Below are 71020 nucleotides of genomic sequence, written 5' to 3' on the forward strand. Positions count from 1 at the left end.
CTTGGAGTCGCGCCCTCACGGCCGAGTGCTCAACTTTGATCCCACCACGGGCCGCACTACAGTATTGATGAAGGGACTAGCATTCGCGAATGGCATCGCGCTTTCTCCAACTGAGGATTTCCTTGTGGTGTGCGAGAGCTGGAAGTACCGATGTGTTCGTTACTGGCTGGAAGGGGAGTTCAAGGGCACGTTGGAGACCTTCATCGACAATCTGCCAGGATTACCAGACAACATCCATCTCCACGCGCCTTCACAGACTTTCTGGCTCGGCCTTGTGGGGGGCCGGTCATGGCTTACTGACCTAACTCTCAAGTCTGCATTGCTGAAGCACTTTTTCGCCAAGTTTTGGCATCACGTCACTCCGTTCAACTTCGAAAGAGGAGAGCTGATTGCCATCAATCTCCATGGACAAGTCATAGTAAGCTATCAAGACCCGCGGGGTGCTCGATTCTCTTTCGCCACAGGAGCGGTGATTCAGGACAACTATTTGTACATCGGATCCTTGACCGAACCCTTTCTGGGCCGCCTGAATTTAGATCTACAAGAGTGCACTTGACCGCCACAATATTCACACTGGCCTCTGTATTGATGCTCATTCGCAAAGCCAGGCGCCTGTTATGATACAATCAACAAAATTCTTGTTCATTGGATGTGTTGCCCAAGTTTGATATGGAAGCTCTCGATTCCTTACTTTCATAAAATGTGTGATAATTCAGAGAGGTGAACTAGTGGAAGAATCTTAACATCCAGCTGCAATGCCAACTTCTATCTCAACAAGTGCGAAAATTTCCTCCATCGTGCCGTTTTTTTTTAATCATATTATTCTAGGGGTTACAAATTCTTCAGGGAACTGACTGGATGTTTCGTTAGATCTACCAGCTCAACTCTCGTGGGCGTGCAGCCGTTATGATTTATTCTTCGCCTTGGTTTGCATGAAACGGAAGTGTCCTTGGAGGGAAAAGTGTACCAGGATCCCGTGTTCACAGTTAGCTTAACTTTCAGGTCATCGTAGCTTTGCAAGCAAGCGATGGGTTAAATTTGAAACTTCGTGTCGATGTCACCAACTTTCAACTGGTGAACCAATGCGAACCTTTTGGACATGGCCCTGTTGGAGGGTCTCAATTTTCTCGGTCCAGATTCACTTTCTATCATTCGTCCACATCTTATGAGTTTTACTCATGTTATGTTGTTGACATGCTCGACAGTTGCCTAATTTTAAATTTCTATAATTCGTTGAATGTCGCTAAAGAATTTTTCTGGTAAAGTGAATGCTGACCGAGCCCATCACCTGATATTGAGGTTGAGAAGCTGGTTACGCTAAGCACATCCTTGGACGGCCTCCTTACTCTTGTGCTGAACTTTCTTAGTGCCTCAAGATCTTTCAGAATTAATTGATCCATGTCCTCCCAGAGCTAGCTCAGTTTTTCTAGGTCTCCATACTTGCAAACATTTGGAGCAGAGCTTGTAAGATAGATCCGAGGGGCTACCTAAGAATTCATCGTGCACACATTCCACTATTGCCTGTGTCAGATTCTAGCAAGATTATTCTACAATTTGCGACAGGCTTGAATCTTTAACTTCAAATGCGCCAGTTCCGATGAGGATATCCAGAATCCACAATGCACGATTAGTTTAACTCTAGTCGAAATATACTATTCTAAAACTTAAACTAACTTTCTCCTCTCCAGAGCACCGTCACAGTTACCGAGAGGACCGTCATCACCAGCCAGGTTGCCCTTGGAAATAAGAATCCACCTCATTTTCGGAACATCAGACCTTTTCTGCTTCAAGGAATGGAACCGCGGGGAAACTTTCACCGAGGACACCATCACTGGCAGCTCCCACGCAGACAAGGGACTGGTAGTAGATTTTGGGCAACTTCACATCCTTGGCTCCAACATTTAGTACTGCAACTTCATTCAACTCATTGATTCGGCATCAGTCTTACATATTCCATGAGCGTGTTTGCTGCTGCTAACTTCGCACCATATGAAACAGGTTCTCGTCTTTGTTTCTGTCTTGTGTGCCTTGGTTAAGGCTGGAGATTTGCAGCGATTTGCATATGGTAACGAGCTGCTTCGACGCAGGACACCAAAAAGAAATTCCATTTTACACTCTGGCTAAACACAAGTCAATCCTGGTGTGCACGATCGCTCATTTTTATCCGCTGTGTTCGGCATGCATCGTTCGATCAAGCCCAGGAACGATGTCAGTACTTTGCATCATTGGTATTGCGGTGCCACACTCTACGAAGCTCAGTGGGCTCAAGATCTGTGAGACTGCTGGGAACTTCATTCGTTATCTTTTTTGCTTCTGTCCAGCTTTGAGTCTAATTCAAAGATTACTTCAACAACACACAATACTCAAGGTTGTACCAACATAGGTTAATCTTACTTGAATGATGATGATGCTAATGATGAAGCAAAGAATGAGAATTTCATCATGGAACATGTCACAAACTCCGAGTTTTGTTAGCATGAACAGAAAATCCCTTTTGAAAACAGTCAAAGTCAAAAGGAGAGATTTCTGTTAGAATACCAATATATGTTTTTGAGTTCGATTGTTAAATGTGATTAGTGTTTGTTCGTTGTAAATTTCAAGTTAACGTGAACTTTCACAACTATTTCACGTGTACTTCATCATTGTGCATATTGAAAAACATATGAAAATTAAAGTTCGTTCGCAGAAGATTATATATATATAGATAGATGTGTGTGTGTGTGCATAATTTTTAAAATATTAACTTACCCAACGGCGACCCAAGCACAGTCACAGAGGGGGGGGGGAGGGGGGGGTAGCAGACTTTTGCATGACAATGGGATAGAAAATGTCAAATGCCAAGTGGACGGGCATCCATCTATCTACACCCATTTTCAATTCATTCATCGACCGTGTCTGGAGGGGACAAGCCCTAAAACGGTCCTCTGATCTTCTTCTTCCCCTTCTCCATCGCAATTCGAGTCTAAGTACCCTCTCCCCGATCTAGCTTCATTTTCACTCGGGCCGGAGCTGTGGTACCGGTTGCCACCATTCTTGGAGTACAATCACCGTTCTCGGCTCCTCTTTCATATGATCCTCGAAGTTCTCGGTTTAGTCTTCTACGCGGGTAAGCTGATGCAAATTTTCATGCTGACATGAGACCGTTGGTTGGTGGCTGTGAAATTGTCTGGAGTTGGGTTGTGGCGTTGAGGTCCAGTGTTTGCGTAGGGTGAGAGTTGTGATGTATATTCAGAATGGAGATGTTGTGGGTTGAAGTCACCGAGGTGTTGTGGGGGAGGAGGGTTTGTGGTTTGGTGACGGTGATGGAGGGCATGGGTTGATGTGGTTTGAGAGGGCAGATCTCATTTGCCTTATAGGTAGACATGTCACAGAAGTTGATCGACATCAGCCGTGGGTGGGGTAGATGATTTCGCGGGAACCCAGTGTTCGTTTTCTTTTTTTTTTCTTTTTTTTTTTCTTTTTTTTTTCTTTTTTTTTTTTTTTTTGGAAAGTTGAGAGTAAGAGGAAATTTCTGCCTGGTTTAGGGGGCTTGAGGGAGGAAGGTCGGGGGAAGAGACGCTTGAGGCTGCTGAAAGGGGATTCACTCAGCGTCCCCATCCATTCGTCAATCTGGCGCAGAAGATCGGAAAATCGGTCCGACGGCCAGGTGTTATGTCCAAGGCCCGGGTTTACACAGATGTGAATGTCCAACGTCCGAAAGATTATTGGGACTACGAGGCCCTCACCGTCCAATGGGGGTAAGTTCCATGGCTATTCGATTCACTCCCTTTATGCTTCCTTAATTCCAATGTTCTACAGAGATATCTGGGCACGGTGAGGAATCATCGACTAGAAACCTTAAGTATTCTAGATGAATTTCAACTCTGCAACATGCGGCATGTGCCCTTGGGTCATTCTTGGTTACTGCATCACGTTAGAATGGAGTAGACGTAGTGGATTCCCGTAGTTTTTACCGACGACGCCTTTAGTTTTGGCTGAAATCAATTTTGTAGTAGGATACAGCTTTTCCACTTCTATCTTTGCAGGTTCGTACTTGGTAGTGCAGTTTATTTTTAACATGAAACCCTAGCTCATATGCCATCACAACAGTTTGTGAAACACTAACCTTCGAAAGGCTAATCAGATGAAATAAAAGCCATTCTTTTTCATTATAAACATTCCTTGATGTCTTCGATCGATTCTGCAGTGTGATGATTAGTGCTCTTGTCAACGTCTTCCGTCACAGTGTCTGCGCTATCGGTCTAGTATATGATCGCTAAGGGATGTTTGGTATTCTTATTGTAGAGCGACCTTTCATTATTGGGTATATGTCAGCAAGTGAAGTAGTTGTATCAGTAGGTGTTGAACTGATCTGTTCATCGATTTCCAGGGACCAAGACGATTACGAGGTAGTGCGTAAGGTGGGGCGAGGGAAATACAGTGAGGTTTTTGAAGGTGTCAACGCCGTGAATAGTGAGCGTTGCGTTATGAAGATTTTGAAGCCAGTAAAGAAAAAAAAGGTACCTGACTGCTAGTGATTTTTATGGCTGGCGTCCTAGTTTTTAGTTGTGAAGTTTCAACAAGTGACATTTTCTTAGTTACTTACATCAGAAACAGATAATTCCTTGGGCAGAACATCTTTAAATAATTCTTACGGTCTGCAAAAGATGTGTTATCTCTGACCTCATGTCAACAATTTTGGATTTGTCAATAGATCAAAAGAGAGATCAAGATTCTGCAAAACCTTTGTGGAGGGCCCAACATTGTGAAGCTTCTGGACATTGTCCGTGATCAGCAATCGAAGACACCCAGCCTAATTTTTGAGTATGTGAACAATACTGATTTCAAAGTGCTCTACCCCACTCTTACAGACTTTGATATCCGATACTACATTCATGAGCTGCTCAAGGTGAGTGGTCAGTCTTTTTTCCGAGGCTTGATCTGCTTGGTTTTGTACAGAAACATGATGCTGATTGCGACCGTGTATCGCCCAAAGTGACGTTTAGACCAGTCTTTCTGCTTCTTCTTTTTCTTTTCACTCTTTTTTTTAAAATTCTTCCTATCTTGGTTTGCCATTCCTAACAACTTATTATCATACTCATGCAGAGATATAAATGTGGGTTACTGACGGAGTCATTGTTGCAGGCTTTGGACTATTGCCATTCTCAAGGGATTATGCACAGGGATGTGAAGCCACACAACGTGATGATTGACCATGAGCAGCGGAAGCTTAGGCTTATTGACTGGGGACTTGCCGAATTCTATCATCCTGGCAAAGAGTATAATGTGCGTGTTGCCTCTAGGTGAGTTTCAGAGGCTTCTTGAGGCAGTTACTTAGGGAGGACTTTATATTATGTTTGGCTGAGAATCCGGACATCAGAATCATGCTTCATCGAGTAAGCTTCTAGTATGAGTGACGTATCCTCAATTCAAACAGAACCTTCATTCTTTTCATTTCAATTTTCAGGGAATACTCGTTCGATGAATGAACAGTCACAGTTCTATAATGTAATGAACTTTACTGATTTTATCTTTTGTATGTTTAGTAGATACGATGCATCTCATCTTCACAGTTTTTGGGAAACAGGTACTTCAAGGGTCCTGAGCTGCTGGTTGATCTTCAAGATTATGATTACTCTCTCGACATGTGGAGCTTGGGGTGCATGTTTGCCGGCATGGTAAATTTAATTCCAAGTTCAATATTTCGATGGTCCTTGATTATCACAGTTTGTCGCTACGTTGATTTGCTTTTTGGTTTAGTTTTTGAGCTTGATTCTCGTTAAACAGGTGAATTGAAGTGATTGCAGATATTTCGGAAGGAGCCATTCTTTTATGGGCATGACAATTATGATCAACTTGTGAAGATTGCTAAGGTGCAGTGGCAGTTCATACATAGATTTGCCTTCAAGCAGTTATATATCACTTTTTATTTATTTTGTATAAAAAGTCATATTACTGTCTTTCGCAACGCCAAGTTGTGTTTTGAGCCTTATCTTTGTGGGTGTCTGATACCAGGTGTTGGGAACTGATGAATTGAATTCCTATCTAAACAAATACCGCCTAGAGCTGGACCCCCATTTGGAAGCACTGGTTGGCAGGTTTGTGTTCAGTATTCTGGATAAATCACGAGGTCTTTTTTTCAAGGGATACATTGTCCACCTTGCAACACCGAATGAGTGTTTGACTTCCGTCAAGTTACGACCGATTCGTGAACCGAATGAGGAGGAATGGCAAAATTCTTTGTGACGTCTCTTACTACTGTGTTGTTGGTTCCTTCAGGCATAGCAGGAAACCTTGGTCAAAGTTCATCAATGCTGATAATCAGCATCTGGTTGTTCCAGAGGTATGTGAAGGTTTTGAAAATTTGGTTAGATTGCGTATCATCAATCATTTGCTTCTGGTTCTACATGTTTTTCACGCATACCATCGTGAGTCTTCGTGTTCAACATTTTGTTTATATTAATGAAAGAGTAAATTGTTATTTTCTGCAGGCTGTGGATTTTTTGGATAAGCTTCTACGCTACGATCATCAAGACAGGCTGACTGCGAAGGAAGCTATGGTATGTATTTGACGTAGGTTGTACAGTGTAGAATAGGTTGTACAGTGACTACAAGTATATGTGGAGCGCCCCATGTCATTTGACCAAGACTAGGTCTAAAGGGATGCCGTATGTTTCTGTTGTACTCTATTCCTTGATTTTTGGATTCTGTTTCTGCAGGCACATCCCTATTTTTATCCCGTGAAGGTGTCGGAGGTTAGCAACCGTCGCAGTGCTTGATATGAATTGATATATCTCATGTAAGTATTTTCCATCTAAACTTCAAGAACAAAAAAAGTAGCTCTAGCTGTGGGGATTCTGGTGTGATTGTCAACACGTGAACTTTACTCAAAGAAACAGGTTCTACTGGTCAGCAGGGTTCCGTATGAATGAGATCGGTGTACCGTATCACTCTCGTGACAGTTGTTGTTCACATTTTCAAATCCACTTAGCGTCACAACAAGTCACACAAACCTGTTCCCCTTGATCGCCTGCTGGGTTGTATGTAAGGAGCAGATTTTGATCGCTTTCAGAAACGCTAGAATCGGTATTGAATATGAGATGGACAGCTCAATCTGGTTTTGTGTTGCAGATGGGCTTTCTTGTGATTACGTCCCACCCGGCTACCAGGTTTCTCAGTTGTGCGAAGCGCTTCGTTATTTGATCGCTTTTTGCTGTGACTAAAGCTTTTGTGGGTGGATATGTTATGTAACTTCATTCATCAAGCTTAGGTTTATGCTTGGAGATCACAGGAATCCATGTTCTTGAACATCTTAATATTTTCAAACTTAGGAACTCATTTGACTCTTTGAAGCAGCTTTTGCTTTTAATTGTTGAAAAAAAAAAAAAAAAAAAATGGAGTCATTTCTAAGGTCTCAAAGATGGCTTCATTTCTTCGATTCTCCCAGCCTCTCGTTCATCTGAATTACTGTCATAGTGTCCACAATCCTGATTGCTGGTAGTAAACGCCATTTTTCCTCTAAAATTACGCTTGTCGTATGTCCTGTCCCTATCGTGTGTACTTCAAATTATATTTTCTAGTTTATATCGATGACCTGGAATTGTACAGCAATGTGACTAGTGAAATAATCCCGATCGAGCAGGGAAAAGCTGATTCCAGAAGTCAAGTCCAAGAAATGTACCTAGAAATGCCGTTTCATGGTACATGATTGGACCTGCACGGCAACCTGTGTGTTGTTGCAATTTGTGTGGCACGTTAAAAATTATGAACGTTAATTGTAACTGATAATTTACTAGTAATGGACACAGTTTTCGATGATTTCATTTGTAACATTGTCCAAGGGCTTGGATATGTACATCAATTTGAATTTGAATTCATCATAATCAATGTGATTTATGCTATTACTTGTATCTTAAAAAGATACATATCTGGGTTTTGATTATTTATGTTTAGCTTACATTGTAACTTTTACAAATCCGGAACCTGTCTTTCACTCAAACCTTTTTGCTTCGTAAACTTGACATCCAGGCATGTCAATAGGGATAAATGCAAGGTAGATGCCTCAAACTTTGTGGGCAATTCATCAATGAATAATTAACTATTCTAAAATTTGAACTATCAACTGTCAATGTAGGCCCAAAGTCTATGATTTGTGATTATTATTATTGTATTTCACAAACAGAACAAACAAAAACGTTTTCAGGCAACTAACCAGCGAATTTTAAAAAAATGATCTGGAATGAGCAGCCATTTAGATTTGCTGCCCATCCATCATCAAGTACTAGCTGGGTACCTGTTCTTCTGCGGCCCGACTGCCAGCTCTGCAGACTCGTCTGGAAAAAACCATCAGAAGCACCGAATTAGATCCTAGTCATTAATTGTTAGAGATGATTTGTTTGGATTTAAAAATGATATTTGGTTTTTAGTTTCTCCAAGTCAAGGTTGCTTTAGATAGAAAATATTTTAAATATGGTGAATGATATTTTTATAGATTTTATAGAAGGTGTTATTCACAAAAATAATAATTAGATATGTATATTATAAGCTTAAGTAATAACAAAAGGATTTGAATTGCATTGTAATAAGATATGTATATTATAAGCTTAAGTAATAATAAAAGGATTTGAACTGCATTGTTGATATGAACATATATTGTAAAATTAATTAATATGATCTTACCAATATGTAAAAGAAGTTGTGGATAATTGATTGTAGAGCACTTAAAAGATTATGATTTGAAAACTAATATAGTGATTTGTAAAAAATTGTAATTGGTGTGAGTATGACTGGTATAAAGTGTTTTTATTTTTTTCCTTTTTTTAATTAAACATTAATTTGATAAAATTATTATTATTATTATTTTGGTATATTTTTAAAATTTTAAATTAAATTTCTAGAATCAAAAATCTTAATCACTAATATTCAAAGCATAAAAACTAATAGATTTTAATAAGATAAAAGTCTATTAATATAATAAAAATGATTTAATTTAATAATAAATTTACTTATAGATCAAAGTTATGATTTAAAGATAATTGTGTGTTAATACAATATATTTGCCTATATTACTTTTGGCCTTCTTATCTCATTTGTTGTCTGTAGGTAACTTTAAGATTAAAATATGCTTCAAACTTGCAACAATGATAGACTTAAATTTTTTCCACAAAAATATATAGTAAATAAGGTATATACATTGCTTATGCCAAACAAGAACAAAAAATATAAATTTTTTTTATTTTTATATTTAGAAAATTATTATTTTTATGTTACCAAAATATTTGAATAAATATATTTTTTTAATATATAGTTAATATGGTATATATATTTTTTCTTTTTATATTTGACAATTTTTTTTTTATTACCAAAATATTTAAATAAATATATTTTTAATTTAGAAAAATAGTTTTAAATATATATATAAATATTAATATTTATGTAAAAGTTATGAGGTAGTTTAAAATATGTTATGTTCTTATGAATAACTAAAATATGATTCTAAATATAATCAACTAGAATCTTAAAAAAACATATTATTAAAATATGAAATAAAGTACTTTTAATATATGAATTGTGTATTTAAAGGATAAATTCAAATTATTTACAAAAAATTCATGATAGCAAATTTTAACTTAGTGCTTTTAAAAGATTAGAGCTATGTCCAAAATAGAATGCACTAATGGAAAATATGTTTTTTCACAATGCCATGTCTTTGTTGAAAATAGAGAAACAGTAATAAAAGAAAAGAAGAAGAAAAGAAAAATAAAAAAACAACTAAATAAAAATCAATGAACAAGGTTGTATAAAACCTTGATTATATTGAGATTTTATTTTATCAATTGATAACTCTTAATGATGACATTGGAAGTTGTGGAATTAAATTTGATGAATTATATCTTATAGTAAAACAAATTTTCTTATTAGTAGAAAATTGTGGAGGATACAAATGATGAAATTTTTTAATATTTTGGATAAAGAACAAAGAGACATTTAGAAAGATATGTTGGAATTTTAGATATTTTTTTAAATCAACAAATAATATTTTTTGCCGAGTATTATTTAGAAGAATATAAAATAATTTAAGCTAATATGTTTAATTTTGCTACCTATAATGAAGTTAAAGAAGATAATCGAAATCATTCCAAGAGATTAAATAGTTCAATTTGTGATGTAATTTTTTAAAACTATAAATTAATACTATATCTATTATAAAGAAGAAAAGACTAACAGTACATTCAAGATGGAAAGATAGATGTCTCTAAGATATTATAAAATATCAAAATTTACAAATTGAGGATTCCAAGATAAACATGGTTTTGAATTTTTTTTAAAGTGGAAGTGGTTTACAGTCACAAGATTAACAAAAATAAATTAAAACTAAAAACAATAGATAGACTACATTTTAAACAATTTGTTTCTACATTGTGTGTGTGTGTGTGTCTACATATAAAACACATATTTTTGTTCAATTCATAGACTTTGGTAAGTCTAGGATTGATACTTGAAAAATTCTTAAAACTACAAAAAATACTATTATATCTATGGTACTACATGGTACATGATTTTTAAAGCATTGAATAATAAAAATCAATAATAACTGGTTTTTTATCAATTTTTAAAATTTGAAATGACATATCATATATATATATACATAGAAGAATTTTAATGTTATAAAAATAATTCATAGGAAAATTTGTGAGACTAAAGCACCTTAATATTGTGCATTAAAGAAAACAATTTACCAAACGACAGAAAAAAATAAAAAATAAAAAATAAAAACAAAAAACTTATTTTGATTTTTTTTATAAATTTTATGTTTATAATTTATTAGATTTTATTTATTTATAATATTAAAATATGAAACTCATTTGTTTTTATTAATCTTGGTAATACTTTCAACTTTGTATAATAATAACAATGATGATTCAATATTTTATTATAGCTCATACATTGTTAAAATATTTTTACTTTGTAATTTTGGTTGTCCATAGAGGTACATTAATACAGAGAAAAGTTTTTGGATAGAAAATAATATTTACAACATATGAAAAAAAAATTCAAAAAGTATGTGAAAGTATTGTGTTTTGTTGGAATAGGTAGAGGAAACAAAACATCAATAGAAAAAGCTACACTTATGAATGGAAAATAAAATTTTGATTTATTATATTTTGTAGAAAATATTGAAAATAGTCGTGTTATTGATGAAAATCATTGCAACATTTACCAACAATTTAAAGGTCAAACAAAACCAAAATTTATGCAAAAGGATTTTTATAATCATTCTTAAGAAAAATTAAAGTCATTTTGGTCTTAGATAATGCAAAGGATTAAAGTCAAATTTGAAATGTTGTGCCTATAAATGTATTATTTGACAAAAATTGTAGCACATTAATTGTGACTACATAAGATTGAAAATATACAAAATATTGTTTATATATAAATAAATAAAAATATACTATTGATATCTTAAAGAAGATCTATTTTAATATAATTTGTCTCTTATTCTTATAAAAGCCAAGTTAAATTGTCCAATGATCTTATTGAAGATGGCAAAAAACTTACAAAAGCTTGCGAAGGATTATCTATAAGCTTAAAAATAAGAAAGTATTTTTAAAGAAATATATGAAACTTAGATGTTACAAATAAGCAATGTAATAGAAGAAGAAGAAGAAATTTAGAAAGGGATAATCATAATTTCCATCATAAGCTTTGTAATATTTTGAAAATAACCTTTTACATCTTAAAAGATAGAAAAATAAATAAATCTTCTATGTATGCTATTGTTTTATAAGCAATTTTTTCTTAGGTGACATATTAAAAGAAAAAAATTAAAAATTTGGATGAATAATAATAAATTGATTTTAGAACAAAATATGGATTTTATATTAGATATATTAATTTATTAGTTATGTGGATAATTAAATTTGAATTATGAACATGATTGCAATTTGTACTTTTTTATGAAAGGTACTTAATTTGACTTTTTTTAAATAAAATTATAGATATAACAGTAAAAAAATATTTTATATGTAATAATTTTTTATATGATATTTATATATCAATAATAAATTATTTATTATTTTAATGTATATAATAATAAAATTTATTTTAAAATTATTATATTTTTGATTATATATATTAAAATTTTAATAATCATCAATGTTTTTTAATGCTATATTGCTATATAAATAGAAGCATTATGTTATAATAATTAAGATAATATCATATGTATCAATATTAAAGACAATGATTATTATTTTTATGTTTATTTTATCTAAGATTATTGATTCATTAATACTAAAGAAACCATATCAAAGAATGTTTTTAAATTATTTAAGATTTTTATGCTAGTCTTTAAGAATATTTTGTATTTAAATGTTATTTATTAGATGTTTCTTTATTCAAAAGTGTATTCTTTTTTTTAAGCATAAAGCAATAAAGCATAATGTAAATTATATGAAAAAATATAGAAATTTTTATAAATCTAAAGAACTTCTAATTAAATTCTTATATAATTATAAAATAATAATAATAATATAAAATTATTTTAAAAAAATTAAATTAATTAAGAAGGTGTAGCAGCTTATTTAATCTATATTTTTATGAAAAGAAGAAAAATTGATAAATTTTTAAAAACTTGAAGTGTGTTAAATTTTTATTTATTATTATAAGTTAATTAAAACTTGGTTGGTGAAAAATTCAATAATATAAATAGTCATAATAAAACAAATTTGATAACAAGTAGAATAGTGTCATATTATAGAGAATCAAAATAAATTATTCATTTTTTCTAAAAATAAAATTAAATCTGAAAATAAAATATAAACTTTTAATATAGTGAATGTGCCAAAAAACAGGTTTATCTAACTACCATTAAGAATATGCAGCTAAGTTCCTCTATTATGTTATCTTATGAAGATCTTATTATATCTTCTATGTATTCTAATTACTTTGTTTAAAATCTAAAAACTAAATTGGTTGCACTTTGGTCTTTTAGATTCTTGTACCTTTGTTTTTTTAATAACAAATATTCCTAAATATTATATAATATCATTAATACAAAAAAAATAACTTACTAATAGAAAAGTTATAGGTTTCTGATTTTTATCTTTTAAATTTTTTGCCTATATAATACTAAAAATAGAAGATAAATACTATTAAATTTTAGTATTTAATATTAAAAAGACTTCAATTCATCTTGATATTTCTATATCATTATAGATAAAAATATTATCCTTAAATAGATTGAATTTTTTATAATCTTTAAGTTTTCATATATTAATTTTTAAAAAGCTTAAAATAAAAAATTATGTCTATTACTTTAAAAAATCAAGCTTGTATTTATTAGAATAAGAGCATCTATATAAGCCACAACACTTGGAGATACTTTTTTTGTCTTTAAAATATTAAGTCATCATTAAAATAATTTAGTTCTTTAGAATCAACATACAAAATAAATAAATATCAAGTTGTAGTTGAAAAAAAAAAATATCAATATCTTGGTCAAGTATTGTCTTATTATTATACAATTAACTTTTAAGATGAATATTCACCTCTATTTGGAAAAATTTACAATTAGTGGCTTAATAAATTAATTATGTATAAAAAAACATATTTGAAATTGAAATTTTCTATAATTAAGCCAATAGGGCCACTAAATAATCTTTAGAAATGCTTATAAAGTATTATAGATTCAAAAAAACAACCGTTAAGAAACATTAAGTATTTCAATTGATAAAAAAGTCTCCTAATCAACCAAATAAAGCTAAGATCTATACTAAAATAAATTCTTAAAATACGTGTAATTTAGTACATATTAATATATATATATATATATATATATATATATATATATATATATATATATATATATATATATATATTAAACCAAGAATGGCCAATTAAATATAGAATCATGCTAATTAGACCTACAAATACTTTAATTTCTTTTTGATATTTAATAAATAATATACTTTGTGAAATTTTAAATTTTTTTATTGTTTGTTATTCATATGATATTCTTATTTAATCTGAGAATGTAGAAGGACATAAACAACATATTTTTCTTATGTCACAAAAAACCAAAGATGCAAGATTATATGCTAGAATAGAAAAACTTAAATATTACATAAATCAATTGAAGTTCTTATGATACATCATTTTACATGAAAAATTGCTTTTGGATGTGAAATAAATACAAATTAATATAGATTAGACAATCTTAAAAATTACATGCGATGTTTAATACATTTTAGAATTTAAAATGATAGTTAAAATTTCTTTAAGAATTTTTTTATTAAAAAAATTAAACTAAAATAAAAATTTATACTTATTATTGAAAAGATTTCAAAATTTTATTAAAAATTCTATATTATTTTATATATAATTTTCAAGTCCATTCTTTCTTATGGAAATAGATATATAAGATTTTGCATAATGTAGAATTTATTTTCAAATAGATACAAATAATTGGCTTTGATCTAATATTTTTTATTTAAAATATTTCTTATCTTTAAAATCAATAATTCTACTTGAAACTATTTTTTCGTAAACAAATTTTTTTATTCACATCAATAAATATTTTTATACTTTACATTATGAATATTCTTTATGATAAATCTAATGACTTTGATTTCTAAGACAACTTTTTTAAATATAAAAGATTTTATAGGATTTAGAAGATCAAATTATAATTATATGTCTTTAAAAAATAATATTACTTTCTAGAAATAACATATTTTTGATATAATAAAACTTTAGAGTGTATTCTAAGATATTCTTGATGGCTCAAATGTAGAATTTTTTTAAAACATATAATAAATCATATTACATGTGCTCTTAAGCAAAGATTCTATGTTGTAGAATTTAAAGACTTTTGAAACTTTCACCTATTTTATAAAAATTGAAATTAATGAAATCAATGAACTTTATAACAAATATTTCAATTTCAAATTCTTAAAACTTTATTTTTGTAATGGTAGATTAATTAAATAATGACAAAAAAATTATTTTATACAAAAACTTTTATTATAAAAGTAATAGCTAAGTCTTTGATTACAAAATATTTATTTTACTAAGTGAGTCTAGTATATATCCAACTAAATTCATTGAGCTAATAAATTGAGTTGATCTAACTAAATTTAGTTCATTAAGTTGTATTAAATTAGCTTAATTTTTTGAATTAAAGTTGATACTTAATAAGACAATATCTTAACAATCAACATTGTGATGTGGGCCACTTAGAGATTAAAACAAGGTATGTTTGATGTTACTTTTAAGTTGATTGATTAGATAGATATTAGTATGAAGTTAATTTTTTTAGTTTGGTTAGTTGATAACTAACAATTGAGTTGATAAATAGATAGTTTGGACCAACAAAATAAGATAGAATTAATTAAGGTAGACATGAAGAGGCTTTGATTTGAATAAAATACCAAATTCTATTAATTAACTACATGTAAAAATTTTCTATTGAACCAAATAGTAAAGCCTATTAATTGACAACATGTATAGACTTCTTTTTCTATTGATAACATTATTATTGATTGATTTATTTATTTTGTAAAATTCATAAAAAAATAATACTAGATTATAAAATAAAATATATTTTTTTACATAATAACTTAGGTTTTCATAATAAACATAAGTTATATGAATAATAAATTAACTAATAAAATCTTTGAACAAAAAATTTCATATATTTATGACTTAATTTGAAAAAATTATTCTTATATATATATATATAAATATATATATATATATATATATTGTGTGTATGTTAAGTTAAAATATAATCTCAAAGAATTTAGAAATAGTACATATTAATGTTTGTATTAATTTGTAGAATAAATCAAATATAATAATTTAAAAAGAGCTAGCTAAAAGAAATATAATAATAATAATAATAATAATAATAATTTATTTTAATTGGAGTAACATTGAATTATATTAGTGAAATACAAGAAAATTGTTTGAAGTGAAAGAAATTAATCTGGTCTCTTAAGTTGACAAGTTAATAAATACATGTTGAAAATTAGAGTCTATAGAATAAAACTAAAAATAAATTGTAAACTATAAAACCAATTTATATTATAAATATAGAATAATCTATCAAAAAAATTATATAATATTTGTATCATGTATATCAAGAAAGAAAAAAAATTATGAAATAAATTAAGCTAATAGAAGAAATCATAATATCTATAGGAAGATATAGATATGTTCAATGACTATAAAATTAATGTGATTTAAAAAGATAAATCATATGATTAATTCTGGATTTATTTTCTTTATTTTACACCAAGTTATATGAAAATATGACAAAAACTTTATATGAAGAATATAAAACTTGAAGACAATAATTATTTAAAAAGTAAAAAAAGTCTAAATTATTTTCTAATATTTTCTAATAGTATAATATAAAAAAAAATTGAAGAGCTTGTTAAAAACCACATTTTTCAAAATCCTCAAAAACGACTTTTGAGTATATATATAGTCTATGAAGAATTCTCTACAAGACTTAAAAAGAATCATTCAAAAAAGTTTGTCCCAAAACCTTTTTTAATAAAATTTATAAAATCCTCTATTTCTACACATACTCATCACATCACTAAGGGAAAATAATTCATTGTTGTAATTCAAAATATTTTGTACTAAAAGATCATAGTCATTCATACCAATATATACCAAAAATACCACTTGTGGTAAAAAGACAAACCATCTTGTACATCAAAACATCACTTATAAGCTTTCAATCAAAGTGCTTAATCTTTAATCTGAAGATATATATATATATATATATATATATATATTACCACAAATCCAGTATTGAAGATACACATCACTACTATTAGTAAAAAATCACTATTTTTACACTAAAATAATGAGGGATAGAGATGAAGTTTGGAAAGCTTGAGAAAAGTTGAGAGCATTAAATGTAGCTAGCACTTTCCATGCTGTTTACTATAATCTACACTATTTAGAATGTAGTAGAGAGAAATTGTTTATTTTCTCATCTTTTCTTTGTATAAGAAATATAACTCTATCAATAAATTCACTTCTTGTGTGTGTGTGTGTTTACATATATGTGCATATTACTTCTATCTATTCTTGTCTTTCTTTCTCTAAAATAATTTCAATACATTATCAATACAATTACTTTTGTGCTCTAATCTTGGTTCTTAAAAACTTATATGCACTTTATCCTTCGTTTTCTCTTCAATATTTTTTTCTTCTTGTGCTATTGTTGTTGTTGTTGTTGTGTTGGTTCTACTATTGCTGACATGTATTGTTACTGCTACTATTGTTCTCCAGCCATTGCTACTATTATTGTTGTTGTGTTTTGCTATTACTACTTTTGTTGTGTCGCCGACTATCGCACCTTGCTACCAGATTGCCGGTGACTGCTACCAACCATTACTCCTTATCATTGACTACCATCAATTGATATATGCTACCACCGACAACTATACCCTATTGCCAAACTATTGCACCCTGCCGCAATCTACCACAAACCTTTATTTTTATAAGAATAAAAATAAAATAAATTCTATTTTTTTTTATTAATTTATAATATTTTTGATTTCAAGTTTCAACTTTATTATTTTATTTGGCTTTATATTTTAAGATACATTTTATTCAACCTTTTCTACTTGAACTTGTATTTTTGTTCACAACTTTATTTATAATAAGTACTTCAATATCCTCAACTACATCTATTATATTTTCAACTATGGCCACTCTATCCCAATATTTTCAAGGTCTTCTATTTCTACCATTGGATGCTAATAAAAATAATTATCTATTATGGATAAAAATAGAAAAAATAAATTTATTTATAAAAAAACTATTGGATGTAATTTTGTTTACAAAATCTCTTACTATAAGTACTTCAATTCCTATTACTATCCATTGGAAAGCACTTCTTTTCCTTCCTTGACATCTTATATCTACATTGCAATATTAATATTTAGAAATGGAAGATCCAACCAAGCTTTGGAAGAATCTTAATTCTAAGTTTGATCATCAAAAGACCATTTTCAATCCACGTGCTCATCGTAATTGGGCACATTTATATGCCTTGGATTTTCCAAATTAAAATACTTTCAGTAGTAGAATGTATTGTATTATCTTACAACTATGGTTATATAGACAAAACATCTCTAAAGAAAAATGATTGAAAAAATTCTCTCTACATTTCCTCTTGCATCTAATATACTTACACAACAACATAGGAATATGAAATTTTAGAGTCATCATAATCTCATGTCTTATCTACTTCTTGCAAAGAAACAAAATAAGCTATTCTTATGTAATATAGAAGCTCATCCTGTTTGAACCACTGTTCTAGAATCTCATGCCCTTAGTATTCCAAAATCTAAGAAACAATTATACAAACATGGAAAAAATACTCATAAGCACCAGGTTAGTCATGGTTGTGACTATTTCCATCCATATGGAAAGAATAAATATTTTATAATTAATTATAGTAGAAAACAAAAATCAAAGATGCGTTCTTGCCATAAATGTGGAATGATTGGATATTTGGCATATATCTGTCGTACTTCAAAATACTTAATTTAAATATTTCAAAAAAATAAAAAACTTCAAGCTGAGGCTTGTAAAGTTCATACCATGGATGTGTCTATGGATTCAATTGGTGTTGATGATTTGGATGCTTATATGAATGACAAAACCTTTAATGATGAATCAAATGATGTGTTAATTGATTTTATAATAATACATACTATCCTTTGAGATAGATGATTTTTTATTGAAAAATCTTCAATTTGACAAATTAGAAATTTGATGACTATGGCTGGAACAAAAAGGTTGTCGTAATACGTGAAGTCTTGCTTGAAAATGCTCCGGGCACCTGGCTGTGGAAAGAAGAATGAAAATTTTAATAAAAAAATCCTAATTCTAATAGAATACTAACAATGCTCTAATTAGACCATAATAATGCTAAGTAAGTTTAATCAAATTCAAAAAAACCTCAAAGAAATTTCAAACAAATAATAAAAATTCTTAAAGAAATATTAGAAGGATCACAAATATCACTCAAATATATCTCATTTCAATCTTAATTTAATTCTAGTTAAAATCCTATTGAACTTTATTCAAAATTTAGGCCAAAACTAATTAAATCTTAAATCCTAATAAAATCCTAAATCCTAAATCAAACCCTAAACAAAACTTAAACCAAATCGCAACCAAATCCTAAACCAAATCCTAACCAAATCCTAAGCCAAATCCTAAATCCTAAATCAAACCCTAATCAAATCCTAATCCAAATCCTAAACCCTAAAATAAACCCTAATCCAAATCCTAAACCATAAATAAAATCCTAATTAAATCCTAAATCCTAAATTAAATCCTAATCCAAACCATAAATCTTAAACCAAACTTTAAACCCTAAATAAAATTCTAATCTAAATTCTTCTTCTTCATATTCGCTATTCAAATCAAAATCATCTTGTTGTCTTAAAAGATTTATGTCTTTGACAAAGTCTTGTATATTTATTTGTATTTGCTTTTGTTTGAGTATCCTCACTTGCTTCTATTATCATCATCCTTTAATCCAATATATGCAATTTTAATTTTACATCATCTATCATAGAGAGTCGTATTTTTCTCTAGTATGGATGATTGAGACGTCTAAGATTTACATTATTTTGGAAGATAATTCTATGTATAACTGGAAATAATTAAAAACCTATAGATTCAAATTCTACAGAATTATGTCAAGTATGTTTGCAAGATAAGATGATTGCTTGGCTTTCAATTTGGAAACTCCCACAAGAATCACCACTAATACTTGTAAGATTGCATGGTGATATTTGAGGTCCTATTAATCCAATATCTAAACCATTTCATTATTTTTTGGTAATAAAATGTTGATGCATTAGGCAAAAAATCACATATTTCATTATTGTCATCTCAAAATATAATGTTTGCTAATCTTATATCTATACTTATTTATTTTTTAGCAGATTTTCTTGATTATCCTATCAAAACATTGTGTATAGATAATATAAAAGAATTTACATTAAAGTCCTTTGAAGACTATTGTATTACAAAAGAGATTAAGTTGACATATTGAATTCCATATGAACATACTTAAAATAGACTTTCAAAGTTATTTATAAAGTGTACACAATTTATTACTTGGCCACTTCTTCTTCATGCAAATTTACTTGCATTTATGTGGGATCATGTAGTTTTACATGCTGCAACATTAATATGCCTCCGTCCTTCTCTTAAAATTATTACACCATAAGAGCTCATTTTAGGTCGTGTTTCAAATATATCTCAATTACGGGTGTTTGGTTGCCATACTTGGATTTTAGTATTAGAACTTCAATGACATACGATTGGAGCTCATCAATAAGAAGGCATATATATTGGTTTTGATTCACCAAGAATTATTTGTATAGTTGATCCATCAACTAGCACATTATTACGTGCATGTTTTCAAAATTACTATTTTGAAGAGAACATATTTCCACCTCTTTGAAGATGAGTATTTAATCAAAAAAGAAATATAGTACTTATATTTGAAGCACCATAAACTTTTACAATGAATCTTGATCTTAGAACATCTTTGGCTGAAAGTGAAGTTGCCAAGATTTCATATTTAAAATAGATGATAAATGAAATACTTGATGGCTTCAATGATGCACCTTGGATTATAAGAGTTCTAATTAATGAGGTTCAAAATGAACCCACTCAGATTGTAATACTACTAAAAAATATACCTTAGGTTAAAACATTAGCAATTACAAGGACTCGTGAACTACATAAGCAACCACAAAAGAAGAAAGCTATAACATGTGGTGATTCTAGTATTATTTTTGTAGAAGTTTCTACTAAACCTACGGGACCTTTAATTAATGACAATATATCCATGTACATTATACCTTCACTTCATACAATATAAAATCTTAAAATAAAGAGGAATAAAACCAAGTTGAGTATAAAATTATCTATTCTATATTGTGCTACAAATGACCTTTGGAATAGACCATCTACTATAAGAGACAAATCATTTGCATTTATGATAGAAGAAGTTCTTTCTTACAAGAAAGAAGATTCTAAACTTCAAACCATTCAGGAAGTAATACATCGCTTTGATTGATTAAAATGGAAAATTGCCATCAAGAAAGAATATGCTTCTTTGTATAAGAAGAAAGTCTTTGGTTCAATTGTAGACATTCTTATTTCTCGCCCTAAGGGATATAAGATGATATTAGTATGCAAGCAAGATGCTAAAGATTAAATAATCCACTATAAAGCTTATCTTGTTATTCAAGGATTTATTCAATTGTTTGGCATTGATTATAAATCTACATATTCTCTAGTCATGGATTCAATTACATTCTGATATATTATTGAAATGGCAGTTCATGCCACCTTTAAGATACATCTCATGGATGTAGTAACTACGTATTTGTATAGTTCACTTGATGCACATATTTATATGAAATTTCTACTTCGTTTCAAAACAAGAACTCCAAATGCACATGCTCGAAGATAATATCATGGTATTAAATTACATAAGGCCTTATATGGTCTAAAATAATTTAGACGCATGTGGTTTCAACATCTTTAGATTTATTTAATTATAAATAAGTTTGTAAGTGATTCACTAATTCCTTGTTTATTTTTTAAACGAGATAAAATTAGTTTTGTAATCATTGCTATATATATTGATGATCTTAATCTAGTGGATACTAGATCTGCATGTATTGCAGCTTTTAACCTACTTATACATGAATTTGAGATGAAAATGCTATGAAAAAAAAACTTTATGTATTGGTCTTCAAATTATGCATCTCACAAATGGTAGCATTTTTTTCTATCAAGTAACGTATATTGGACAAATCTTACGGAGATTTAATATGATTGATGCTTATCTATTGTCCACACCGATGGTTGGACATAGTTGTGGTGGTCATGATCCATACTATCCGTGCAAGGAAGAGGAGGAGGAAATATTAGGAGAGTAATATCCATACTTTGCAACAATTGGAGTACTTTTATATTTATGCACATCTATTAGACCAGATATTGCATTTGCAATCAGTGTTCTTGTAAGACATAGTACATGTCTAATATTATGACATTGGAATGGCATCAAAAATTTACTACATTATTTAAAAGATACTATAGATTTGGAATTATACTACACACAATCTACAAATCCAAGATTGGTTGGATATTTTGATGTAGGATATAAATTTGATATTGCAACAACTAAATCTCAAACAGGCTATGTATTCTTAAGACATGGAGCTACAATATCATAGAAATCAGTGAAAGAAACTATAATTGCAACTTCATCTAACCATGTAAAAATTATTTCCTTACATAAAATATCTTGAGAATGTATTTAGATGCAATCATTTGATAAACTCATTCAAACAACTCGTAGACTTTCATATGATTCTCCAACTACCTTGTATGAAGATAATAGTGCTTGTATTATACAGATGCATATTGGTTTCATTAAAGGAGATTAGACAATGCCTATTGATTCAAAGTATTTTAGTTATATCCATGACTTGATTCCTAATTAAGTACTTAAGATCAAGAAAATTGAATCTGCAAATAACCTTGCTGATCTCCTCACCAAAGCTCTTCCTTTGTATAACCATTGCCGACTTACTTATGGCATTGGCATGCGGCAACTTGTTTTTCTTCAATAAGAAAGTTAATGAACTCTTGAGATAATGTTCTACTCTTTTTCCTTCATCTATGGTTTTGTCTTTAAATATAATAAGGTTTTCCTATATAAGGTTTTAATGAGGCAGCAATTGTTGATCTTACGAGATTACAAAAAAGTATAGATCATAATTCTATGCATATAAATATTATAATGAGTAAGAAGGAGTGTTGAGAGCATTAAATGTAGCCTGTGCTCTCCATACTATTTATTGTAGTTTACAATATTTACTATAGCTACAATGTTTGGATGGAGAGAAACTGTTTATTTTCTCTTCTTTTCTTTGTATAAGAGATATAACCCTATTAATAAACTTACTTATTGTGTTTTATTAGTAATATGTGTCCATATTACTTCTAGCTACTCTTTTCTCTCTTCCTCTAAAACATTCTCAACAAAAAGCAAAGAAAAGCATAGGAGGCATGGAACTGTGCCAGGAGTGGTGCCGGCGTTTCTGCATGTCCCTCTTTCACTGTTTGTCGCGCATTTTGTGCGCTCCTGTGTGAGATTGCGTGCGATGCGATGCGATGCGATGGTATGTGTCCAGATTGATACTCGGGTCTGATGCTCCCGGTGCACAGGACCGTCGCCTGGTCTTTTCCACTACCATACTGTTGCCGTATTCTGCCAGATTGTTGGCATTCCACTTCTTTTCTGCCTTTTTCCGTTTGCATTCACCTCGATTCCACTAGCATTGCAGCTTCAGGTTTCTGGGGTTTAGGGATGGATCCCTTACTTGGGTTGTGGGGAGTTTTAGAATTCGCAGCTCGTTGTAGGTTGTTTTGGGTGGAGTGAGGGTGGATGTGGTGCGGTTCGAGATTTGGTGCCACCTGAGTCAGAGTAAGACTCTGAGAGAGTGGATCGCTTGATGGCGACTTTATTTGCGTAGGCGGTACGTGGATTTTGAGAGAATTGGATCGTGGAGATGAAGAATGTCGCAGGCGATGCGTTATGGCAGGCCTTCATGTCGCAAGAAGACTACGAGGTGCTGCGAGAAGAGGAAAAAGTGTGCACCAAGCTGCATAAGCCCTTGGCAATGGCGGGAGTGATAGTTGTGTGGGCAGCGGTGGTGGTTTCGATGATGATCATGGTGGACGTAGTGTTTGCAGTTAGTGGCGACGATTTTCCTTTCTGTCAGCAGAGGCGTCTGGCAAAGTTCAACATGGCTGTGGCGCGTGGTGGCTCGGGGCGTGGAGATGTTCCATCGCATGTGTACACGGAGGAGGAGGCAGTCGACATTTTCTGGCTGGTTGTGTTTCTTCCGTCATCCGTTGTCTTTGTCTGCTCCTCCATCTACCTATTTGCAGGTCGGTGCTCCTGACTCTGAAACGAGAGCAATTTGAAGCAAGAGAGTGATTTAGGCTTGTTGGCAACTATCTGAGTAGGTTGGGTTTGGATTCTGGAATCTGGATTGCCCTAACTGTCAACTTAATGTCACAATTGTTTTATTAGTTCGGCCTTCAGCTACAATCTCAGGGTTCCCACGAATTGAAGTTAATTTGGAGTCCTAGTAAGAGAATTTGCTACCTTACACGCTAGCCTGTCTTCGACACGAATGATTCACACGCATTCTAAGAATGCACGTATGTATTTTGATTCGAGAATTAGAGTCCATGTCTTCTTGCACTATTGTTTTCAGCGAGTTATATGTTATTAGGGCTTAGGAGGTTTAGAACCTATCATGAGAAGAATTTGCTGAAAATTTTATAACGAAACTTTCTTTTTTCTCTTTTCTCTTTATTTTTATTTTTTTTGCTGCTCTCACAATCAAGTATTCACGATCGTTCAGAAAAGTGCAAAAGATGCAAGCGTGCATGCACCTGAAATGCAGCCAAGAGCAGCGGCATATTCCTAGAAGCACACTCACACCCACATGTGATTTTGCACAGGGATTTCAGTGGCCTACATAGCTCCCGAAAGGCATAGCTGTCTGAAGGTTGTGGAGAACGACTGCTGCGCATCAAACCGAGGTATGCGGCCTCGCTAACTTAGGCAATGCGCCAAACGTCGTAGCAGATGCATCTGGAATCCTCCAGCGTGCTTCCAAGTCTAGAACTATTACAGTCTCGCAGAGAATCGTTCGAATCTTCCCAACTCCTACAACTATTGCACATGATGTGTTTGGCTGGCGCAGGTGGTGTGCGGTGTCTTGCAACGCTCAACGTTTCCTTTATGATAGCATTTGTGCTCCTTTCCATATTCTTGGGCTGCTTCGTTTTGAGCCTGGGTACCTCGTGCTCTATTGCGTTGTTCTGGTGCTATGAAGTTGCATGCTGGGGCCTCGTCATCCTCTTGGCATCTACTGCTTTCTTTCTGCAGAGAAAAACTGCGGTGATCATGGACTTGGGTGAATACTGTGGCCATCGCGAAAGGGGCGTTGAACTGCTCGAAGCAATTCCTGTCATCCCTGAGATGGATGATCGTGGTGTCGTTGGAGTCAAGTCTTCGATGGACCCTGCTCACACTCTTCTCCCGGATGATGAAGAGAGCAACATCCATGTTACTCTTCGTGGTCTGGACGATGTCTGGGAGGGAGATGCTTCTGAGTTTGTGGGATCCTCTGAGCATCTGGCAAAGCCAAGCATAGGCTGAAAAGTATTGACTGCTACTCAAGTTCGACTGAAAATGACCGATTTTACCTTCCAACTTTTTCAACAGGATGGGCTTTTCCGAACCAGCTAGGCTGCAGTAGCACCGTGAAGAAATATGGTCCGTATGCACTTCGCACAGGGTGTGCAGCATATTGACTGAAATTCGGAGTGTGTAGCGGCAGAGCTATCCTATTTACTTTACCAAGGCTTTTATTTTCAAGAGGAGAGAATCTCCACAAATTCAAAATTGCATATGCAAGATCAGCCACGGTCTGGATACTGGTTGTGATGAATACAAATGCTAGGGGAATGTAGTGTTCAAGCATGGAACAGTGAACCTCCCAGCAGCTTTGCTGTAACTTTCATTTGATTATTATTCTGTGTGAAACCTTTATAAGTTACAGCAAAGAAGAGCTGAGAAGGAAAAAAAGAAGATATGGGCTTTGTTGTAACTGTGCATACGAAGATTGTTCAGAGCATAGGTTTTCGAACTATTCACTATTTTCTTAAACAGGGTTTGAAGGAACTGAGATTACTGACTTGGACTTGGAGATGATTAGGATATGAAGTCTTAGATTGTACCTATTGAGGTTTGTTGAGAAGATGCAAATCCAAAACAACTCATCTGATTTGTGTTACCAAACATAGATGTTCAAAATAGATGTCAAAAATAGTTATGCATTACCTTAGCAACGTGTTTCACGACTTATTTAGGATTCATGTCCCCTTCTAACCCCTATTCAGCAAATGGGTAGACCTATTTGACTAATGAATTGATCTTTGATTGCACTTTTAAAACAACCTTTAAAAAGTGAGATTTTAACTATGAGGACAAACATTATCAAATTTTTGTAGTTTAGTAAAATCGTCAGCATTCATGTAAAGATTTTTAAATTAAAAAATGATTGTGATATGTTTATATTTAATGTTTAGGAAGATTTTGTTTTAATTCAAAGAGTGTCTATGTGATTATGAATGTTGTGACAATTGGAACAATTGATCTAACAATTGTTTAAACAATTGAACTAAAGACAAATTTTACTTCAATATGGCCCCAAATTTATAATGAAGAAATAATTGCTAACTAATTGTTGGTTCTTAACTTTATCACAGCATAAAAAAGACCAATTTAAAAAATAAAAAAAATAATCATTTCTTTATTGAGGTCCCTAATCTTATTTGTTCATTTAATATATAATGAAGATTATAGTACTAATACAACTATATACATCTAAACACAACAAAAATTAGACAATTATCACTTTATTTCAATTCAAGTCTTTATTAAAATAATAAGAATGTTCAAAAAATTAAGTTACTACTTCAAAGCCCATCATGGTCCCATAGCAACATGAATATGTTTCTTATTTATTATAACTTCCAATCTTGAACAATTTATAAGGATAACCAACTTTAACAACAAGAAGACAAATACCACCTCATGGTGCATTCCAATTTAAATCATAGTACAATCATTCTAAATTCTTTTTTGTCATTGTGCACATTCTCTGAAAAAATATGCATTAATAAGTATTGAAAATTAATGAATATATATTATATTTTAAATAGTTATATATTTAGAATGAGTCTTAACTTCTATGCATTACTTTTAAAGATAAATAATTAATAAGATTTACATATATATATATATATATATATATTTTTAAAAAATTCATATTAACATATTAAATCATAATGTTCATAATTAAAACCAGCAGTATAATTTTTACCATTTTTGGAATTACAAATTCATAATTTACAGAATTTGGTGTGAAAAAAAAAAGTCTGGATTCTGTTTCAAACATTTATGAAGAAGGAAAAATAAAATAAAATAAAAAATAATCGCATGAACACTTTTTTGTGCAAAATATTATACTTGTGAGGCTTATAAAAATCACAATTTGGACAAGGGAAATGCCTATGGTGATCAATTACCCAAAAGAACTGAAAAAACCAAAAAAGGACCATCTAAAAGTTGATCGATTATGGCCTGATTATATGCAAAAACAAACCCACTGAGTACATGAACTGTTTTGTTTTGTAAGCTGAAGGTCCAATTCTAAAAAACTTTTGTAACACTGAGAATCCGAAGTAGCTATGGCGAAGTGAAGCTATAGCGCAAGCAGCAGCAGCAGCAGGTGGGTTTTGAGCTTCAGGCGCGAGGAGCGGAGCTGTTGTTGCGGTCGCAACGCAATCGTCACCACGTGAAGAATTGAATGAATTGAATGGTAGATAGATAGAGAGATTGATTGATTCTACATGCAGTGGAATAATAAATGGAATGAATTCGCAAAGGGATTATGAGAGTGCTTGCTTTATATTTTGCATCCCTTCCCTGTGACGTCGTCTCAACGTACAGCGTCCTTGTTATTGCTCAGATCATTATTCCTCGGCGAACTCTGTAGGAGGGTTACTGTTCACGGTGTAGTCTCGGATAAGGAGTTGTATAGGTTCGACCGGCTTTACTGGCACGAGTGGGGAAGCATCGGGAATTTCGTTGCGGAGTTACTGGGGTTGGAGGCGAAGTAGTATCCCTATGGTAGCCCGACCGCGAGAGCTGATGCTTGCGACTGTTGGGTTGTTGCTTTTCATGGTGAGCTGTTGGGAATGGAAATCGAGTTGGGGATTTTCCTTGCTTTTCGGGGTTAATTTATGAGTTTCTCATATGAACGATGGTCGTTCCGGACTCTGGTGGTGGTGGAATAGGTACCTGTGATGTGATGGTGTTGTTTTTCCACGACTTGAGTGGTGAAGAAAAGGTGGCTCTAGATTTGACCTAGCAGTCAAGGTTGGCTGCGATTCGGGAGTAGGATCGGAGAGAACTTAAGATAAATTCCAAAGCTCGAATCTGTTCTTTTGTGCACGCGGTTGCTTGCAACTCAGATTCTGGTTCGAACGTCCACGGTGTTGCTGTTTTTGGATGTCGCTCGGGTTTGTTTTGTTTCTTGGGGTTTGCGATCGCGCCCTCACTTCCTTTCTTAGTGTAAAGTTCAGCGCGCTACGTGGGCGAGCCCTGGGCGAAAAGCATTCCCTGCCAGGTACTATTATTGTGTTGTCTTGGGACGAGTGTAATGAAGGCTCGCAATCAAGGTTCGAAACCAAGTAAAGTTTATTGCAGACCAAGTGGGGGATCGTTTCCGACTTCAATTTTCTTGTAATTGCGACCGCCTTAGGTGTGTCACCATTTCTCTCAACACGTGTGTTGTTTACGTAGTGTGCATGTTGTAGAAGCCTGTTCGGTTTTCTGCGTGAGATGTCTGGCCTGAGCTTCTGCATCAACTACATCGCGTCGATATTTATCTTCTGTCTTATGTTAACCTTCCCTACAACTTTGCAAAAAATTTGCCTTCTATGCTGGCTGTCGGTGAGTAGTTCCATCCTCTGTACACAGAACCCGGGATTGCTTATCCTTCACGAAACTCCGTGTGGCGCGTCCACGCGTTTTTGCATATATATATATATATATATATATATATATATTCATATACACACATACTTGGTTCTGCTCGTTTCCAAATGTTAATGGCTTGAGTCTATGAAACGGCACTTGTTTACGTTCAGGGATTGCTTTCTCAAAGCCGTTCAGATCGTCAATTTGGACCTAGGGTTTGCACTGGTAGATATTATGCATCTTAGACAGTCTAAATTGCCGGTTTGGCATTCCGACTTTGAATCTGGCCAAGTTTTGTTCAATGTCTGCTTCAAGCAATTCGAAGGGCGGTCCTCATCAGAGTCCTAGTGGTCCTAGTTAGACCATTCCTCAGCTACAAACTAATTAGGTCTACCTTTTTGCTCTGAAACAAGCAATTCGTATTATCCTGGCGTTCACTTGCACTAAATTTATTTATTTGTTTATTTTTTTGATTCTGTAATGTTATTAACTAGGGCTGTTGAGTAGTGTACATACCTTGACGAACTTGTTTGGTAATGATTTGTCTTTATCAGGATCTGGAGTAGTAATCAATGGAATAGGAATGGACCTAGGGAGGGGTGTTGTTGAAGCACTTTAAATTCTGATGCCCACAAATTCCTTCATTGTAGGACTATCTATTGAGTGATTTTATTATGACTACGTCAAAACTTTCTGCCTCATATCAGTGAATTGAGATTCAACGATGCAGAGCAAGACCTTTAGGATATCTAAGATCCAGCTAACGAAGTGCCTGAAGTTTTCTCTTTGAATGACGAATCAAGATGGAGGGCTTTGGGGTTTGGGCAGATGGTCGAATATTTCAACGTCGTCCAATGCCTCGACGCCGTCCAAAGTAGAGTATTCACCTTACACGGTGCCTGATTCTCCCTTCTATTCTACCCCAAGTGCTCCCTCTGTATATGCTGCTTCTGCACCGAGTGCCCCTCCTACATATCCTTCGTATCCTGCTTGTCCGCCCGCCGAGGGGACTTCCTTGTACCCTAATATTCATTCGACAGCTCAATCAGGCTATCCAGCCCCTCCTTCCCATTCACCATATACGTCTGTATATCCTCCATTTGCACCACAGGCTTTGCAAGGAGCGAATGCAGCTGCCGGCGCTACACCTTACAATCAAGTTGCAGATCCAACTGCTTCATACAATTTTCCATCCAGTTCCGGGTACATAAGTCGACCAACGTATCCACCAGTTTACGGTTCTTATGATCAGGCTGGACCGTATTCACCTTCCAATGTCCCACCTCGTGTTCTTGAGACCCATCATGACAGCCTCAACTTGGGCAGGCTTAGCTTGGCTGATAATGGCTGGCCTCGAGTTAACAGCATAGGTAATGATCACCATGGCTTAGTCTAGATCGTTACCTCTGCTTGTGAGCTTATCTAAAAATCGTTTCAAAGTTGATATTGCAAGCTTAGGCATGAGATTGTGTTCAACCGAGAGAGACATCTCGTTTTTTTTCAGGAACTGTTATTCTTCACTGTGCCATGGCATCGTGTTATGATATGCTTCTGTTGGTGAAACGTAGCATTTGATTAGTTGCATACTAATTTTTTCTTCTGATCACAGGTAGTCCTCATGGTCCTACGCATTCAGGAGCTGTTGGTGGACCTCCGATTTATGGTCGGAGTCAATCAGGGCACCTAAGCCCGCAATCCTCAGATTTAGGATCTATGGGTGGCCCTCCACCTTATGCTCGAAGTAATTCAATATATTTGCACCCGCAACCCTCAATAAACTATTCCGGTCCTATTTACGGTGGTAACCCAGGTAACTTTTTTTTGTCTCTGTCTGATGTTTACTATCCAAACTTAGGCCCAACGGAACAGAGATTACTTATGTCAACATGTTGACATGTAAGAAACTTCAATAAAAGTCTACTGTTTCTTGCATGTCAACATGAGTGCTTATGTCAATGGTTGAGTTTTTTTCTTTCTTTTTTTTTTTTTTTTTTTTTGACTTATTTTGATCTTAATGGATTTTTATAATTCAACGAAAAGCGTGTGATGCTCTCTTTGTTAAGTTCTGTAATAATAGCTTTTTATTAATGCTCTTTCCTTCTAGATTGCTGAAGCGTGTAGAAGAACGACGAATGAATTCTCAGCACTATAATTACATAGCTAAAATCTGTTGTAATTGTATTTTTATTTGTAATATGTGCAGGAGATCAGTATGTTGCCAGTGCTGCTGCTTCTCTTGGTCCAAGAAATGACTTGACAGACTTGGTCCCTGTATCATCGTCATCATTCCGCCAGAAGCATTCACTGACTTTGCTCCATGGAACTCTGGAGGTTAAAATTTTTGAGGCTGTGCAACTACCCAACTTGGACGGTTTCTCTCAAAAGCTCTCAGATTTCACTTCCGGTCTATCCATATTTCAGAAATCTAAACACAAGGATGAACCCTCTGCACCCAACGTCCCGCACATTACTAGTGACCCTTACGTGACAGTCGTCCTTGCAGGTGCCAGGGTTGCCCGTACACGTGTTATCAGTAACGATGTCAATCCTAAGTGGCATGAGAGCTTCTCAATACCAGTTGCCCATTACGTAGATCACATAGTATTTAGAGTCAAAGATCAGGATATGTTGGGTACTCAAAAAATTGGAGATGTCAAAATACCTGTTGAGCAGGTTTTACATGGATCGATCGTCAGCGGCTGGTTTGATGTGTTGAATTCACAGGGGAGACCCTCTAGGAATGGTGCTCAGCTAAAATTCAGTGCAAGTTACGTACCAGTTGAACAGGATCTGATCTACAAGCAAGGAGTGACAGGATTTGATTCACATGCAGTACCACACACATACTTTCCTTCAAGAAGAGGATGTCGGCTCACCCTTTACCAGGACACACATATCTATGATGGAACCCTTCCAAACATCCGTCTTGATGGTGGCAAGGTGTATGAGCCCAGGCGATGCTGGGAAGATCTGTGTGTAGCAATTCATGAGGCTAAATATTTGATTTATATAGCGGGGTGGTCTGTGTACTATAAGGTAAAGTTGATACGTGACTACAATCGACCAGTCCCGGCAGGTGGAAACTTGACACTTGGTGAATTACTGAAGTTGAAGGCCAAACAGGGAGTCCGTGTACTGCTGCTGGTCTGGGATGACAAAACATCACATGACCTTACGTTTATCAAGACGGTAAGTTTGGTATGCGTTAAGGAGTTTGGAGCTAGTCGTTTTTATGGCGCAGAAGTGTACCAATTATTTCAATTACTATTTGAAGCCTCTTATGATTATCTTCGGAGGAGGAGCGGTTGCAAAAGAAAAAATTCATTAGATTCTTGTGTTTAGCTTTTTTCTCATACCTAGAGGGAATGGAAAGTATTTGGAAACGTATCTACTCACAATCTTTTCTGCTGTTGACAGGATGGTGTAATGAACACGCATGATGAAGAAACTAAGAATTATTTCAAGGGTACTGGTGTTCGTTGTGTTTTGGCCCCACGATATGGTGCCTCAAAGATGAGTTGGTTCAGGCAACAGGTAACTTCATTGCTTGTGCGCTTCTTCAACTATAATGTCATGAATCGAGAGATTCGTCATCTAAAATATCTGTGAAGACTGTTAAGGCAAGCTTCAGTATGCATGCGTTTTACCATGTCGTGTTTTCGAACATCTTATTATTTGAATCACTGTATTTAGTAGTTAAGAAAACGAAACACATAAGATCATATATATACGGAAATATGTACGGCACACCTGTACGATACACCTGAGAGTGTATGAGCTTGATTCGGAACGTTACAACATTTCGATGTACATGACTACAGGTAGTTGGTACACTGTATTCGCATCACCAGAAGATGACAATTGTTGATACTGGACCACATGATCGGAGAACGATTACCAGTTTCATTGGTGGTCTAGATCTCACCGGTGGTAGGTGGGACACGCCTTCTCATACATTATTTTCCTCATTGGAGCGTGAACATAAGCACGATTTTCGAAACAAGTCATGGCCGGTTAGTGTTCTCCATCTTTGTATCTGAAGGGTTTTTAAAAAGTACTTTTTTGTCAGTGGTGCTTGAATTTGACATCGTTGCTAGTGAAAATAGTCATGGACATGTGTTTGTTCAATGAACATGATTACTTTTTGCAATAGGTTATTTTTGCATTATACTAGAATACTGGTTTACTTTTTCACATCTCATCTTGTTGAAACAGTATGCCCCTGATAGTGGCGGCCCAAGACAACCATGGCATGACTGGCACTGTAAAATTGAAGGTCATGCAGCGTATGATGTTCTCAAAAACTTTGAACAGCGTTGGAACAAAGCTACTAGAAAGCACGATGATGAGCTGCTTGATATTAATAAGCTTGAACGCCTGTTGGATCCTTCAAATAGAGCTCCACTTAGTGGAGATCCTACTCTGGCTGTCACAAATGACCATGATGCAGATACTTGGCAAGTACAGGTGGGTCTCAAAAACTATATTCTGACATGCGTGAACAACTCAAACTTTTGCTGCTTCTTACTTGTTGTAGGAGAGCAGTTATTGCTAGATGGTCAGTCGCATTCTGTCGTATTGATTTATTGTCATTTTGAGTAACACTATGTTATTCCTTTAGTGTTCTTTTTACTACACTGTGATCACTAGTACAGCACTTGTGTAGCCTAAATGTTACATGGAATAAGGTATTGTAAAAGTTCTATGTTAAGATATTGAGACTGAACAGCGACGCAGAGCTATTGATTTGTTCACCAATATTGTTCTATCTTGTCACTGAGTCACATGGTGTTTGAATGGCATTTTTTTCCTGCAGATATTCAGGTCTATTGATAGTGGTTCCGTGAAGGGATTTCCAGTTACGGCTGAGGAAGTTACGAAACAGGTGAATATATCTTTCATACATTTTTTTTGTATGTGCATCATACACCCCATACTAATCGTGTTGTGAGTTGGATGTAGGTCTTGACTTACTTGTTTGAATATCATTAGTATGAAGTTATTTTATTTAACGTTCACACTGCAATAAGATGTGCATGTTTCATGCAATTTGACCAAGTACTTTGTGGGCATTGGAGTTGTAGTGTCTCGTGTGGGGTAAGAGTGTAGCCATAGACATCAGCATACAAATGGCTTATATCAAAGCAATCCGTTCCGCTCAGCATTTTCTTTATATTGAAAACCAATATTTTCTTGGATCTTCGTACAACTGGCCGGATTACAAGACAGCTGGTAATTCTTCTTTTGAGCTCTTTTTTGGTGATTTTAGATTCATTGCCCCATAGGAGCTGTTAACTTTCGTGTAGTCATAAATGATCTGTAATAACCAACTTTGATGTTATTGACTGTGTGTGTGCACACATGATCTCATTCCAGTCGTGTTAAAGTAGTCTGGCTGTTAATTTTGCTGAACAGGTGCTAATCATCTTATTCCAATGGAAATTGCATTGAAGATCTGTAGCAAGATAAGAGAGGGCAAGCGATTTTCAGTGTACATCGTGATTCCTATGTGGCCTGAAGGTGTGCCAGACAGCAGCCCTGTCCAAGAAATTTTGTACTTTCAGGTGGGTATCTCGTTTCCCATGACTAACCCTTCACTTTGAGGAGTAAATATAACACTTTCCTTCGTACCTTTGTTTCAAGATGCATTGAAATTCAAGTCTAGTATTCATGTCGCAGTGAGTTATTTGCACATCCTCTTGCTTTCTTCCATGACTTTGAACAACATTCTTAATTGCGACAATGGATGTGGTGGAGCAGACGCAAACCATGAAGATGATGTACAGTATGATTGCTGGTGCACTGAGGGATTGTGGGCTTTCCTATAGGAAGCCTACAGACTACCTCAATTTCTATTGTCTTGGGAATAGAGAGACCAAAAAGCATGGGGAGCCTGAACCTCGCAATCCACCTGATCGCAACTCAAAGCAGGTATTATCAGGATAACACTTCGATTCGGTTTGGTTTCAGAAGCTTCAAAATTTCAAATAATCTGGTAACCATCTTCATACATATTAGACCGTTGAGATGAGAGCTAAACAGCTGTTCTTTGTGAGAAAAAAATGCTCCTCATTAGATAGTTGCAACTAATGTAGGTATTGGGAATCTATTAATAATTCTCTTCGTGTTCTACAACAATTCAGGGAAAGTCGCAGAGAAACAGACGGATGATGATATACGTCCACTCTAAAGGTATGATTGTGGACGATGAATATGTTATCTCGGGTTCAGCCAACATAAACCAACGATCTATGGATGGCTCTAGAGACACGGAAATTGCCATGGGTGGTTATCAACCACACCAGACCTGGGCAGCTCGGAATTCCCGTCCACGCGGTCAGGTATGTATCATTCCTTACTTTTCTGTGTGCATAGTTCCTGATTCAGAGCTCGGTATACGACCATGGTAATGAAACTGGAACCCTGACATCTTTCAAGAAAATCAGACTGCAGCATAAATAGGAATTAAAACATACATCAAAACCAGATCTTTACGTAAAATAAACAAAAGCAAAAAAAAGGTGCAATACTGGATCAAGTGACTAAATAATTCTGCTGTCACATAAATGAAACTACCTTAATATAGCTGTTAATATCCGAAACAGGTTTATGGGTATCGGATGGCATTGTGGGCGGAGCATCTGGGACCTTTGGAAGCCATTTTCGACGAGCCGGAGAGCCTGGAGTGTGTTCAACGTGTGAACGACATGGCGGAAAGAAACTGGCAGCAGTATATCGCTCCGGAAGTGACGGATTTGAGAGGCCATCTCATCCGTTATCCTTTGAAGATCGAAGACAATGGCGTTATTACAAATTTACCGGGCTTTAATACTTTCCCTGATGTTGGTGGGAAAATCATGGGAACCAATATAGAAACTCTTCCTGATGATCTGACGGCGTAGTGCAATGTATATGTCGAGCACAATTGGTTCTTAATTCTCTGTTTGGGCGACTGATGCCCTTTAGCCTGTATTGGTTGCTCTATCAGTCGGCTTTTTTTCTGTTTCTAGGAGGGTAGGACAATTGTTTATTGCCCTTAACTGTAGTGTTGGAGGGGCGGTTTTCTTACACATTATGCAGAGTTTGTCTATAAATAAATAAAAAGCCACGTGTGTGATCGGTTCCCTGACGTGAATTGGTTTGATCTGAACAATCTGTATTTTTTTATACGCAATTCGAAGCCAATTGTTTCGGTTCACTTGATTGAGCTCCTCTCTTGTCATGTCCATTCTCACATTGGAAAGCATGCTTATAGAATTGTTGCAGGATACCAAGACAATTGCTTTCATCTAATTCTCTAAACCTCTATTTCTTTCTCTTCTCTGTGGGTTGTGTATGAATACGTGGTTCTTTGTGGATATTTAATTAAGGTATGTAAAACCTGCCAAAATTTCCCAATGAATGTTCATTTCAGAGTATGTTATTGATACATGATGAATGGAATATGATTTTATTCATTTTGAATTTTTGAGAAATTATCTGCTTTAGAAAAAAAAAAAAAAAAAAAAAAAAAAAAAAGCACTCAATAAACATTCTTGTACAAAAATTTGCTTGAAACATCAACTACAAATAACTTTTAATTGATCAAAATGTATTACCAAATTGGAAGTCTAGCACAAAATTAATTTAATTTGTCAAAACATGTAGCTTTCATTTTGTTTCATTGTAAATCATCAATTCAAATATTGTCTAATTAGACAGCTTTATAAGTAATTAGTCACTACATCTTTGGACTTTTTCAAAAATCAACACCTTTTTATTTACATATTTTTTAATTGAATGTAATGATTTTTCATTTTTATGTTTTCTTTCAATGATAGGTTCTTTGACCTCAATTATGATTAAACAAAAAGACCAACTTCTAAAAAGGTGTTCTTAAGAGCTATTATGTATTCAATTTCTAAAGAAAATATATATGAATGTTTGCAATTTGAAATTAATATTAAAAAGAAATATATATATATATATATATATATATACGTAATTTTTAAATATATTCTCTAAAAAGACCTTGACATATGTTTTATTTAAAATTCTTATCTTTAACTTTGGATGCCTTGTTGATTTTGCATTCAAAATATTTTCATCTTTAGATTACTTAAAGATAATAATAAAAGAGGTTTAAAAAATATTTAATCAAGATTAAGTATAATGGTAATCATTAAATTTTAATTTTGAATACTATTTTATAACAAAATGGTTGATTGTTATTTTAAAAAGACACTAAATTTTGACATCATTAGTTCCATTAAAAATTGTTATTAGATCAAAAAAAAAAAAAAAAAAAAAAAAAAAAAAAAAAATCATGATATATACATATAAATTTGTAGGTTTTTTTATAATCTTATACATTTTTTAAAGAAATATTAATAGTTTTTAAAAAATCTTAATTTTTTTTTCTTTAAATTCTACAAGAATCAAGATTATTATATGCAAAACTCATTACAAGCAAAGACTTCTAAATCCCTTCAAAAAAAATAAAACTATTTTTAGATTTAAAGGCCCTTTTATATTTCATAGAAAAAATTAGAATAAACTAATGAAAATTTATGCAATAGATTTTGTGAAAATTTTATTAGTAATTTAATTAAAAGAACCTTTATTCTATTTTACTTTTTCCAAAATTTTTGGTTGTATTATAACATGTAATTTGTTTTGTATAATTATTATGGCAATTTTATTGTCTTAATATAATTTAATATAGATAATTTTTTACTAACTTTTAATCATCTTTGCACTAGATTTATTCAATTATTTTTGAAGTGTTATATGGTATCTTTAAATAAAATTATTATCTTAAATTGACTATCTATTCTTATTTGAACAAAATAACCAATTTTATGCTAAGAATATTTTAGAAAATACAAATTTTAGAATTAATAGAAGAATTTGTCTACTCACATTGCACATGTATAAAAAAAAATGTGACTTCTTTGGACCTTTTTCATTTAATTTCTTAAAGATCTATAGGTATTTATATTAATATTTTTGTTATGATTTTTTTGAATTGATGATAAAATAAATAATTCTTAGTATTCATAGACATAACTACACAAATGGTCTATCATGCATTTGTATATAAATTAGTACTAGTGACTAAATATTATTAAACATTTATTGCACTTGTATACTTTTATATATAAAAAAATTATAATGATAGTTGTTTTTATTTTTTTTAAAATAATTGATCTATCTTTTTGGAATTAAAAAAGAAAATAAATAAATAAAAACTCTTTGCATTTCTAAAATAATTATAGTAAAATATAATGAGTGAATTAGACCTTACATCAATATATATAATAAAAAATAAGTAATCAATAAGACAACAAATAAATCCTCAATTTCAAGTAGATATTCTTGAAAGAAGTATTATGCTTTTTTAATTGAGTCAATCTTTATTTATTACGAATTTTAGATAATATCTTCTTTTTTATTTATAATAAATATAAACAATTTTGTTGATTGCCATCAATATGTTTTTTGTTATTCTATTTTTAATTGAAAGAAGTTTTATTTGTCTACTCACATTGCACATGTATAAAAACTTCATTATAATGTAGGTATTATATAAAGTGTTATTTTCAATTTAACCAAAAATTAATACTTAAGAAGAGGATAAGTTCTCAAAATGAAATTGCAAACAAAATGGTCAACTAAGAATTTAGAGGATAAAATATTAGATTTACACATAACCATTAAGCAAGTTAAACAACTCAGCAAGTTTATGTAAAAACAAATTCTTATAACATACATACACATTCATATATTTATCTACATAAGCTTTATAAATCAACCAATACTCTAAAGAATAATGATTATTTTTAAAAATAATCTCATTGCATGATTCTAAAGAATATATATATATATAACAATCAAAATAACTTATATAATTAATCCCATTGCATGATAGGAAAATAAATGTAGAAATTAAAGAAGTGCCATAAAACTTCTAAGAAATAATTAAATAACAAAAAATCACAAACCAGATATGAACAGATAATTTGAGTCATTATTTACAACTCAGAAATTAATCAATCAAGTAATCAAGGATTGAGGGACTACACAACATTATTTTTAATAAGATCTTGATTTTTTCTTATGTAAAATAATTCTCTTCTTTTAACATCTTCTAATAACTTGTCAATAGACAAAATAAACTAATGTCACAATTGCAAATTCAAAATCAAATTAAATCTTCAAGCTAAAAAAAACTACACAAATTTTACAGTTTATTTCAAATAATTTAATAGTTTATTTAAGTTGTGAAACTAAAACCATTTTCAATCTTATTCAAAAAATTATGATATAAATCATGTTATCTAGATTAACCAGTTAGCTATTGACCATTTATCACCAGTTGCACTCCTTATATTGGTTTTGTAACCAAAAAAACATACTACACAGTGCAACCAAAACATTTCAACCTAGAGACTCAGGAAGTTATTCTAGGCATGGAATGCGAAATCAAATTCCCTACTGGTAGGTAGATTATGAAGATTCAAGTTAACTTGGATCATTTTTTGTGGGGGCTTTAGACATTCATATCCAACTGTCAATGAGAAAGACGTGCGTGGAAGGAGAAGAACCACGAGCAACGCAAGTGTGTGTTTCAAAATGCAATATTTCTTCGGATTTTTTCATACAAAAAAGCAGTTTTAGAGCTTTATCACAAAAAGCCATAAGGTCCAAATCTGCACATATGTTTTTAAACCAAGTGACTGCTATCTACAGCCCTCTTTATAGCTCTCAACAAGAATCTCATCCAAAAGTTTTTCTAGAAGTAAAGCCAAACTTCAACCTAAACCTAGTTGAGATATGGCTTGGTATGACCAAGTACCCACTAAAATGTCCAAGACATACGTCACCGTCGGCTGGTCCCTTACAAAAGTTGTACGAACCTGGTCCAGATTCTCCCGTCAGGTCCAAGCAGTGGTTAATAGGGCACATCCCATCATCCTTTCCAGAGAAAATCTGGTGTTCGTCCTCATCCATTGAGATCTCCACCATCACCAGTACCTATTGAACAGTCCTCCATATTTTTTCCAAAAAGTCCCAATAAAAGAAGGGCCATTTTTGATCTGATGGAGGAGGCGGAGGAAGAAAGAGAAAAGAGAAGAGAGAGGGGAAAGAAAGAAAGAACGAAGATAGGTCTCGAGGAGCTATGAAACGATTTTGAAAAGAATGAACCAGAGAATCAAAATGACAGCAAAGGAGAGGTTGGGAGAGGCGGGTTTAGGGTGAGGGAGAAGGAAGAAGAAAGCAGGCGCCTCGTACATGTCTAATATAATCTGTAGGGGAAAGCATCAGGACAACGCCAACTCACAAGAACCCGGGAGTCTTACGGGCGAGTCACTACAGAACATGACAATGTTAAAACGTCCGACAGTGAATCGAGCAAAAGGTGCCATTCAGCATCCATGCAACTCGGTGACAGCAAACGACCTGCCCCCACGGAATTCTTGCGGTCAGAAATCTATACTTCAGCTGAGGAGCAAAAGAATCCCAAAATCAGGTTTCAAGCCAGGAAGCCGGATTTCACCGTTGCTTCTAAAGCTTGCTATCGTAAGTTCTAAGACTTTCTAAAATCTAGATATCCTTCCGAGGGACATCGAGAAGTATATACAGTCTAGGTAATTCTAGCAGCACCAAAAAGGCTGCTCCTTCAGACGGAAGGCATCGCAGAAATCAAATCTATGCAACAGCTATGAAGGTTGAACTCTAAGCCAGATAATAATAGGTATTATCAATATTCTGGCCTTAGAACCGGTGTGAAACCGTGTAATATAAATTGGGAAGTGGCTGATCCAAGAGAGCTCCTCTAGGAGGAAGAGAGTTCTGTTCTATGAGGTATTCCAATGACTAGTGACTCTAGGCATGAGGTACTTACAGAGGGGTTGCAGCTAGAACTGCGTGCAGTACTTAGATAGGCAGAAAATCTGTGACTTATCAATTTTAGGAATGACAACGTGACCTCAATGTAGGATACTAAAATACAGTTATAAATCTCAAAGAAATTGTTGAGTGATTGACCAAAGTCTACTTGAGCAGCTGTAAAGAGAGCGACTGTATCCATGACTAAAAGCGACCAAGCACCCACGAAAGGAATACTATGGGAAGAAACCCACGTCAATATCAAGTGGCATAAGAGCTCACATAGAGCTTCACTGCAATGTCCAGAGGTCGATGGTCAGCTCCACCTCCGATTGAATGCAAAGAGACAGGAACTGCAGAGAACAATCGAAGGGTCAGGGGTAAAACTGTGGGTTCAACTTCTGCGTCACTAGCAAGCCCCTCCACATCAAAAGCTGGAGGGCTTTCGTATGGAAAATCTTTCCCAGCTAGCGTTTGTTCAACCTCCCGAATGATTTGTTCGTAAGATCCTTGTTCAAGGCTACTACCCAGACCATCAGCGGGATTAACCACCGTAGCTATGTCGGCGACCGTTCTTTGCTGCCTACCGAACTTGCCCTGTGAACCCTTTCGCGGAGTTTTCTTAGTTGGGGAGATGTCAAGGACGAGTGTCCCAGTTGCTTCGAACCACTCGGCATTAACACCCTCGATCTCTTCGTAATATATACGACGCTCCATCTGAAAGATCCAAGAGTTGTGTTCGTTAGGGATATGAATCTACACATCACTCAAAACCTTCGTTGCACCAAATCAGCCCAAATATGGACAACCTAGAAAACCACACATGAAACATAATTATATATAATAAAATAATCTACTCTTGAACCTCAAGACCACCAATAAAATGAAGCAAGTGAAAGTGTAGGTTAGAATGAAACGCGCCATACCGCTATCTTGCAAATATATAATGACATAAACTTAGGGCCTAAGGCAAGCACCCTCGAATCCGATAGTAATCCCTGTCAAAGATATCCAACATAATCGTTAGTACTGCATAGTGCTAAATTCAGCCCAAGCAACCAAAGCTTTGAAAAATGCTAACAAAAATCACAGCCTTTGAGCATGTCAACACACGCACCACAGTCTTACACCAAAACAACAGTAGTAATCTTATAGAATGCGCAAGTGCTTACCCCTTTTTTCTTCAGCATGGCCCACAAGTAGAGCTTGTCACTGGCCTCTTTCACGTTTCGACTGGCCATTTTTCTTTCGTTGCAATGGGCAGCGATGCCCAGAAGATCTGAACAAGCTGGCAATTTGTGTCTATTGGCAGCAATAGTTAATGCATTTTGAGCAACTGGTGTGTCTGATACACCTCTTTCGGATTTGGCACTGGAGAAGTATTGCTTCATTCGTAATTTTTTTCCTAGAGCTGTTACTGCACTGCTCTTGCTAACTCTACTGTGAGACAAGGAGCTCTCAGGCATACCAATAATTTCTTCCGCTTCAAGAGCCGCTGATAACATGCGATGGACCAAAACATCTGGATATCTTCGGATAGGGGAAGTGAAATGAGTGTATAGAGGACAAGCGAGTGCATAGTGTCCCCATTCTTCTTCCTTATCTTTCAACTCCCCGGTGCAAAAATACTTTGCCAACTGCATCGGTTTTGTCGCGAACAACATCAAAATATTGTATAGAACTGGGTCATGACTTACACGGTCTTGCATCTTCTCCAACGACAGGCGTAAAGCACCTGAAGAAGATGTATCCAAGTCGAAGTCGTTCTTTTCACAAAATTCTTCGAACTCCCTCAATTTTCGCATATTTGGTTCGGGATGCCGCCGCAATAAAGCACTTTCTGGAAAAGCGTTTGAAATTATTTTGGCAACTGTCATGTTGGCCAAAAGCATGAACTCCTCTACGACGAAGTTAGAGTCTCTAGTCATGTACATGGAACTATCGTAAGGTGTACCATCTTCATCTAATGAGAATGTGATCTTTGAGTTATTAAGCTTCAGAGCACCTCCTTCAATTCGACTCTCTCTTCGCTTCTTAGCCATGTCATGGAGTGACAGCACGTCCGATACTACCTCTGACCAAGAATGATTACCATGAAGCTGAGGCAACGGTTTACCAGATTTAGACAGGCTATTCCTGGCTTCAGCACCCTCCATATCCGTAAAAACTCCCTCGATCATATCTTGTGCATGCTCATAAGTGAGTTTAGCACATGAATTGATCACAGTTCGTCCTACCCATTGTTCAAGAATCTCACCAGATGCACTCATAGTCCAAATAACAGAGAATGCAAGGCGGTCCACTCCAGGATTGAGAGAACAAAGCTCTTCGCACAGAAGCCGAGGAAGCATGGGCAAGACTCGTTGTTCGAGGTAGATACTTGTAGATCTGTGAGCAGCCTCCTTATCTAGCTCAGATCCAGGAGTGATGAAATATGAAACATCAGCAATATGTACACCAACCCTTATTTCCCCGTTCTGAAGCTTCTCAAATGAGAGTGCATCGTCCAAATCTCGTGCCGTTGGGGGATCAATCGAGAAGATCCTATAGGACCTCAAATCCACCCTCTTCTTAATTTCTGACGCTGGTATCTTCCACGGAGTTTTGGGAAGGCAATCTAGCGATGCTTGGGGAAAATCTGGAGGATGGGCATTGTTCTCGAACAAGATTGCCTTCAATTGAGGTTCGATTTCCCCACCCTGGCCTAAACTCCTAACTACTGTAGCATAAGGCAAGTAACTGTCCACCGACCATGTATCAACACGAGCAGCAACAAGTTCAGTAGCTACTGTAGAATCACCTTCCTTCAAACGCTTGAGTAAGTTAGCCGGAAGACCATTAGGAGGGACAAGCATTTTCGGACAACGACTATCGACAGGCATAAGTAGCATTGTCCCCACATTCCTTCGCTTCTGAGGTGAATCACCAGATAGTCCTTTACCCGCTGCCCTACCACCTCGCTGCTGGGGCATCTCCAAGAATCCTACCAGAGACTCCCGCCGTGGAGACTTTTGAACAATGGCCACGACTTTAGCAGTGGGTCTCTTCCCTGGGCATGATGACAATTGAGCTAGAAGACTGCTTATGGCTGCCGAAACTTTGTCATTCGAACCTACGCGGTATGGTGCGCCACATACGGTATCAGGCTTTTCCGCAACGCTCCTAGGAGTTGTCGTAATCGATCCTTTGATTGAGTTAAGTTTCTCCGTAGAGGTCTGCAGCACAGCAGGTTCTCTAGCACACTTGGTTGGATTCCTCTTCAGAATTTGATATACGGTGTTCCGCGAGATAGTATTCTTCTGATCAACCAGACGACCATTGTTGTGCAAGCCACTTCTCGGCTTGTTGGATAAGGCAGTTTCCTGCGTGAGCGTAACCTTGCTATCCTTCGAAACCCATTGAAGGTAATTTATCTCAAGAACGCCTTCTTCCTCATGAAATACATCTCCTGCATCCTCTGTCTTATTATCAGGGTTCACACCTTTACCTCTACCGATCTCTGAATGTATGGAATAACAACTGGAAGAAGAAACGCCCACCCCAATATCTCCAAGTCCTTCTCTAGTAAAAGAGCCTCCGTCACCTATTGTGACGGACTCAGGACTGGATTGCTTATTGAAAGACCCTTTCAGTCTAGGCCAAGCTGATGTTGGTTCAATCATAACTGCTACAACATCTCCCTCCATCTGAAATCAACGTGTCAGAACAACATTTAGTTCATAATGAACTATAATGTCAATTACAACAGAGATTCTGAAAAAACCAGCAATAACGATACAAAGACCTTTAGGTTAGTATAAACATTTTAAGTCACACGCAAAGAGTACATCAGAGTCAAGACATACCGCCCGATTTTGAGACTGTAATCCATCAATAAGTAAATCCAGGGGTAATCCATCAACAGTCACGTATGCCTGAGACAGCAAGAACATCGAATCAAATACGTCGCATAAACCATAAATACAACGACAACAAACCATATCGTGTAAGTGGTCGAGCCCAGTTGGAGACATCCCCTAAAAGGATGAAAGATGGTTGATTGAAATTAATAACTTAAAGAAAGAAAGAAAACACACAAAGAGACGTAAATACTACCTCATGACGATTGTGAGAATTCACTCGAAAAGTAGCCTTGAAAATCCGGCCGTCCTGTCAATAGAAAGAAAACATTTATACATATTAGGAACACAGTACTCAGCAACTGTGCTGAATCAACGTTCTCAGCAAGCAGCTGCAAAAGAAATTAATTCTCACAACTAATACATAAGATTGATATTTCTCCAAGTTCACAATAACTATCAGACAATGTTCTCGACATGTCCCCACAGTTGCTGCAACCACCTCAATAGAACAGACATAAGAAAATTTCAGAGAGATAACAATTCACCTCTATCGACTGATTCACTTCTTCAGGAGACCAATGCTCTGAAAACATCTTCGACTGCGGAATACCACGACTGTTATTAAGCACAGTCTGAGTTGCAGAGACAGACTCCACAGTTGGTCCACCAGGAGGTCCAAATGGTGAGCCAAGCAAGCTTGACCCTGGTCCTGGCCAAGAACGCGAACACTGCAGAGGTCCTTCATCACTGGAACCAGCAAAAGGCTGCTGGCAAACTGCATCCTTGCTCACGCCCGAATAGATGTCCTTCCACTGCGACTGTGAATCTTGAAACGGAGACTTCAAACTGGGCGATCTAGAAGGTGGAACCGGAGACGATCTTCTTATCCCCTTCTCTCTTTCGGGTTGCTTCGAACCGGTGCTGTGAGCACCATATCTCCTCGCATCTACATTATCGTTTCTAACTTTCGACGACTTCACGATCGTATGCCTCTCCTTCATCTTTGGAATCCCCACAGCGTGACTCCCAACTTTGTTTCTAGACTCGGCACTGGACACCACCATCTCCTGCACAATAACATTGCTACTCCTAGTCGTAGACTCCGACGAACTCGACGACATCACCAAGTTAGGGTTTGACAAGCGACTTCCATCTTGCAAAGTACTACTGTCACTTGAATCCTTTCTTTCCTCATGCTGTATTGTCGTGTAGAAATCGTAGTCCAAATAAGTTTTCCCGTATCTTGTCATCAAATCTGATGAGGTGGTGGCAGGCGGAGTTGAAACTTCTGTTTCCGAGCTATCGTTCCCAGTAGAATCATCCTTTGGGTAAGCTTCTGAGGGGCTCGAACTTTCTGGGCTAACTACTTCAAACGTGGAACTAGGGACTGACGCCGATGACGCCAAAAGAGGAGAAAAAACTTCTACATATTTCACAGTGGAATTCTGGGGAAACTCACTTCTCGAAGTAAGAGAGGAAGAGAGAACCGACTGTACAGAATCTCCCTCGGGTCTTGTACAAGGCTGACCAGACGCAATAGCTGGTTTAGCATCGAGAGTATCAAATGAAAGCTTAGTCTTAAAAGAAGGGTTAGGTATGGAACTAGGACAGGGGCTAGACAACAAGGATGCGTAATTGTTGGTCCCACGCAGAGGAGCTTCTTTTCCCATCTGCTCCGCTTGGATTTTACAAGTTCCATCCTTCACGTCTCCTACATAGACAATGTAAAGACAATCAGCAGTGAATTCTTTAATTTCAAAGAAAGATAAATAAATGAATTGTTTGAATAATTATAACAGCGGGGTAAGAACTGAAACCTCAAGGGAGGAAAAAAGGGAGGGGGGAAGGGGGCAGAGGGGGGGGGGGAGAGAGAGAGAGAGAGAGAGAGAGAGAGAGAAGAAGAAGAAGAAGAAGAAGAAGAAGAGGAGGAGGAGGAGGAGGAGCTAAAAGGAGAAGAGGGGATAGAAAGTTCACATGAAGCTATGCTCTCACAACTGTACACTCATAAACACCATCTTACACATGCAATTGCAAGCAATACCTGTAGCATTTTCTTCGCCCAAAGTTTACCAAAAGGTGAAGAGCAAACCCTAGCGATACGTACGATTTCCTACCAAACAGACAGGGCCTAGCTTAACAACGAAACATGAAGTGAAGAGACCTTCAATTTCGAAGATTTGAACCGATCAACAAAGTCAAGGAGGGCAAACGGTGTGCACGAGAACCTACCAATTTGGAAGGAAGTGGTAATACCATTCTCAGGTGAGAGACCACCATAGACATCCGGCCGCCTCGTTTTCCTACCCGGCCTTTTGCGACCGCTTACACTAACATCCCGCCCCTCCAAAATGCCAGCGGTGGGCACGATCTGCGGCGGCGAGTGTGCAGGCAACAGACTCCGATTCTGCGGCGACGGCGGAGCGACGTTCCCATAAGCTCTCACGACGACGCGCTCAGGTTCCATCGTGTCGAGGCCTGGCGCCGACATGGACCGGTAAACAGAAGAGGCAAAAAATGGCGCCGAGGAGTGGCTTCGCACCTTGTCCCTGTTGTAGGTTGAATTATTATGAGAAGAGTGGCGAGGCCTTTCACCTCCACCACCTCCGCTTGAGGTCTCCGGTTTCATATCTCCCTAGGATATCGGTCCGTTCCTGCGTATCCCCCCTGCTGCAAATCGCGCTCTCCCTCCAGAGTGCCTACCTGCCTGCTTGCCTCGCTCCTCTTGTCCGTCCTTCCGTCCGTCCGTCCGTCCTGATGCGTGGGCTGATCCTCCTTCCTAACCTTTTGATGTGCGTGCGTGCGTGTCCGGTGTGGAAACCCAACCTTTCTCTGCTCAACTTAATCTCATAGCACTTCCCCTCCCTGCAGCACAGCCTTGTCCAAATGCGTGATGAGGCTGTAAGAGAAAAAATGAGTGGCAAGAGGCAGAGGATGCAAGGTTATAGGCGGGATGGATGCTGCTACACTTGCGATGATGCTACACGGCGGTCGTCGTCTTCCCCTCTCTCTCTGCTCCTTTCCCGTTCCGTTTCCTCTGTTTTGTTCCCATCCTCCACCTCACCGTATCACTGATTCCTCTTCTATGTCCCCCCCCCCCCCACTTGTAACTTTTTCCCTCCCACTGCTTTCCCCGCTACTTTCCCCCCCTCCCCACCTGCTTGGTTCCATGTGTTGGACTATTCGTCTCCATTTCTGGCTGGTTTTCCCATCTAAAATGCCTAGGGAATTGTGACGTCTACAGTACCTCAAACCTCAAACTTTGTGACTTCATAAAGGTAGGGCTTGGTGATTTATTATAATGGTGAGAGAATTACCCAACACCCTGAAAAGTATTGTAATCTCTTTCCTCCGAGGAAGTTGGAGCTTAGGAACTCAATTTCAAAGCACAGAAAAATCTTCAGGTTACACAACCATTCATTCATTCATGTGACCAGGGCGGGGGGGGGGGGGGTCCAGGTATGGAAGGTGACTTTTTTCCCCAAATGCTCGAACCCAGGAGGAAGAGGGGTAGATTCTAGAAGGAAGGACGGCGTGGGGAGCGTGATGGTGTTATATCAGTCAGTCATTGCCTTTGTGGCATCCCCCCTTCGCTTCCTGTCCCTGTTATGATCTCCATCCTTTTTTCCTTTTTCCCATTTGCCTTAATCTTTAGCTTTTTGCTTCCGCGGCACGCACTGAACCAAGCCACGAAGCTTTGTTAGCAAGCACAGCAGCGGTGGCTTCGAGCTTGACCACAGTCAACAGCTCGGAGTGCGAAGGCGTGCATGCGAGCCCCTCGGTGCTGCTGCTGCTGTAGATGCCTCTGCTCCGCGCTTTCATTCAATCGCTTCCTTGCTTACAGCGAAGAAAGCATATTTGAATTTACCAAAGGGATTGGGGTGCGCTAAGTTTGGAGGGTCTAGTGGGGCAAGCAGAGAGATGGTTGCGAGGCGCCATAGTCAAATTTCCACCGATCTCTCTGAACGCCACCCCCGCATCCTCTTTCCTCGCCGACCTCTCCTCGACCCACGCCTCACTCCCCACACCCGTCCGTCTTCGCTGCCTCGCTGCCTCGCTGCCCACCATCGTCAACTGTCTATGATGCCCCCACCACGGCTTTTGACGCATTCAAAGCTCACATCCAACCTCGGAGTCCACAACGTCGGCGTCGCTCATGCACCTCCAACGTCACCGTCTTCTTGCTCTGCAACTTCTCTTTCTTTCTTCCCATGTCGTAATTAGGCTTCGTTTAGGGTTAGGTTTGCATTCTTGACCTAATTCGATTATTATCCCACAGAGTAAGCACCGATCAGGTTGGTAGTTATAGTCTTCTAAAGAAGAAGTAAGACGGAATTAGGATTCCGCTCTCAACATATATCTATTTTTTTACAAAATCATGTCATCATTTTTATTACTTTGATAGATGATTGTATTGCATATATGCATATTTAGATTTAGCGTTGTACGACTGAAATACATGCACGTGATTCTTGGTTATATTGTTTGTTCTATAATTCATTATTGTAATAATCATTATTATACTTAAATAACTTTTTTAACATGTTTGTCTTAAAACTATACAAGAACTTCAATTATTTGTTTTAAATTTTTTATATTATTTTTGTGGTTTAAAAAATAGAAAAAAATGATATTTGATGTATAATAGCTTCATTATCAATATGGTAAGTTATAACACTACCAGTAAAATAAAATGCAAAATGTATATACATACTTTTACTATTCAAATGGATTGTTGTAGTTTTTTTATAGAGTTTACTTCAGAAATACACTATAAAAGCATGTTCTGACAACAAACCTCAAGCTAATTTAGTTTGAATAAATAACATTCATAAAGCTCATAATATTCTTACACAATTTTATTTATTTATATTTATAAAAAATCAATTTGGATTTGAATCATCATAGTTCAGCTTTTTGTTATTCGATGATTTTATGAATTACATAATTAAATATCAAAATATTTCTAGTACATCCCAATAATCAAATAGTTAAAACTAATAAAACAAAGAAGTGGGTTTAATACTATTCAATGGATGAACATAAAGAACAATGAATGTAAATAAATTCAATTAAATAGTTAATAATTTACATTTAATATATTAAAATTATTATTGAGATGAATTTAAGAATTTGTATGTATTCAAAGACATGACTTTTATTTCTTTAAAAGAACAAGACACTAAAATAAAAACGTGAGGAAGCATATATATATATATATATATACAACACTCCTTCAATTATTTAATATTATACATTGTAAGAAAAAAACATTAATTATGAGAGGTTATTAATTATCAAAGGTGGTGCATAGAAGGCATTGTAGAGATTAGCCTGGGACCCAGCAATCTAGGTTGATTGCTTCTACCTTGCTAGTTTTGGCCTTTTCTTTCCAAATCACAATGCACCATGTTAGATATGTTCTATGATTTGTCTTCATTCTTGGCTCCTCACCATTGCAATGGCATGATGTATTATGTCTCTTTAAATTCCTTCCATTGCTAGCAAAGGTCTCCTTTGTTCTAGTTCTCGATATGATTCCATTTATACTTTTAACCCTTTTACTTCTGATTTAATTCATTTTCACTTGGTGAATCTTGGATGTAACCCTCAAGGAGTGAGTCTTTCTGATATTTTTATTTTTAGGTTCATGTGTTTTGTGTTCTCTTGGAGATATTTGAAAGGATGTTGGAATGTAAAGCATGGGTCAAAAGCTAGTATATCCTCAATGTTGGAGAAGCAAGTATGTAACTTGCAACCAATTTTTGACAACTTAATAGATACATTTTGTGTTGCTACATAATCCTGTATGTATGATAGAATCCATTGATTTCATCAAAATGCACTTGTTATTCTCCAAGACCTCTCATTTGTTAAAGCAGTAATATGCATTGGACATCAAAAACCTTCACAACCTACTATATTATATAATGGTTTGTTTCTAACAATGTAAAGTTCTGAAAATTATTCTCAAATCTTCATTTTCAAAATATAATCTGCATTTGTTACATACTAAGCTCTTATTTATTATTCAAATGTCAATGGAATGCCTTTAGGCCAACTACTTGCTTAATTTTATTGATATCCTACAATGTTAGAACACCAAAAAATGGCAAGTATTTAGAATACAAATGTTCTCCTATTTCAAGCAGAAAATTCTATAATCTTTGTATTGATCTACAAATGCACCACAATAATGTTAAATTTATACAAATGGAAAAACTACCACAAGACATTGATATGAAATTAAAACACAATTTACTTACTTCTATTGTTTAGTAAAAATCAATAAAAAAATTTTGATTATTAGAAATTAGAGGCTATTAACTATGTACTATAGGATGTAGTTGGTTTCCAAAATTTTGATTAATTATTAGGGAAAGCATTATATAAAGGTTAATCAAAACATCTATTAAGAAGATTATGATAAACCAACTTTTTTGCTAATAGATTATAAATTTTCATAAAACATACTCGATAGTTAGATTTAATATCTTTTTAATTATCTAAGATCTTGCATAGTTTTCTATGACAATTTTATAAGCTTTATAGTTATTGTATTCTTCTTAGAACTTCTCCTACAAACTCATGTGGCACCTTGTTGTCTTGTTTTAAAAAAATATGAATTAATGCAAAATTTCTTATTATTATATTTAATATGGTTACTAATTTAGTATTTATTTTTTTATTTTTATTTAAAAAAACCTTGGTTCTTTGTCATTCAATCGACATTTTTATATATATATAATTTAATACATATTTGTAGATATTAAAACCAATTTTGTGGTGTTAAATTTATTTAAAAAGCAAATATATAACATAAAAATGTAAACGTGTAATTTATAATTATCTTCTATCTATTTTCTAAAAACAATGTGTTATTTTATTGTAGAAGTTATTTAAGTCATTTCTAAAAAATATTGAAATTTATACATTAATTAATCAAATATGGATGTAAGATGTAATTTTACACCCATGAGTTCCATTGTTTGTTTTTGTATATATACAATAACAACTTTTAGTTTTTTTAATAATGCATCAAGAAAATAATTATCAAAGGTGTAGGTAGTCCAAAAATGTTGGTACAATAATAGTTTGCAGTAAATTATATTCCATACACAAAGTATTGTAGTACATATAAGAAAATATAATATTTTGTTTTTGTTTAAAATAGTAAAAAAACTTATTTATTAATTTAGTAATAATATATATTTTTGATGTTCCAATTTGATTTATTATGGATAAAATTATTAATACAATAAATAATATCAAAGAAATTGACACTAAAATGACCATATCAACATATAAAAAAACCTCAAGATAGAAGATAAATCAGATTTAGAAGCAAAGTAGATAAGTTTACAGATGAATTTTGCTTGGCCTTAATATATGTTATTCTCAGAACTAAAAACGTGTCAGCCAAAACCTATAATGGCTTTCTACTCAAGCTTCTTAAATTTGTTTTTACATAAACTTATTTGAAGAGCGCCCATTTCATTTAAAAAATAAGAATAAAAAATAAAAAATAAATTGAGTTCTAAACCACAAGTATATAATATTTAAAAGATAAACATATAAAAATTTAAAACTAAAGTAAACACTTTAAAGAAATATTTGGCTGTTGATATATGAAAACACTTAAAACCATAGAAGATTATTATTATTATTATTATTGTTATTATTTAAATTTTCACAAAATAATAATTTTTTAAAATATAAATTCAGATTTTCTGAGCTGTTAGAGTACTTTGAAAAGGGAGCGTGACAAATTTTGATAGGTGAAAGGACTTGGGGAGCATTGAGAAGCAGGATGAACGTGGAAGCGGTGACGGACAGAATCGGTTAGTTCATCCATCTGTATCATGGGGACGAGGCTTCTTTATCTTTCTTCTTCTTCATTGCACAAATGACTCCACAGCTTGTATTCCATGACGGCGCACCATTTTTTGGATGCACGGTTCGGTGCTACTGGACCCCAATGTGCAGCCTCTGGCTTTGCAACGCGCTGAGTTACTCCGCCGAAAACATCCCTTGGATCAAGGACAGTGTGTTCTTATGCTCACTTCAGTCAACAATGCTGTCTCTTCCTCATTCCCTGTTCCCTTTCTTATCTCTCTCAATATGTTCCGCTTCCGGCCTCGCCTGGCCTCGGCTTCCTTCCCCTTGGTCCCCTTTTCTCCAGGTACGTTGCTGTCCCTCCTTTCCTCGATTCCTGCCTCTTCTTTTTTCGTTTTGTTTTTCCCCCCTCACATATTCTGAACTGCCTTTCAGGTACCACTTACCGCTTTCATGCTTTCCAATTGTCGTCCACCTTCTCCTATCAAGGAGTGTCTTCCATTACCTCTGCCGCTCGATTAACGTCTTCCCGTCACGGTCGTTGCACTAAGCGGGCTCCATGTGGAGCTCCTGCATCCGCTCACAACGGCGCAGTCGCCGAGGACTTGTTTGGAAAGTCCTCACCTCAGGCCATTTCCGAGAGGAGGATTAAGAAGAAAGTAGCCATGTGGTTGGGATATGTCGGTACTCGTTACAAAGGTGCGTGCTAGGTCTAAGTCCGTTGTTCGTGATTTTGTTGTTTCTTGGTACGATGAAGGTTCACAAATTTGTGAGGAACGGTCATTTCATTCTTATTGAGGAACTTTGACTCACTTTCAGATTCCTCGAGGTTATTCACATTGCAATTGTTGTTGGTTACATATGTTAAAGACAGTACTCGGAGAATGCAATTTTTAATTCCTGTGTTGTTTACATGTGTTAGAAGTAGCGGTGACTTAGAGCCTTACTTGGAGTTCATTCTTCTAAATAACTCTCTCTTGTAGACCGAGGGACTCCATTTTCATATTTTATTAAAGAATTGGTTTGCGGAACAGGTTTCAGAATTACATCCCTTATTCTAGATTAAAATTTAGATTGTGGTTTTCAAGGATCCAAGGTTTGCCTAGCTATTGACGTTCTAATTGGACGTGTTCTGGCGATGACAGGCCTACAGATCCAGCGAGGACCAGGGAGTGCTCAGAGTAAGTGGTACGCTCACGTGTTAGCCTCCTCTTTCAAGTTTGTGTTGACGGAGAGACAGAATTATTGGTACCGGACACCGAAAGGATTGTCTTTGTGGCTGTGATACATTCTGTATGCATCGACCTTATCTTGGAAACTGAGATGTTGTATATATTTTAATGAGATGATGCAGCCATTGAAGAGGAGCTTGAACTTGCCATATTCAAAGCTGGAGGCATGATTGAGAGCAATTTCGGTAATCTTTCAAAAATTTCATGGACACGAAGCAGCCGTACAGACAAGGGGGTTAGTCCTTGCCACTCGACACTGCTATCTTCTTCAATTCTTTTGATGTGATAAGTGCAACTTTGTTTACTATGCAAATTCCCTTGAGGAATTTGGCTCACCATACATATTGCCTCTCTTTGAAGTCAAGTTTCGTCTGTATACATTTGATACTATTTCTTTCATTGATGTGCGCTTCTACGATTTTCTCCAAAATAACTTACACAAACCAGTGAGCACTCAGAAAAGAATATTAGTGTGAGTGTCTCTAACATCTTACTCTGTGGCGTCCTCACTGATCCTGGGAGTTTCAGGTGCATTCTTTATGTACAGTAATATCTATGAAGATGGAAGTTCCAGAGGCAGCTTGGGTGAATGACATGGACGGTTTTGCCCTTGCCGATAACATTAATTTTCATCTGTCTCCATTTATACGAGTTTTTGGTATCACGCCTGTCACAAGGTATTAGGAGTATGTTAAACTAGTTTCTTTGAACACATGGTGCTAGCTGAGTGATCTTTTCTTTGATGCAGTTACGTTATGATTGCTCTTACAGCTTGTTCTTTCAGAGCTTGCACATATAGGGAGTTTCAATAGCCCTCTGATATCTTAACCTCTACTTACTGTGCAGGTCATTTCGAGCGCGACACGACTGTTGTACACGTACATACGACTACCTCCTACCTGCCGCCATCCTTGGCATACATCCAGACACTGTTCCTTCACAAGTCGAGCAGCGCGTGACAAAGTTTCGGTCTCTTCTTCACCTTTTTGAGGTTTTTATCCTGGTCCTATCTTAGCCAAACCTAATCTGCCATCTCTTTTCTGAAATGTTCAGTTTTAGATTACCAGTTCGTGCTGTTTGACTTAAGTCATGCTGAGGTTAAAACGTGTATTAATGCAGGGTAAGCATGCGTACCACAATTACACGATTCGGAGACTATACAGACCTTTCCCTGAAAAGCCTTACAAGTCTCGCCTAAACGATCGTAATGACAATGATACGAGCAATGAGAGAACTGACAAGCCCTCAACGACTACCAGTAGTATCGAGTTGGACTTTTTGGATGAAGAGGACATCATGGAGGAGCTCCCTGATGTGCTAGCAAGCGAGTTGGTAGATGAAATGGTGAGTATATTTGCTGAAGATAGCAGAAGGGGTGACAACGAACTGGAGAGGTCAACTTTTACTTTACCTGGAGGGAATGTAACTGACCTTAAAGCATGGTGGCTTCCCACTCCAAACGAATCAGACAAAGTATGGTCGTCTCATTTCAGAAAAGTTATCTCTTTCAATTGTGGAATGCCCGAGACATTTGGGGAAGCTCAATTTATACGGATCTCCATCACAGGGAGCTCTTTCATGGTTCATCAGGTTCGAACTCTAGCTCTCTTTCTTTTCATTCATTTCATGTTTGAGAATATGCTCACCACAGATTTTGGATGGAAATGCTCAGTCTATTAGAATTTTGAACATGGGATAGTTTCCGTTGCAGATCCGCAAAATGATAGGTACCGCTATCGCAGTTTTCCATGGGCTCCTGCCAGGAGATGTAATTCCTATTTCACTTGCGCGACATTCAAGGATAGTTTTACCGCTGGCTCCTCCAGATGGCCTTATTTTAGTCAGCAATGACTTCATGCCATTCAGACTTCCCTCCGTACATCCAAAGAAAAGCGACATTGAACCAAACAAACCACCGGCACTACGTATCCAAGAAAAGCATCCCAAGTTGGAGATGAGCAGTGCTGTTCGCGAAAGAGTGGACGAATTTTGTGCAAATGTTTTGATGCCAGATATATCGCCATTAATAAGTGCGAAATCATCAAATTGGAGCATCTGGATTATGAACTTGGAAAGAAACGTAAAGATTCCCGAATCCGAAATAGCAGAGGTTAGGGCAGCTTGGACTGAGTGGCGTGAACAAAGCGTCAGACTACGCCAGATGAAAAACCAAATCAACCACCATGTGCCTGACTTGTCTCAAAATGATCGAGTGCTTGAATCGTAATAGCGCACAATAGGTGCAATTTTTCTACCCTTCCTCAATTTTCAAACCCTTTTGTCGAGTATTGGCAATAGAAAATATGGATGCATGTGTTTCAAGGGCATCTAAGTTCATCAATTAGGAGGCTTTCTCGAGGAGTTCACTGAAATGAACTATTTTTATAACGACCTTTCATTCGTTTCTGGTGTACCATGTGAAGTTAAGCAAGGTCGTGAATATAACAGTTCTCCTGCTGAAGTCGATCAATTATGAGTAGTTGGGATTGTAGCAGGTGCTCACCGTACTTTGCCATTACTTTTCTCGAATTTGCCATTACATTTCTCGAGTATTAAATTATTATTTTTGTTTTTGGTTTATCCGTAACCCCTTCCTCCCCTAGTGTTTCTATGAAGCACGGTGAGCAGTTTCGAAGAACGACACACGATATTGTTGCTTGCCATTGTCGATCACATGCGAGTACATTCGCTCAAAGATCTGCGAGCTTGCATCTGAATAAGCAAAACGCAGTCTTTTACTATACAACTTAGAATTCGAACTTTGCTAACAATCGAGCCCAGCCGCAATTTGCAATTCAATCTCACATAATGCCTTCTTGAATAGAATATGCGGAGAGGTCCTTGAGAAACTACCCCACATTGACTGAATGGGGATGAATATTGTTGATAAATGTTCATGTAAATTTGGACAAGTTCATTTTTTTTTGGGAGTGATTGTTTACTTTATTAGCTCCAAGTGGATGAATGTAAGGAATGATACTTATCAAAATATGGATCAAAATGATATAACAAATGTGGTAATTAATAGCAAGAATAATGTGATTAGGTGAATAGAGAGAAATGCATATGCAAAAAATGGTATTATTCAAAAGTAGCTTTGTAGATGATAATTTAGGTATAATATTTATTTATGAGTTTAAGTTTGGAGATTACTTTGACAAAAGAGAATCAAAATTTTCAAAAGAGTTAAATTAAAAACATGATAAGAGTTGTATAATTGATAAAGAATTGTACATAATCATTTTTTATTCCTACAACCATTTGTAGAAGAATGATAAATAAGTTTTTTTAAATAATGAATGTCTTTTATAATCAATTGTTTTAACAATCAAACATCAATGTGTAGTAGATTTATTTATTTACTAGTGGAAATCCATGCCTTTGGCTACAAAAAAAAAATGTAAAAGTTTAATATGTAGTTGCTAATTCAAAAATTGACCACTTCCAAAAAAAATGTTGAGAAAAAAGAAAAGAAAAGAAAAGAAAAGAAGAGTAAATGCATAACAATGGAACCATTTATGTTTCTTTAATGTAATTGACAAACATAATGTTTATTTACTACAACCTAAATGGCTATGTTGAAAGAAATTCAAGATAAACTGTATTTAACAAAATATTTTTGTCTTTGTTATTTTCAAGATATATGAACTTCAACATATTTGGAAAAATGCATTATAAAAGGACAACACACAATTGTCCATATACAAATTCAAGGGTTGTAAGATCTATACCTATGTTCTTCAAAGATTGTCTTTAAGATTTATTAATGATTATTGCAAATCCCACTTTTATTGGAAACTACCTTTGTTATAACTTAAATAGAATCTTTGCAAATAATAGGCATAATATAATTCTTAGAAGAAAAGTCAATTGTCCCTTGTAGTCTCTAAATAATAACCTTTCTTCTATAATTCAATCAATTAGGAGCATAATGATTAAGTATAATCCATTGCAAAATCTTAAACGTGAAGCAATAGTTTGCAACAACATAATAAGACATCCAATCTTCAATTCTAAATTAAATAGTGGCAATCTAAATAGACTTAAGCTATTTAAATACTTGATTAGATAATAATTACAATTGTTGGCACCATCTTCTATAAGTGCTATATTTGCATTGAGATAAACACGTGAAACTCCAAGAAATCTTTCCATAGTACACATCTTTAGATCATCAACATAATTGTGTAGAGATAAAACAAACATATTCGTGAAATATTTATCTTCAAGTAGTAAAAATTCATATTGTTGAGTACAAAAAATTTATTAAAATTCATATTGTTAAAATTTTAATTTTTTATTTACAAAGTCAAAATTTGAATAGTCTTAAAGAATTTTTTATTAAGAATATATATATATATATATATATATATATATATATATAACAATGGAACTATTAATTTTTCTTTAATAATTTACAACAAAGATGCTAATATTTGAGTTTTTTTATTAAAATTAAAAATCTTTTATATTTGATTTTTAAAAAATCAAATAAATAAATAAATAAAATAATATGTTTAATTATTTGTGATTTATTGATATAAATATGATGAATCATTGGCAAACATATTTTCATATATTTTAAAAAAATAGAAGTAAATTGAATCATTACATATTAAATATTGAATTAGATTTTTAAATCTATTCAATTATATATTTTAATTATTTTAAAATTATATCAACAATAAATTCTATAAAATTCTTAATTAGAATTTAAATAATTAATATTTAGATTTTATTTAATTTCAAATTATCATATCATGAATAAATCATAACTAAATTAAATAACATATTTATTATGGATTGATTATTACTTGTTTGAAATGATGAGAGTAAGTCATTAGTGGAATTTCAAGCATTTTAAACAAAAAGAAAATCAAAGTGTGCAATTGCCATACACCACCTATTCCATATATTTCTCTTCTTTTATCTCCACATTCTTATTTTTATTCCAATTATAGATAATACTATCCTATATCTTTTTTATATCCCTACATTTTTCATACTATTGATCTATTCCATCTACAGCTCCATCTTTTTCTATTTTAGTGGCTTTACTACCTCTTATATAAAATTTGGATCATTCCTCTCGAAGTGCTTGTACACTACTCTCTTCTAGAACCTCTTATTCTTGCCTCTCTTCAAATTTAGGTTTATTTACTTATTTCTGGCCTAAAGCCAAAGTTCTCCTTTACCAACTTTAATATCTCTAAGTTGTGGATCTTTTTAATCATGTACATGTCTACAAACATCAATAGTGGCTTAGGCATCTCGATTGCATGCAACACCTACACAATGTACACTTGCTTTAGTTCTAATATGACAATGATATTTGTTGCTTGCTATACAATGTACATCCTATTCATATCCACCTTTGTTGGATCCTTCTTAAAAAATGTACCCTCTCTATGTACTCTCCATGCCTTGTAGATGTTGTTGATGATCTTCCTCTCCATCAGCCCTCCAATTACAAATTACAACAATGGATTCACATAGAAGATTATGTTTTTAACAAAAAAATCAAAGTGTCCTTAAAAGTTCTTTATTCTTTATAGTTTCACTATTTTTTTTCTTTGAACTCAAGCTACTTGCATATCAAGGAATTTTCAAATTAGGACAAGGATTTTTTCTCACATTGGCTACTTCTATTGTTGAGATTAAAAAAATTAGATAGTAATATATAAATCCTAGTACATGAAAACTATAAGAAATTTATAAGTATAATTGATACAATTTGATTGTAGATTTGTTTTTTTTAATGCTTGGCATAATTTATAGTAGTACAAAGTAGTTTTATAAATTAATGTTTGTCCATTTGCAACCATCTCTTTTTACATCCAACATTTAATAATTATATATAGTTGCTTTCAAAATTCAAATGCATTGGTGTATCAACAAAACAAATTTGGCATTCAATATCTTAAAACAAAACCAAATCTATAATTATAGTAAATATCAAAATCCAAAAGATAAATAAAATACAATGAATTATGTCAACACATTAAAAAATACAACTCCCTTTCATTTCAAAATCCAAATTTCCAAACTCTATATCAATACAAACAACTCCTTGTATTGAGATGTTCAACCATACTTTGCAACTCATCTTTGAGGTTTTTAAAGTGACATTGGATCAAGAATTGACCTAATTTTTTAGCACGTATATATGATAGCCTATAACATCTATTCTTCCATGTATACATGTAAGTTTTGAGTTAGTGATTCCAAATTTCTACCTTTAAAATGAAATAGTTGTTTAACAAAAAATCATTCAATAGTTCTTACATGCTATATATATAAACAATCTTCTTATCAAATTGTCCAAGTAATGCAAGCTTCAACTAAAGTTCAGCCCTATGGTTCTTCATCTTTGCCTTTGTTGAAACAAATGCAATATACTTAAATCAAAATCTTTTGGAGCTATGTTGTAAAAGTGAAAACAACATAACACATATGTGCTAATATATTTTTAAGCATCAATATCAAATACACTATATAAATCTTGTAACAAAGAAATGTATAATTATACATCACAATTCTATAGCCACTTCATTTCACCAACATATAATTAATACCAAGAATGGCCTCTTTTTCTTCCAATTGTACAAGCATGCTAATACTTCCACATCATTCTTTACATAACTGTATTTAAAATTCCATCACTTATATATTCAATTTGTAGCCACGTTGCCTTTGCAATAGAATAATTTAAATTGAATTAAAACTACCAATGTTATCAATGGCATTGGTTATGAAACGAGACTAGACTATCTCAAAAATCTAAGACCTTTCTAATCTATAATAATATAAATCCCATTACAATGTAGGACAAAGCAAACTACAATAAAAATAAAAATAAAAAAATAGAATAGAATTGAACAAGAAGATGCAAAATCAAACTTCAGTAAGAAAAAAGGTTTGAAGCCATACTTGACCAGATGCCCAAATAGCCTTGGCCAATCTTATTTATACTTTGTCTAAGTATCCTAGAACTTTCTAAAATATTCCTAATAAGGGGCTCTACCTCGATAACCATCCTAAGTTCTATTTAAAATGTTCCATAGTAGATCCTACATAGCCTACTAACTTAACTTCAATTTTTATAAACTTCTATAAACTTTTCAATCATATCTCAAACTATTTATTCCTATATGTCAATAATATAAATATCTTATTTATACCCCATTACAATTAATCTCCTTCTACTAATCCAAAATATCCTCATTTTGCTCTCAATGGTATCTCTAAATTGTTTCTTGGCAATAGGTGAGGTTTTGTACAGGTTTCTATGTTGCATTTTGGATGGAATTACCTTTCTAAAGGACTTTGTATTGAAGTTGTGGATATCCACTGCCACAACAAAGATAACAATATTCCAAAATAATATCTATTTCATATTCTTGTTAATCATCAACTATAATTGGTGGTGGTCATGATTGATGTTGATCCGGAAAGCGCATTGGCTTGGTATAAAATTCCTTGAGTTGTAAAACATAAAAGTTTAGATGGATTCAAATATGTGGCAAAAACTCAAAGAAATATGCAACATCAAAAATCATTGCAGAAATGTGAAAAGGTCCAAGCTATCAAGGTACGAACTTACAAACTTAGGTTGATGTAGCAAGTAGATTTTTGACATTGGAGAATAATACCTAGTTATCTTCTCGAAAGGTCTTATATTGCCAATGGTTATTTCTATATTGCTTGTGTAAATTTTGTGTGTTTAAGAAGTGGTGTCATACTTTGTGCAAGGTAGTTGTAAGCTATTGTATAAACTCTTCTGTTATCGGATTATTGGTGTTGATGGGACAATAGAGACTTGCTGGTATAATCAAATGTTGATTGATATTAAAAAAGAATGGTGAATGATCGATACTTGCTTAAATATTATTATTAAAAGTAAACTCCAATGGCATCAAATATTTATTCCAGTCATTATGATGAACTGCAACAAATGCTTATAGTATATCCTCTAAGGTCCAATTTGCATGCTCTATTTGTCCATCTGTTTGAGGATGGAAGGTTGTAGATATAGCAATTTGTGTGCCTAATAGCTTGAACCAAGCCTACTAAAAACTTCCTGTAAAGTATAGATCTTGATTTGAAATGATGAAAGAAGATAATCTATAGTGACGAAAGACAATATCAAAGAAGACTTGTATAAGTGTTAAAGCATCAATATTCAAGTGTATAGCAATCAAGTGAAGTTGCTTTAAGAGTTGGTTCATAATGACAACAACCACAATATAATTATGAAGTGTTTAGGACAAATACGTAATGAGATTCATAATCACCTATTCTCAATATGCCGTAGGTTGTAAAATTTGCCACAATAGACTAGGAGATGCTGCATTACATGCTTTGTTATATTAGCATGACTCATAAGAGTGCATAATAGTTCAAATATCATAGTCCAAACCTACCTAAAATCATATCTGTTCTAAAGTCTTTTCACGCCTTAGATGTCTAAATATTAGGATGTCATGTCCTTCTTGAAGTATGCATGTCCAAAGTATAGCATTGTTACGTACATAAATCCACTTCTTAAAATAAAACAAGCCATTACTAAGACTGTGGTCTTAATATTATATATTACTTACCTTCAATTGATTATTAATCATCTTAAAATAAACATCTCAATTTATAGTTTCCTTTTATTTTGCCTCTTAAGTTAGGTTCAAAATAATACTACTAATATTTGTGACTTTTGTCTTATCCCTTAATTTGACCTTCAAGTCTAGTCTCTGTAATAAACTATCTAGCACAGTATGTTGTTACCTTTATTTGTACTCAAGTTGAATATCAAAAAACTATAACTATTCTTTTTAACAATGATGACATGATTTCATATTTTCTAAATGCAAACTATATAATAAGGATCAATGGTTAATCCAAATAATTATTGATTCTCCAATAGATAATATCGCCACACTTTTGTGGCATGTATAATCACTAATTACTCTTAATCATCGACAAAATAATTATCTTCTATCCTTTCAAATTTATATCATTTATATGCCACTGATTGAAGATCTCTATCAAAGTCTTATTGAAAGATCTTACCAATAGCAAAGTTGAAAGCATCAATATCAAGTGTATATAAAAGGTTCAGATCATACAGTTGCAATATTAGGGCAGTAATGAGTGCTTCCTTCAACCTATTAAAGGCACTTTGCTACTCCAATTTCTATTCAAATAGGACACCCTTCTATAATAGGCTTTTCAATGAGGCAACAATGTGTGTAAATTGTTGAATGAAACAACAATAATATTCAAGAAGGCTTAAGAATGAGTAGACTTTAAAAGCATCTTTGGAGGTTGGCCAATCTTCCATTGCTTTTATCTTATCCTATTCCATACACATGCCTTCAAAGAATACTACATGCTCCAAAAAAGTGACCTCCAACTTCCAATGTTCATACTTTGATTGCTTGCAATAGAAACAACTATTTTGCAGCTGGTATAATACTTTTTGTAGATGTTGCTCATGCTCCTTAGAGATTATACTATATACTAAGATATTATTGATGAAAACAACTATATGCTTGTTCAAAGGATTCCAAAATAATCTATTCATGTGATCCATGAAAGAAGCTAGAGCATTGGTGAGGCCAAAAGATAAAACAAGTCATTCATAATTTCTATAGCGCATACAAAATGTCATCTTTTTTATATCCTCTTTTACAATTTGTGTCTATCAATAGCCACTCCAAAGGTCCAATTTGCTAAAGCTTGTTGCATCTCAAAGAAGATTAAGAAGATCATCCATGTATGCAAGTAAATATGTATTCTTAATAATCTACTTATTGAGGCCTCGATTGTTGATGCAAAGTCAAAGACTACTATCCTTTTTGGATGCAAAGAATACAAGTGCTCTCCAAAGTGATGTGCTTTCTTGAATGAGGCCCTTCTCCAAGAGTTTTTCCAATGTCTTTTGCAGCTTTTCAAGTTCATTTGGTGCTAGCAATAAATTGGCCAACTTATTACTTTGGCTCCAAAAAAAGTTCTATTTGGAAAGGGGTACCTTGATTAGAAGGCATGCCACTAGGTAGGTCTATTGGAAAGACATCTTAATATTTCCATATGAATTGCTCTGCCCATTCTACTCCTTCGACTATCTTTTCTACCACTAATGTAAGATTTGGAACCACCATATATACTAGTTGCTTATGTTATATTTGTTTCTTCAAAAAGATCATTCCTACAAATAAGTCTTTAGTTGTAGATTATTTTTCTTCCTCATTTGATGTAGAAGTACAAAGAATCACCTTGTATCCACTATCTTTGAAGAAAATTGTCCTTGCTAGCCAATGAATTTGTTTCTTTTTCACTTCTAACTATGACATACCAAGAATAATATCATATCTTAGCTTTGTTATCTTGAATTTCTCTCTTAAGACGTAGGTATGACTCAACGTCAAGGTTTCTTTTTCATATTTCTCATTCAATACATACTCTCGATCATTTGCAAGAAATATATTCCTTCTTTTGATTACCTTGGTTTTAATCTCAAGTCAATGAATAATTCTAGTCAAGATGTAATTTTCTATATAGCAACAATCCACAAGCACTTGACATTGCTGTCCTCTTAATCGTCATATTAGATTCAGTAGTCAATCCATTTTATAGTTGTCTAAGGCTATATTGTTTGTCTCTGAGACCAGTAGCTATTCCCAATATTGGTTGTCAATGGCTTTATTGAGGAGTCTTGTTTCCTTGCTCCATCTTGTTATCAACTTGGTGAATCTTGAGACTGTGAATCTGTTTTGATTTATTTATAATATAAAATAGTAGCATATGACTTTGTGCTATAGGTTATACTCTACAATCTCTAAAATCTATAACATTGATTCTCTCTACAATCCTAATTGCTTCTTCAAATGTTTGTAGATCCTTTAGTTCTACGTTTTGTTAAACCCTAAGTTTCAACCATTTTAAAAACCAATCCATCATCTCCACCTCTGAAATATTACCAATTTGGAGATATAAGGACTTGAATTGAAAGATATAATCTTACACCAATGTGGATTAAATATGATTTGTCAAATGATCACATGCTATCTTTTCTACATTGAAAGGCCAAAATTGACTCCTAAACTCAGTTTCAAACTCCTCTCAATCACAAAATCTACCTTAAGCTCCATAGCTTTGAACTCAATGTCGCCACCAAATGGCTGCCGTATCTTTTAAATGGCTGAGTGCATACATAATTCCTTTGGTGGTATTTGTGTCATATAGTTGGAGGTATTGTTGCATACTAAAAAGTAATTAACATATGTCTTTTTTCCTTGAAGTCTTAGAATAAGTATCAAACTTACTCAATTTCAACCTAATAGATGTCAATTTCTTTGTTCTACAGGTTTCTATTTATCCTTGTAGAGTAGCTATCTGGCTTAAGATGTGTTTTATGTAAGTCTCCATCTAGAATTGCTCTGCCATATCTCTCATGCTGAAATTTTCTTGCTAGACTCTACTATTATAATGCCTTATTTCTTTCCAACTGACTTCTTAAGAGTAGCTCGTGGTAGCCTCAATACAGTACCAAGTGTGACCACAATAATTGACCTTAAATTAGATGATGGCTATCAACACGCTATCAAAGAACAATCTAATACTCGCTCTAATATTAATGAAATGGGACTGAACTATTTCAAAAATTTAAGACCCTTCTAATCCATAACATAAATTCCATCACAATGTAGGACAGAGCAGACTATAAGAAAAGAAAATAGAACAGAACTGAACAAGAAGATGCAAAACCAAACTTTATTAAGAAAAAGAGTCCAAAGCCATACTTGACTAGATGCCCAAATAGCCTTAGCTAGTCCTATTTATACTTTGTCCAATCATCTTAGAACTTTTTAGAATGTTCCTAATGGTGGATCCTACCTAGATAACCATCTTAAGCTTTTTTTAGAATGTTCCATGATGGATCCTACATAGTCCACTAATGTAGGACTAATTCTAGAAACTTCTATAAACTTCTCAACCATGGCTCCAACTATCTATCCCTATATGTCAACAATACAAATATTTTATCTATACCATGTTACAGATTACCACTATTTTTTCTTATCTTGTAATTAGTCTTATAATACTTTCTTAATTGTAACAATTTAAAAAAGTGTAACTTCAATTATTGTGATCACAAAATTAAGTAGAAAAAAAACTTGAATATGCAAAAATATTGAATTAAGTAGATTAGTCTAAAGCTTTGTTAGTCGCTTGTAAAGGAGCTTTGGAGGTACAGTATTTCATGCTATCAATTTTTGACATGCTCAAAAACCAATACAATCTTCAAGATGTTACCAAATGTTATTTAGTAAACTTCTACTATGTTCTCATTGTTGCTCGTGAAACTATGTAAATCAATACAATAGAAATGAATCAAGGGCACAAAAAACTAAGACACAAAAGATAACGAACAGTAACAACTTAGTTCTTGAAGCTCCTACAACTTTAAGTTCTTCAAGTTCTCAAAATTTCCTTCTCAACAACCAATTAGAATGCATTTTTGCCTCTTTATACTATATTCAAGTTGTCTTATTTAGAAGATTTTGGCTGGTAGTTTGATTTTCTTTAACATTGCAATGCAACTTCATTTAGTTCATCTTTTGGCAAGTAGAAATAACATTCTATCTTCATATGTACGAAAAATAAAGGGCCTTAAATCTGAATTTCACAAACTCATGTAAACATTTTACATCTTCTTAGAACAGGGCTTCCAAAAACATTCAATACATTCATTTTCTTTTCTATATATATATATATTTATATATAAATGCACAAGTTTACATTTATTGGCCATGCTGCTTTGCTGACACTCTTCGAGACTGAAGCATACTCGGCAACCAAAAGATAAATGTTGAATTAAATCGTTGATAAATTGGTTGAGAAATCCAGTTAATAATTGTTTTGAAGTAGCTCTATTTCTTGGTTACTGATGAATATTACCATGGGAAGAAATGACACAAGGTATGTGAGATCTAATGCAATTACTGATGCAGGTGCTGTTTGCAACAGGGAAGGAGATGACAGCCAAAAAAACCCAACAAATAATTATACCCATGCACAAACATGCAATGGAAACACTGTTGTTTGAACAGATGCATTTTGAAGAGTAAGCATGTCTTTAAAAAGACATTCAAAATCATTATCTACTCTTAAATCATGTCAATTTTGCACTTACAGTGCCTGAACACTGAGCTCAGATTTTCACAATTGGCAAATAATGAGGGTTAGCTATATATGCTCAACATTGCAAATAGCAGACACAATAATAGGACATGGGTACTGATCTCTCTTGAGGCTCCAGCTCCAGAAGCACCTAACTTCGGCATCACTTCATTTGGAGAGGTGCTGCTGTCAGCACTCACTCTTATGGATTTAGTGCCTGCGTTCACATTCCAAGATCTCATGAGCGATTCATTCCTAGTCCAACAACACTCCTTGTGCTCAACAAGATTGCTAGCACATGTCATTAAACTCAAAGTCGTGCCCACACTTGGGCAAATTTTCAACTTATACTTAAGAGCAATAATTGAATTTTAGTAAAATGTTTAGAAAAACTTACAGTCGAAACTTTTCCACCCGACCACTCTGTTATCGTTATCGTACACGACAAGATGATCTTTTAGCACAATGTCTGTCACCACCGTTCCCACACTAAATCAACCTCGGCCAGAGTAGATTAGGACTCATCGAAACACCTGTCTATTGACTAGAGCACGTCTTTGATGATAGAATTGAGCTTCATACAAACCTATTTCCCAGAACAAACCAAAAAGCTTAATTTTTTTTTATTTTAAAAATGATGGAATTGTGACCTGAGGACCCAACATCAACAGCCAGGTTACTAAGGTTTTATGAGTGGGATCATCAGAAATGTAACTTTACCTCCAAGTATTGAATAAGAAAGGTAACCAGCTTTTGTCGTACTTTTCTGCCAACCCATGCAATAAGCGGCTTGCCCATTCTGCCAATATCCCCGATCTCATTATGTCAGAATGCAAGCGATTTCAATTCAAATTATTACACTACCAAACTCGAGGCCACAACAAAAGAGACGCTTAGTGTTAAAAGCCTCTACCAACGCCCTCAAAATATATATATATATATATATATATATATGTATATATAAGCACAAAAGGTAGAGAGATTTTAGGTGCTATTTTCAAAACTTACTTGCAACGGTTGCGAATACAGATAATTTCGAGGAGTCAAATTCATGACTGCTCCAGCATCAAAAAAGAGCTTCACTGTAGGAAAATCAGCTTGAAGGCTGCACCAGGCCAATTGCAAACATTGACTGTGAGCTCAACACTCCATTACAGCAAATTCTGGACACCAATCTTGCCACAACTTCTGAATCTCAAAATCAAGAATGCAACACACATCTATCTAAAATGAGGGAGTGCTTACTCGCCAGTGTAGATCCAACAAATCGATTCAGAACTACTCGAAGTAACAACTGTGACAGGAACCGGGGCAGCAGCTACTATCTGCCATCATATAGTGCACACACTATTACTCGAGTTGAATTACGCACTTGCATTCCTCATGGAACCATGGTCATAGTAATACATGAAAACATTGAGGACTCGAAAGTACTTACTGCGTTCACGAATTGGGTATATGCAGGATCTACTAAGTAAGCCAATGTAGTGCCACTGTCCATGATAACGCCTCCCGCACTTGTTGATGTGGTATCAAAGGATGCCGGCGTTGTGACGTTTCTTCCATTCACTGCAATGTTCTGCATCCCTACTGCATAGTGATTCCTGCAAGGTCGGCAAAAAAAGAACGAGGGTTAGTGTTAAGCACTAGGTTTAGAATATTACTTGTACACAAAGCTGAAGAGAGTAGATGGGAAATGGGGCTTACCGGCTCACGATGGGAGTGTAGGAAATGTTGGGCTCCGAAACGGAGCCAATCACTATGGTGCCGCCTCCTTGGTTGTCCCCTTGCAAGCAGTGCGCAAACCTATTACCGACCTTGCCCATAGATGCCAGTTGGCTGGGAATGCTGACCGCTGCCTGGCCAAAGCCTATAAGCCCGTCTAACGCCCGCGACGACATCAGTAAATTTCCAGATTGAGTCGTTCCACACCTGCTCAAAGCCCATTCTTAGTGAATCGCTGCACCTCTGTACCAACGATGCTACAGCACAGAATAACAGATGGACGTGCACCAAATCTAAAACGCTGGCAATCTATCACTACTAGGTTTGTTACTCCGAACTTCAAAGTAAGGAGAGTCTCTCGAGGATGCAAATCGGAAGCACTGGTGTCGAAAGCAAAGCTGTAGGAGAAAACGAGGTTGGTAAATCCTGACCCAAAATATACACTGGCGGTGCCATTAACCTGGGTGTTGTTATGAATCTCTTGAAAGGTCATGACATCTTGGATGAAATAGCCCTGGGTTGAGCTCCCATCGCCATAGGTAGTGGAGTACGCACAATATCCTGCACTTGTGCAAGAGACCTCGTTGCTACCCAAAGCAGCGCCACAGTTGCTGTCTCTGCATGAAAGGGCCCCGTCGGTCGATGATCTTGATGGATCATACGTTGTTAATTTGATCTGCACAAAACCCAAACTTCCCACGTTCTCTAAACAATCATATTAAAAGCGAACATATCTAGTTTTGTCGAGCGCCTATGAATTGACGAATTGAGTTACATCTTCGAGTAATCAAGTTGCAATTGAAGCGAAAGGAAAAGGAGGAGGGGGGAACGTACACTTGGAAGTTGGGTTTCGGTAACGCAAGAGGTGCAAGGAGCGCAGTTCAACCAAGTTACATCGCTACCGGTGTCCACTTGCACGTAGTAACCTACTGGAGGAGTGCCCAAATAAATCTTTGTATAGTACAACCTGATTTCACATTTGACCTTCGACCAGATTAGGCAAACTATCTTCCAAGACTCGCTGAGTCAATGTAGTGGTCAAACGACACGGAAGAAGTTCATTTCAATCACAGACGCGACAATTTCGAAAATTCCGGGCGAAACCCCTTCTCGTCTACAAGAACCTCTTGAATTCGCGAACTAAGCATGTCTAGCTCAAACCCAACACCGTGACAAAACTTTTGGGTAGAATAACAGATGCATGGAGAATATTTAGATTGCTCCAGCATGTGCACAGTATAAAGCAATAGTGTGGCGAAGCGGTAGACGAACGACCTCGGTAATTAAACCTCTGTTGGTCATGAAATCAGTTCCACTGCTCTCAACAAGATTCAGCTCCATCAGTTTGAAGTCTCGAGCGTAAACGGCGGAATGAAGAAGACGATCTAGACAGCGCGCCAAGCTACCGATTTTCGAATCCCAGATTAACTCTCAAACGCAGATATTTCGATTATAACACGCGAAGGTTGTAGGTTCAGTATGGAAAATCTGTGCAAGTCCGAAGAGAAATACAACACCCTGAAAACCGGAAAGAGAGAGAGAGAGAGAAAGAGAGCGAGAGCGAGCGAATTCATCGGAAAATCACATACCCAGTCACGAAGGGATCATCGTCTCCAGTGAGAGGAAAGTCGACAACGGCAGCCAAGCGTCGACGATCGTGAGCCTTGAGCGTTTCAAAATATTCACGTGACATGTGCTGATCCCTTCTAGAGGCAGGAGAGCCTTCCAGATGGGCATATCCATGTACCAAACTAAACTGTTGAGCTTGGGCGACCATAGTAAGCTCGTCCATCGATGCTACCATCAAGATCCCAAGCAGCGCAATCCTCACGATTTGTATGGTCCACCCCATGATTGTAAATCAACTCAGAATTCAAAAGTACTGAATCCACCACCTCCAACTGGATTGCATCATACTCTCTCGCAGAAGTATTTATACTTTGTGGCAGATCAATGAGCACAATGAAGACAGAACTAAACAGTAAAGAGAAGCGCCGGAGGCGTCCTAAATCTGAGGGGGATGCAATGAGAAGTGCACTTAAGGGAAGGAGAGGAAGCCCAGAAGCAAGAAAGAGGGAAAAGAGAGCGAGAGCGAGAGAGGGAGAGGGAAAAGTGAGTCTACCCCATACTTTCCTGGTTACCGTGTCATTCCGAGCGAAATTAGAGGAGCAACGACGAGGATCATAGACAAAAACAGGTGGAGGGTCCGTGAAGGGCGGACGCGGAATCCGACAAGTCGCAAGCTCTAGATGAGACGAGTGACACAAAGCAGTTCGCAAGCAAGCACACTTGTGGTGACCATGCTTGCCGCGTCCACTGTCCAGCGGCTTTCCTTGAGGCGACTAGATTGTCTTCCGTTAACCTACCACCCACGCGAAGCTCCCACAACAACAGATTGAACTTCTCGAAACAGCACCGATGGCGACCAACGGCACCGAAGTTGACATAGCCCCCACATCATTATCATCATCAGAAAATCCAGGAAGTAATTCACAACCCAGTTTGTTGCAAAATGTCAAAAAAAAAACTCTTACTTGAGACCAGCTAGGTGAGAAAATGCTAAAAGAACTACCCCGCATCCTTTTTTCATAAGTACCCCACACTAATCTCATTCAGCGCCGTGCGCCATGTGCCAAATTATCATGTCCGTGAAAGATCCA

At 35.0% G+C, this 71020-nt stretch overlaps 7 protein-coding genes across 14 annotated transcripts in view; 5 read left to right on the forward strand and 2 right to left on the reverse strand.

Moving 5' to 3' along the window:
* The window catches only part of LOC112273607 (protein STRICTOSIDINE SYNTHASE-LIKE 5), a 1857-nt gene extending 1212 nt beyond the window's left edge, over positions 1-645 (forward strand). The window contains exon 2 of the mRNA XM_024502550.2: positions 1-645. This exon is cut by the window's left edge and continues 93 nt beyond it. Within this exon, the coding sequence (XP_024358318.1) occupies positions 1-556 (556 nt within the window). The 3' untranslated portion in view covers positions 557-645.
* Positions 646-2953: 2308 nt separating this feature from the next.
* LOC112279065 (casein kinase II subunit alpha-2) lies at positions 2954-7317 on the forward strand. Of its 2 annotated transcripts, none has more exons than XM_024513155.3 (12): positions 2954-3106; positions 3525-3737; positions 4370-4499; positions 4694-4888; positions 5125-5282; positions 5567-5657; positions 5787-5852; positions 5995-6077; positions 6259-6322; positions 6471-6539; positions 6699-6778; positions 7088-7317. In XM_024513155.3, exons 2-11 carry the CDS (start codon positions 3652-3654, stop codon positions 6756-6758), a joined length of 1002 nt encoding a protein of 333 aa, XP_024368923.1. In that variant the 5' UTR covers positions 2954-3106; positions 3525-3651; the 3' UTR covers positions 6759-6778; positions 7088-7317. The 2 variants fall into 2 exon arrangements, with proteins under 2 accessions (XP_024368923.1, XP_024368922.1); XM_024513154.3 differs by having other exon boundaries at positions 7111-7317.
* Positions 7318-23214: 15897 nt separating this feature from the next.
* LOC112292957 (uncharacterized) lies at positions 23215-25979 on the forward strand. Its single transcript, XM_024541961.3, has 3 exons — positions 23215-24006; positions 24589-24669; positions 24834-25979. The coding sequence occupies exons 1-3, from the start codon at positions 23625-23627 to the stop codon at positions 25289-25291; spliced, it is 921 nt and encodes a 306-aa protein (XP_024397729.1). The 5' UTR covers positions 23215-23624; the 3' UTR covers positions 25292-25979.
* Positions 25980-27679: 1700 nt separating this feature from the next.
* Positions 27680-35810, forward strand: LOC112275775 (phospholipase D gamma 1). Of its 6 annotated transcripts, XM_090247353.1 has the most exons (14): positions 27757-27883; positions 27997-28463; positions 29236-30051; positions 30291-30491; positions 30885-31870; positions 32099-32215; positions 32503-32694; positions 32897-33148; positions 33498-33566; positions 33766-33913; positions 34097-34245; positions 34442-34612; positions 34825-35022; positions 35287-35810. In XM_090247353.1, the coding sequence occupies exons 3-14, from the start codon at positions 29472-29474 to the stop codon at positions 35581-35583; spliced, it is 3360 nt and encodes a 1119-aa protein (XP_090103479.1). In that variant the 5' UTR covers positions 27757-27883; positions 27997-28463; positions 29236-29471; the 3' UTR covers positions 35584-35810. The 6 variants fall into 6 exon arrangements, with proteins under 6 accessions (XP_024362174.1, XP_090103486.1, XP_090103479.1 ...); XM_024506406.3 differs by having other exon boundaries at positions 27680-28463; positions 29332-30051; XM_090247360.1 differs by lacking the exon at positions 27997-28463 and having other exon boundaries at positions 27746-27883; positions 29332-30051.
* Positions 35811-39286: 3476 nt separating this feature from the next.
* Positions 39287-47295, reverse strand: LOC112278830 (DIS3-like exonuclease 2). The gene is made up of 7 exons (XM_024512659.3): positions 46624-47295; positions 44940-46105; positions 44648-44701; positions 44398-44466; positions 41725-44238; positions 41479-41550; positions 39287-41269 (listed from the first exon to the last, which is right to left on the reverse strand). Exons 1-7 carry the CDS (start codon positions 47018-47020, stop codon positions 40814-40816), a joined length of 4728 nt encoding a protein of 1575 aa, XP_024368427.1. The 5' UTR covers positions 47021-47295; the 3' UTR covers positions 39287-40813.
* Positions 47296-52275: 4980 nt separating this feature from the next.
* On the forward strand, positions 52276-55929 carry LOC112294084 (putative tRNA pseudouridine synthase). 2 transcript variants are annotated; one of them, XM_024544230.3, is made up of 8 exons: positions 52276-52573; positions 52663-52926; positions 53373-53408; positions 53582-53694; positions 53988-54136; positions 54306-54450; positions 54579-55049; positions 55171-55929. In XM_024544230.3, exons 1-8 carry the CDS (start codon positions 52342-52344, stop codon positions 55684-55686), a joined length of 1926 nt encoding a protein of 641 aa, XP_024399998.1. In that variant the 5' UTR covers positions 52276-52341; the 3' UTR covers positions 55687-55929. The 2 variants fall into 2 exon arrangements, with proteins under 2 accessions (XP_024399998.1, XP_024400006.1); XM_024544238.3 differs by having other exon boundaries at positions 52312-52573; positions 53373-53415.
* Positions 55930-66568: 10639 nt separating this feature from the next.
* Positions 66569-70363, reverse strand: LOC112278947 (aspartic proteinase 36). The gene is made up of 10 exons (XM_024512888.3): positions 69950-70363; positions 69195-69327; positions 68792-69036; positions 68343-68567; positions 68074-68239; positions 67881-67960; positions 67644-67740; positions 67356-67434; positions 67033-67104; positions 66569-66852 (listed from the first exon to the last, which is right to left on the reverse strand). The coding sequence occupies exons 1-10, from the start codon at positions 70210-70212 to the stop codon at positions 66698-66700; spliced, it is 1515 nt and encodes a 504-aa protein (XP_024368656.1). The 5' UTR covers positions 70213-70363; the 3' UTR covers positions 66569-66697.
* Positions 70364-71020: the final 657 nt, after the last annotated feature.

Source organism: Physcomitrium patens, chromosome 2, assembly GCF_059467195.1.
Source record: "Physcomitrium patens ecotype Gransden chromosome 2, ASM5946719v1, whole genome shotgun sequence".
Taxonomy (NCBI): Eukaryota; Viridiplantae; Streptophyta; class Bryopsida; order Funariales; family Funariaceae; genus Physcomitrium; species Physcomitrium patens.

Bases quoted from the DNA above. Each gene is read 5' to 3' on its own strand.
- LOC112294084 (XM_024544230.3), top strand. From the start codon at position 52,342: ATGCACGGTTCGGTGCTACTGGACCCCAATGTGCAGCCTCTGGCTTTG. The intron at 52,927-53,372 runs GTGCGTGCTAGG...TGGCGATGACAG, and splicing joins TGTCGGTACTCGTTACAAAG to GCCTACAGATCCAGCGAGGA. The intron at 53,409-53,581 runs GTAAGTGGTACG...GAGATGATGCAG, and splicing joins AGGACCAGGGAGTGCTCAGA to CCATTGAAGAGGAGCTTGAA.
- LOC112278947 (XM_024512888.3), bottom strand. From the start codon at position 70,212: ATGGGGTGGACCATACAAATCGTGAGGATTGCGCTGCTTGGGATCTTG. The intron at 69,328-69,949 runs GTATGTGATTTT...ATGTGAAATCAG, and splicing joins GATGATCCCTTCGTGACTGG to GTTGTACTATACAAAGATTT. The intron at 68,240-68,342 runs GTAAGCCCCATT...CCGACCTTGCAG, and splicing joins TACACTCCCATCGTGAGCCG to GAATCACTATGCAGTAGGGA.
- LOC112278830 (XM_024512659.3), bottom strand. From the start codon at position 47,020: ATGAAACCGGAGACCTCAAGCGGAGGTGGTGGAGGTGAAAGGCCTCGC. The intron at 46,106-46,623 runs GTAGGTTCTCGT...TTGTCTATGTAG, and splicing joins TACCACTTCCTTCCAAATTG to GAGACGTGAAGGATGGAACT. The intron at 44,467-44,647 runs GTAGTATTTACG...TTGCTGTCTCAG, and splicing joins ATTCTCACAATCGTCATGAG to GCATACGTGACTGTTGATGG.
- LOC112279065 (XM_024513155.3), top strand. From the start codon at position 3,652: ATGTCCAAGGCCCGGGTTTACACAGATGTGAATGTCCAACGTCCGAAA. The intron at 5,283-5,566 runs GTGAGTTTCAGA...TTTGGGAAACAG, and splicing joins AATGTGCGTGTTGCCTCTAG to GTACTTCAAGGGTCCTGAGC. The intron at 6,540-6,698 runs GTATGTATTTGA...CTGTTTCTGCAG, and splicing joins TGACTGCGAAGGAAGCTATG to GCACATCCCTATTTTTATCC.
- LOC112292957 (XM_024541961.3), top strand. From the start codon at position 23,625: ATGAAGAATGTCGCAGGCGATGCGTTATGGCAGGCCTTCATGTCGCAA. The intron at 24,007-24,588 runs GTCGGTGCTCCT...GATTTTGCACAG, and splicing joins CTCCATCTACCTATTTGCAG to GGATTTCAGTGGCCTACATA. The intron at 24,670-24,833 runs GTATGCGGCCTC...TGGCTGGCGCAG, and splicing joins CTGCTGCGCATCAAACCGAG to GTGGTGTGCGGTGTCTTGCA.
- LOC112275775 (XM_024506406.3), top strand. From the start codon at position 29,472: ATGACGAATCAAGATGGAGGGCTTTGGGGTTTGGGCAGATGGTCGAAT. The intron at 33,149-33,497 runs GTGGGTCTCAAA...TTTTTCCTGCAG, and splicing joins CAGATACTTGGCAAGTACAG to ATATTCAGGTCTATTGATAG. The intron at 33,914-34,096 runs GTAATTCTTCTT...TTTGCTGAACAG, and splicing joins GCCGGATTACAAGACAGCTG to GTGCTAATCATCTTATTCCA.